Source organism: Urtica dioica, chromosome 4, assembly GCF_054948205.1.
Source record: "Urtica dioica subsp. dioica isolate 48M chromosome 4, U.dioica_male_clone48M_v1_H2, whole genome shotgun sequence".
Classification (NCBI taxonomy): Eukaryota; Viridiplantae; Streptophyta; class Magnoliopsida; order Rosales; family Urticaceae; genus Urtica; species Urtica dioica.
Genome location: NC_142759.1, coordinates 5,177,094 through 5,248,273, shown reverse-complemented (window position 1 = coordinate 5,248,273; position 71,180 = coordinate 5,177,094). Strand labels below are relative to the sequence as shown.

Here is a 71,180-nt window from a genome sequence, read left to right as displayed (position 1 = left end):
TTTCTTTCATGATAAAAACCAATTAATCACGACTCTATTACATCCACATATACATAGTATATGAATCATCAGGATAAAGACTACTAAACCTTTAACTTACAAAAAAAATATCACATGCTACCAAAAAAGGTTAAGGTTGATGCATAAACTTTACAAATAAGTAGTAATTAGTAAATAATAGTAATAATAAAACAGTCTATTACAAATAAAGTAATAGACTGTTTGCTTTCAAGCTCAAATGTCTCCAGGCTGATTGGTTTCATATTGATTAACGACAACACGATCAGTGAATTCATGTATTACTTTAACATCGTCATCGTCGATCTCCAACATTGGTAACAAGGCCTGAAAAGATGAAGACTACACTATGATGATTTCAAACACACTTCTGAAGTCATTTTGCGCATTCGTTGAAATGATTGAATATGGAAGAGAATCATTATCCGTCGAAGAAGTTCATGGCGAGTCTTATATCGTAGGAAAGAGAAAACAAGCCTAAGAGAGAAGTCTTTCCAAAGGCTTCCATATATATCATAAACTTCATGCTATATATCATAAAAAAAATTAGTTTATAATATGTATTATAATGTACGATAATAACGATATCGTACGATAATATACGATATAATACGATGAGATATGATATATTATAATTATAATGTACGATAAAATTCATACAAATGAAATTTGAGTTATCATGTACGATAATGTACGATACCATACGATAATGTACGCAGGGGCGGAGCTGCCCTATGTCGAGAGTGAGCTTCAGCCCACACTGAACTTTTGGATACTAATAGCCCACTACACTAAACCTAATATTTTATCAAAAGAAAAGAAAGCAAAAAAACAAAAGCCCACACTCACGTTGCCCAAGAAATCAAACTGATTAGGAGTTTTATATTTCTCCTAATATTTAATATTGGGAAATATAAACGTTGCCCACACCACATAATTTATCAAAAAAAGAAACGTGGATAGTCAAGTCACTGAGTCAGAGAGCAAAAATGTAATATACAAAAGAAATATATATATATAGAGAGAGAGAGAACAAACAGCAAAAAAAATAATAAAAAAAAACAAAGAAACAAAGAAAGAGAGGAATCGCAATGGAAGAGGGAGGGGATTGAAAAAAAAATTAGTATACGCTCACACTGACTTTGATCTCTGGCTCCGCCACTGAATGTACGATACAAGAAAAAACTAATATTAACAAAAAAAAAAAAGAGTTTGGTGTTTTATACGTGCAACAAGTTTAGTAGTGAACATGCAACTGTAGTGTTTCTAATGCATATAACGTTTCTTTGGAACCAGAAGTTGAATTTAGGCCATAATAAAAGTCCCACGTTGATAGTGAATAGTAGTTTTGAGCAATTGGGAAAGGTAAGAAGGAGTGTAATCGAAGAGCTATTGGGCTAGTTGCTGGGCTTTGATAAAAGGCCTAATGGCGCAATAATACATTAACCCCCAAAATAGTTAATTTTTTAAAACCCCAATTCGGACGTTTGTTGTCGTTTTTTTTTACCGAGTAGTGCTCGATATCGATATATTGACGATATTTTAATCTCATGTTGTGAAATTTGATAATATATCAACTAATACATGAAAATACAGCAAACGTCTTTCATCGAAATTATTATAGAGTATCTCCATACCGCATAATATCACAAATTATAGAAAAACACTAAGACATTCACAAAAAAAAAAAAAAAAACTTTCCACCGTAACCTAGATCCAACAAGCACAGACTATTCTAGCCGTGTAGGTGACGGTGGTAGAGGCGGTGGAGAAGAGACACAGTTTTTGGGTGGAGGCGGCGGCGGTGGTGGCGGTGGAGAAGAGACACAGTTTTTGGGTGGAGGCGGCGGCCGCGGTTTTGGTAGAATCGGAGTGATTCGGACCGAAGGTTTTGGCGGCGGCGGCCGTGGTGGCGTTGGCTTAACAGTTGGTGGCATTGGAGAGACTCGGGGCGAAGGTTGTGGCGGCGGCGGTGGTTTTATACGGTGGCGTCGACCATCTACCTGAAAGTTCAGACAGAGGACAATGATTATAATAATATTTATGCTTTGGCGGATGATGATACTCATTTGAAAATGCTTGAGCGTGAGAGAGCTATAAACTAAAGAGAGAAAAAAAAAATCTTGAATTTATGGCTTGAGTAGTAATCCTATTTATCTTTTTACATTACTTCTCTACTCTCAATTATTTTCATGCGTTGTTGGGTGACTGAAATATGCGACGCACAAAGAATAGAGATAAAATAGTGTTCTTCCTTGAATGTTTAGTATGGATGATAAGTCAACAAGCCAGCTAATGTCTTTTTGTCCTTAACCTCAGTTAATTAGTGGTTGAATCTTAGGCTCATTTTCTCATTATAATAGATACAAAAACTTGATCGTAATATACGCGCGTAGTCCCCATCAAACGGGTTACGGACGTTCTTGTCTGAATTTAGAATAAACGATGATGAGTGAAATAATAGGTAGATGAGATGATAGGAGTGTTCTTGGATGCTTGGTATGCATGACAAGTCAACAAGCCAGCTGTTATCTTTTACTCTGTGGCATCATTTCTATCAGTGTCTTTTTCTTAGTCTCTTATAGGGCGACCGTGGTATGACCTTTCAGTGGTTGAAATCTAGGGCCGAGACATCCTAATCACTTCATATACGGCAGAGCTTTCAGTAGTACAAAGTTTTGATAATGATCTGAAGTATGTAAGCGCGTTGTCCCATATAATGGTTTACGGACGTTCTTCTCAGTTTAAATTAGTAGAAAACAACGAGGGAAAGACTAGTGAAATAGCTAATTCTTGGATTTGGTTGATTAGTCATTTTGGCCAAGCTCTTTGCAAATTAGCTAACATTTAATAATAATAATATTATATAATTAATTTTCACTTTATTTTCAATAAAAAAATTTAAATAAAAATCTGTTAGTCACATATTTTCCAATTTATATGGGGCCGAAGTTAAATAAATTTTAACTTCCGTGTGACAATGCTATTATTTTGTTCAAAATGACAATGAAATCCTTTTGAAGAACTGCAAATTTAACAGTTTCGATATACTGAACACGGTTCTTCGATTTTTTTCTTTGTGAGAAAAAAAAAGCACGTCATAGATCCAAACATTGGTCTTGGATTAACGGTCTGAGACAGTGACGGTCTTCTATATTAAAAGTTTGGATATTATTTCTTGTAACTTCCGCTTAAATTCTCAATTTAATCCGAGGACATATTGTATAATATAAGATTGAAATATTAAAACAATAGCGCTTCATGTTTGAATTCGATTAATTTGAATCTCCCTAAATATCAAATTTAAAAAGAATTATTCGAGCTTAGTTATATTTAGTATCTTTATTTGTTTTTCATTTTTTTTCTGAATTTATAGACGCTGTTTATACATTTACACTCATAGCATATTTTTCATAATTTAGGTGTTATTCCATTATCACGCTGAATCTAGTTGCCGCTACTCAAACATGACATAAGCTATCGTGAGCTAACTTATATATATAAACACAATTTCTGATATTTATATTTTTTTTTCAGTAAACAGTATAACAAAGTTGGAAAAGGCAGCTAATTCTCAGCATTGTATTTTCGATATACAAATCTTTCTTCCAAAAGTATCAGAGTATATCTCCATAAGACATAACATCGCAAATTATAGAACGGAAACAAAAACAAAGAAAAACAACAACAAAAATTCTACTATACTCGTACATAATCTCAACAAGCACACACTATCTACCAATGACGTGGCAGTGGCGGCGGTGGAGGAAAGACATACTTTTTCGGTGGGGGTGGAGATTCAAACTTAATCATTGGTGGCGCCGGATGTATCACCGGGCCTGAATGTTGTGGTGGTGGACCTGGTTGTGGTGGTGGACCTGGTGGTGGTAGTAGGTTTATACGGTGGCGCCGACCATCTACCTGCAAGGTCAGGCAGAGGACAATGATTATAATAAAATTTATGCTTTGGCAACAAATTACTTTTTGGCGGATGATGATACTCATTTGAAAATGCTTGAGCGTGAGAGAGCTATAAACTAAAGAGAAAAAAAAAAATCTTGAATTTATGGTTTGAGTAGTAAACGTATTTATCTTTTTACATTACATCTGTACTCTCAATTATTGTCACGCCTTGTTGGGTGACGCAGAGATAAAATAGTGTTCTTCCTTGAATGTTCAGTATGGATGAAAAGTCAACAAGCCATCAAACGGGTTCTGGACGTTATTGAATGAATTTAGAATAAAAGATAATGAGTGAAATAATAGGTAGATGAGATTGACGGATATATAAAATAGGGAACAAATCGAACTTGATTCTTTTTAGAAGTGAAAATTATATATCTAACGGCCGGTTTCGTGATGTCACTAATAATATTACTGATAGATTTAGTTATGATATGAAATATTATACCGATTAGATGCATAAATATACGAGCATGAAAATAAATAACACAGTAGTTTTTATAACCTTGGTTGGTGCAAACGCAATTTATCGTGGAGGGATTATGATTTCAGTGGAAAAAAAATCACTAGTCAACCGTAGAAGTATAATTCTGTCTTAGTTGAATAATCAATTTTTCAATGATTTTTTCTTAAATCTATCTGTGAATTTCAACTCAGACTCCCTTAATGTTAAATCCCTTAATTTCACTCAGCACACTCGCAAAATGTTTGATACATGCTTTAAAGATATTTGGTCTTTACAATATAACGAGATACGTGATTTAAGGATGTTTGGTCTATATTAGAGTGCCCAAGACAAAGTTTATGCACTAACATAAATAAAATCAGTTTTCGCTCTCACACACACTTCTCGAAAACTCACAATATGGAAAAAAGGCTCGTATGGGTAGAATATCACTTTTAATAGACCTCTCACAAAGGAATTTTAGAGCTAAAAAGAGCTCATTTAGAGATAAAGCTTGAAAAGACACGTTGTTTACTAACATTTTTCAGCAAAATTAAATTAAAATACAAAATTAAATAGATTTAGTATTATATATACTTTACATATGAGATTAAATATAATAATATTTATACTAATTAATTATATATATAGATAGAAATAAACTAATCTATATTAATATACTTTTATACTAGGTTATATATAAAAAAAAAAAAACTAAATCCAATTATTTGTAGTAGTGTAACGACAACACGATCAGTGAATTCATGTACTACTTTAACATCGTCATCGTCGATCTCCAACATTGGTAACAAGGCCTGAAAAGATGAAGACTACACTATGATGATTTCAAACACACTTGTGAAGTCATTTTGCGCATTCGTTGAAATGATTGAATATGGAAGAGAATCATTATCCGTCGAAGAAGTTCATGGCGAGTCTTATATCGTAGGAAAGAGAAAACAAGCCTAAGAGAGAGAAGCCTTTCCAAAGGCTTCCATATATATATCATAAACTTCATGCTATATATCATAAAAAAAATTAGTTTATAATATGTATTATAATGTATGATAATAACGATATCGTACGATAATATACGATATAATACGATGAGATATGATACATTATAATTACAATGTACGATAAAATTCATACAAATGAAATTTGAGTTATCATGTATGATAATATACGATACCATACGATAATGTATGATACAAGAAAAAACTAATATTAACAAAAAAAATAAAAAGAGTTTGGTGTTTTATACGTGCAACAAGTTTAGTAATGAACATGCAACTGTAGTGTTTCTAATGCATATAACGTTTCTTTGGAACCAGAAGTTGAATTTAGGCCATAATAAAAGTCCCACGTTGATAGTGAATAGTAGTTTTGAGCAATTGGGAAAGGTAAGAAGGAGTGTAATCGAAGAGCTATTGGGCTAGTTGCTGGGCTTTGATAAAAGGCCTAATAGCGCAATAATACATTAACCCCCAAAATAGTCAATTTTTTAAAACCCCAATTCGGACGTTTGTTGTCGTTTTTTTACCGAGTAGTGCTCGATATCGATATCTTGACGATATTTTAATCTCAGTGAAATTTGATAATATATCAACTAATACATGAAATACAGCAAACGTCTTTCATCGAAATTATTATAGAGCATCTCCATACCACATAATATCACAAATTATAGAAAAACACTAAGAAATTAAAAAAAAAAAAAAAAAAAAAAAAAACTTTCCACCATAACCTAGATCCAACAAGCACAGACTATTCTAGCCGTGTAGGTGACGGTGGTAGAGGCGGTGGAGAAGAGACACAGTTTTTGGGTGGAGGCGGCGGCGGTGGTGGCGGTGGAGAAGAGACACAGTTTTTGGGTGGAGGCGGCGGCCGTGGTGGCGTTGGCTTAACAGTTGGTGGCCGCTTTGGAGAGACTCGGCCCGAAGGTTGTGGCGGCGGCGGTGGCGGTGGTTTTATACGGTGGCGTCGACCATCTACCTGAAAGTTCAGACAGAGGACAATGATTATAATAATATTTATGCTTTGGCGGATGATGATACTCATTTGAAAATGCTTGAGCGTGAGAGAGCTATAAACTAAAGAGAGAAAAAAAAAATCTTGAATTTATGGCTTGAGCAGTAATCCTATTTATCATTTTACATTACTTCTCTACTCTCAATTATTTTCATGCGTTGTTGGGTGACTCAAATATGCGACGCACAAAGAATAGAGATAAAATAGTGTTCTTCCTTGAATGTTTAGTATGGATGATAAGTCAACAAGCCAGCTAATGTCTTTTTGTCCTTAGGCTCAGTTAACTAGTGGTTAAATCTGAGGCTCATTTTCCCATTAATAGATACAAAAACTTGATAGTAATATAAGCGCGTAGTCCCCATCAAACGGGTTACGGACGTTCTTGTCTGAATTTAGAATAAAAGATGATCGAGTGAAATAATACGTAGATGAGATTGACGGATAAAATATGGAACAAATCGAACTTGATTCTTTTTAGAAGTGAAAATTATATATCTAATGGTTTCGTGATGTCATTAGTAATATTACTGATAAATTTAGTTATGATATGATTTATACCGATTAGATGCATAAATTTAATAAGAGCATGAAGATAAATAACACAGTAGTTTTTATTATAACCTTGGTTGGTGCAAACGCAATCTATCGCGGAGGGATTACGATTTCAGTGGAAAAAAAAAAAAAATCGCTAGTCAACCGTAGAAGTACGCACCGGTCTTATAGTTGAATAATCAACTTTTCAATGGCTTTTTCTTAAATCTATCTGAGAATTTAAATTCAGACTCCCATTAATTTGAAATCCCTCAATTTCACTCAACATACTCACAAAATGTTTGATACATGCTTTAAGGATGTTTGCTCTTTACAATATAACGAGATACATGCTTTAAGGATGTTTAGTCTTTATTAAAGTGCCCAAGACAGAGTTTATGCACTAACATAAATAAAATCAGTTTTCGCTCGCACACACTTCTCGAAAACTCACAATACGTATAAAAGACTCGTATGAGTAGAATATCTCTTTTATGGGAAGTCAAACACACGATGCTTTGGATAAGATCAAAACATATTGATTCAAATAATTGTTATATATCACGCCTAGAAATGTCTAATTGCTGCGACTATTTTACATCCACATATACATAGTACATGAATCATCAGGATAAAGACTAAACCTTTAGCTTACAAAAAAATTATCACATATATGCTACCAAAAAAGGTTAAGGTTGATGCATACACTTTACAAATAAGTAGTACTTAGTAAATAATAGTAATAATAAAACAGTCTATTACAAATAAAGTAATAGACTGTTTGCTTTCAAGCTCAAATGTCTCCAGGCTCATTGGGTTCATATTTATTAACGACAACACGATCAGTGAATTCATGTACTACTAACTATTTAACATCGTCATCGTCGATCTCCAACATTGGTGACAAGGCCTTAAAAGATAAAGACTACACGACGATGATTTCAAACACATTTCTGAAGTCATTTTGCGCATTTGTTGAAATGATCTCGAAGAAGTTCATGGCGAGTCTTATATCATAGGAAAGAGAAAACAAGCCTAAGAGAGAAGTCTTTCCAAAGGCTTGTATATATATCATCAACTTCATGCTATATATCATGAAAATAAAAAATAAAAATAGTTTATAACATATGGACATACATGGCTAAAAAGCTGTATGTGGATTTTGGCATTATGATTTTTTTTTTAAATCTATCTTTTTCTACGCTCTGAAAAGTTACAGCGGCGATATTTTAATCCCACATTATGTGAAATTTGATAATATATTAAGTGATACATGAATAATACAGCAAACGTCTTTCATCGAAATTATTGTAGAGTATCTTCATACCACATAATATCACAAATTATAGAAACACTAAGAAAGTCCAAAAAAAAAAAAAAACTTGCCACCATAACCTAGATCCAACAAGCACAGACTAATCTATCCGTGTAGGTGACGGTGGTAGCGCCGGTGGAGAAGAGACACAGTTTTTGGGTGGAGGCGGCGGCGGTGGCGGTGGCGTAACATTATAATTATAGTGTCGATAAAATTTATACAAATGAAATTTGAGTTATCATGTACGATACCATAACGATAATGTACGATACAAGAAAAAACTAATATTAACAAGAAAAAAGAGTTTGGTGTTTTATACGTGCAACAAGTTTAGTAATGAACATGCAACTGTAGTGTTTCTAATGCATATAACGTTTCTTTGGAACCAGAAGTTGAATTTAGGCCATAATAAAAGTCCCACGTTGATAGTGAATAGTAGTTTTGAGCAATTGGGAAAGGTAAGAAGGAGTGTAATCGAAGAGCTATTGGGCTAGTTGCTGGGCTTTGATAAAAGGCCTAATAGCGCAATAATACATTAATCCCCAATAATTCGGACGTTTGTTGTCGTTTTTTTACCGAGTAGTCCTCGATATCGATATCTTGACGATATTTTAATCTCATGTTGTGAAATTTGATAATATATCAACTAATACATGAAAATACAGCAAACGTCTTTCATCGAAATTATTATAGAGTATCTCCATACCGCATAATATCACAAATTATAAAAAAAACACTAAGAAATTAAAAATAAAAAAACTTTCCACCATAACCTAGATCCAACAAGCAAAGACTATTCTAGCCGTGTAGGTGACGGTGGTAGAGGCGGTGGAGAAGAGACACAGTTTTTGGGTGGAGGCGGCGGCGGCGGTGGTGGCGGTGGCGGTGGCGTAGCAATTGGAGGCTTAATAATTGGTGGCTTTGGTTGAGTGACATGGCCCGAATGATGTGGCGGCGGCGGTGGTTTTACATGGTGGCGTCGACCATCTACCTGAATGTTCAGACAGAGGACAATGATTATAATAATATTTATGCTTTGACGACAAATTACTTTTTGGCGGATGATGATACTCATTTGAAAACGCTCGAGCGTGAGAGAGCTATAACCTAAAGAGAGAAAAAAAAATCTTGAATTTATGGTTTGAGTAGTAATCCTATTTATCTTTTTACATTACTTCTCTACTCAATTATTTTCATGCGTTGTTGGGTGACGCAGATATGCGACGGACAAACAATAGAGATAAAATAGTGTACTTCCTTGAATGTTTAGTATGGATTATAAGTCAACAAGCCAGCTAATGTCTTTTTGTCCTTTAGTGGTTAAATCTTAGGCTCATTTTCTCATTAATAGATACAAAAACTTGATAGTAATATAAGCGCGTAGTCCCCATCAAACGGCTTCCGGACTTTCTTGTCTGAATTTAGAATAAAAGATGATGAGCGGAATAATAGGTAAATAAGATTGACGGATAAAATAAGGAACAAATCGAACTTGATTATTTTTAGAACGGAAAATTATATATCTAATGGTTTCGTGATGTCACTAGTAATATTACTGATAAATTTAGTTATTATGATATGATTTATACCGATTAGATGCATAAATTTAAGAGCATGACAATATGATATTCAGATAAGAAATCAACACGTACTATTACCTACTTATGGATTGTGAATTTATTTTCTACGGTATTACATACCTCTAAGCGTACGTGACAATGTCCCAGATTGAGATAACAATTTCATTGTGATGTTGTTATTTTATGCATTAATTAGATGTTCAACTTTATTTCCAATATGCATCTTGTCACACATATTTGCTATCACATTCCATATTGCATCTGCCAAACAAGTCAACCGACTCAGCATGTTCACAAAGAGCTCCAAAAATAAGGTCGAATCTTGCATTTTCAGTGAAGATAAACATAAAAAAAAAAAAAAAAAAACGGGAATGTGATCATCAAGAACTGAACCGTAGACCTCAAAAGTGGAGCTGTCTTGGGCGGCTTTCATGAAATAATTGATAGGCAACCCTCCCCCCATTTAACTTTTAAAAATTGCAATTTTTACTCTAAATTTTTATAATTTTAGCTTACGTTTATATAATTTTTCTAAATTTTCCTTTTTTAAAATTTTTGTTTCAAATTTGCTCATCATTGAAATTCCTAGCTCCGCACTCGTAGACCTCACATTAATATGAAATTTGATAATATATCAAGTGATACATGACTAATAAAATAAAATTGAATAAAATCAAATCTCGAAGACCATGTGAAATTGAATGACTAATATATCAAGCTCATGGTAGCTAATAATACTCTGATATTGACTTCCTTGCGGATTTAGATCTGAATATTAATAAAATTATATATTTTTCTCAAAATCAACTAAATATATAATAACGAAAAATGTAAATATATATCAACAAATCTAAAGTTTGTTGATATATATGTCACAAATTTTAGATTTAGTGACATATCTACTGTTATATTTATAATAATTATACTTTTAAAAATAAAAAATAAAAATTCAATTTTAGGAACATTTGATCCAATTAATTTACATATCAGTACACTTTACGAAGAATAAAATAGTTTTTCTTTTCTTGCATAACTTAATTGCTCGCGCCTCCTGTGTAAATAATAATCTAAAAACAACCCATTATCACATTGACACCCATTTTTTTCTACTATACATTATACCCATTAGTATGCCGCAAGGGACAACAACTTTATACATTATACTTCGTATCAGGACTCGAATGGCCACGTATACACTCTTACCATCTTTTGCCTAACTTTTCATGAATCACGAGTTGCATATTGAATTCAGATATATATATATATATATATATATATATATATATATATATATATATATATGTGTGTGTGTGTGTGTGTGTGTGTGTGTGTGTGTGTTGTGTGTGTCTGTATATATGTATGATGCAATCATGCAATCAAACTTATATTAGTATAAAGTTAGCCACACGTAACATATTAAATTAGTCCACGGTGTAATAACTCATGGCCGATCATTCAAGCTATGACATAAATTAATCAAAGCCTTTATAACCCTTCATTATATTTCATGGAATAACAAATTGTATACTTTTTTTTTAATATAAGCAAAAGAATTCAACGAGCATATATGGCTTCACTTTCATCAGATTTTCTTATTGTATGATAGTTGCGTTAATTACGTGTAAAACTCCTATTCTTCGGCTTAAATCGAGCGAGTTCTCGAGTGTCTTTGATAGTTTTTAGTATGTTTTTGATGATTTATAGGTACAAAAGAGTAAAAAAGCTTAAGAAGTCATTTTCGCAGCAAACAGGAGACGAAACGGAGCAAAAGTGAGGTTTATGAAGAAAGTCACCGCTGGAAATGGACCCATCACGGCGCTATAATCATCAGGGCTGCGCCATAAGACACTAGCGCGGCGTCATAAAAACCCCTCACAGATGGCGGTCATTCCCATTCAGAAGAGCGGCGCGACGGTTATTTAGCGTGGCGCGATGTACCGCGACACTTGACCATGGCGGCGCGCTGGAGCCGATTTGAGATGCTGATCACGCGTTTTTTTTTATATTAAATCTAAGTCATTGGATCTCTTTAAATGGCCCTGTGACTCCAGAATTAGGCTAGAAACATATAAATCCTACCTATGTAACCTAGAAATACTTCTTTTGCTTTATTAGTAGAATTAATTCCTTTTTTACCCTCTGGACTCGTACCTCGATTACGTTTCACCACCTGGACTCGGAAATGTTGCAAAACTAATCTCAGAACTTAAACACGTGTTACAACTTGCCACTTCCGTCAGTATTTGGACGTTAAATTTAACTTTTTTATGACGTGGCAATATTTTAAAGGGTATAAGAGTATTTTTCAATTATATTAAATACTTTTAATATTTAAATATTGTTATTAGATATATTAATTGTTAAAAAAATAAATATTTCATTTCTTATCTCTCTCCTCTCTCTCTCTCGGCTCTCTCTCTCTCTTTCTTTTCTTCTCTGCATTTTCCAACTCACCAGTCAACCTGAGATAAAAAAAAACAGAGGAAAGTGAAGCTCCTCGATTACTCCTTCGAATATGATCAGAGCTGTGAGAGACGAGATCTCGCCGATCGATTTAGGCAGTGAAACCAGAGACTTATTCAATTCATAGCCAGCCATGACAGAGGTCATTCTTTCGCCGTCCCATTTCTTTGCGTCTTCTTCACCAACAACGAGACCCACGAGACAGAGAAGCTCCAACAACAACTCTTCCTCTTCTTCTCCGTCGCCATCTTTCGAGAGAGGATTCAGAAGAGGAGAAGAAGAAGAAGAAGAAGAAGAAGAAGAAGAAGAAGAAGAAGAAGAAGAAGAAGAAGAGGAAGAAGAGAGTGAGAGGCAGAGAAACAGAGATCTACTTCCTCGAAGGTCTGGCTCGACTCGCTTCGTAGCCCCAAAAACCCCGACCGGAACCCTAGAATCGGCGTCGCCCGAGGTCCAGCTGAAGAGGAGAAGGACGACGCCGGTGGTGTTGTGGTCGAACCTCCGCGGCCGCCGCTGGTGGTAGGGGACGGTGATGAAGACGAGGATGCGATGGTTGGCCCGCCTCCGCCGCCGCCAGGATTGTCGGTCCCGAGAGATGACGAGGGAGATACCAGTGATCATCGAAGCCCAATCGTCTTTGAACTTGAACCCAAAATCCCTAATCGCTCTACATCACGAATCCAAAATCTGACCCCGGACACGCGAATCAACCAGCCGGAGCCCCGCCGTGGCCATCAACCAGACTTTCGTCTCCGCCTAAAGCTCCGTCGGAATCTGTCCCTTCCCAAACTGTAGCAACCCGGCCAGAGAGTCTCCAGAGAGCTGGTCGAAGTTGAGAGCTTACTTGGCGAAGAAGAGGCCGAATCGTGGTCAGAGTCCCCTGGTCGTACCCGACATCTGAACGAACCCTAAAAGCCCTTTTTCTTCTCGCGGGCGAGGATTTGGGGGTCGAAAGCTTCGATATTTCGAGTACTGGGTGAAACCCTTTTGGGAATTTTGGCGATTCCGAAGTGGGTTGTGGAGCAAAGCTCGAAATGCCATTTACCAGCAGAGACGCCATGGAAGCTTGCTCACACGGTGGTGGCTTCAGCGAGATAGTGATAGAGTCAATTACGTAAGAGAAAATGCGATTCTTTATTTTAGTTTAACTGAAAATAATTGAAAGTATTTAAAATAACAATATTTAAATATTAAAAGTATTTAAAATAATTGAAAATACTCTTATACCCTTTAAAATATTGCCACGTCATCAAAAAGTTAAATTTAACGTCCAAATACTGACGGAAGTGGCAAGTTGTAACACGTGTTTAAGTTCTGAGATTAGTTTTGCAACATTTTCCGAGTCCAGGGGGTGAAACGTAATCGAGGTACGAGTCCAGGGGGTAAAAAATGAATTAATTCTTATTAGTATTTTTCTTAGGTTGTTTGGCTACCGGAGAGCTTTTTGGAGAGACAGAGATTGAAGCTCCGTCTTCATCAATTTCGTTCATCATTATTTCACAGTTTCATTCTTCTTCCTTTAATCTCTTGAACTCCAGTTTTTATTAATGAAAATCAAGTCTTTTGTTTATTTGTTTTTGAGTTGTTCATCTTCTTCGTCTATCTCTATTCTTCTTATCACCATGAACTAAACCCCCTAAGGACTATGGTGTAGCGAGATTATGAAACGGTTATGGATTCCATAGTATAATAGTGGAAAATTGTTATCGCTCTTGTCGCTTTGTTTAGTTAAAGTCTATGTTTAATGCCTGTATAAGAGTAGCTATCTTGTGCATGATTCATATTTCAATTTAATACTTGAAAAAGATTAGGTTGTTAGTGTGCTTGATTTGAATTACTATAATACATTCGTATGCTAGATATAGAGATAGGTTGTTATAGAATCGTGTGTATGCTTTTGTGTTCATTGCTTGCCTTGCTTTTTAGGAGTTAATATAGAGAGATAAAACTCTGGCATGAGTTTAGGTTCCTTGATGCTCGAGGGAGATTTAGTGATACGATTAACGTGAGTGTGATTAGCAAAGTGTGAATGATAATAATCGTGCGTAATTTTCATGAATCCAAACCGTAGAATGAGCTCCTGAAGCCATAGTCTTTACTTCTCTCAGTTCGTACAACCCGTTTCTCTTAGTTTATTTATTTATTTACTTTTCTATAAATTTTGTTACAACCATTCAACAACATTTTCCTAAGTTCCCTTCGTGCTCGTGAAATTTGAATCTTTAATTTAGCTTAGTTCTCGTGTGATCGATTCGCTCTTGCGAATTACTACTTTTGCGACTACATGCACTTGCATGTGCGAGAATTACGCAACAATGTATGTTAAACAGTCATGCATAACTTTTTCTAATAAAGCTATAACTCAATTACGCTTTCTTCTTAATTAAGATATGAGGTGATTACGCAGAGCTACTTAATAAGCATAAAGTACACACAAAATTAATTTCAGGCTTGGAACTATTACATAGACTTTTAAACCTACATTTTATTGAAGTAGAAGAAGGTCACCTATTTTTGTAATTGTCGGCCTAAAGTGTGATGATTCTCTGCCTAACCTTTCCTATTGTGATGCACATGAACGTCCATGAATTAATATACCTGATTAATATTAACACTATTGTAAAATCAGACTAGCTTTTCGGTGATGCATTTATAAAGTGCTGATATGTAATGTCAAGCATATATGTGAATTAATTGTGAGCAAAATAAACATATATATGAATGTGAACTTGTTTTATTGTTTAAAAATTACTTTGCCTGGTTAATATATAAAGGATATAAATATCTGATTAATGATCAGTTGGGTAGTTGCGAACTTGCGATACGCCAAAAAAAAAAAAAGAGACAAATTATTAAAAGCATATACAAATAGAATGAAGCCAAAAATGCCTCTCGACTAAACTAGATTCATAATTTATCTAAAAAAAAAAAAAAAAAAAAAAAAAAAAAAAAAAAAAAAACACTAGATTCATAATTTGTTGGCTATGTGCACGCTTTCATCACACGACACGTTCCCATTTCCAAATGGAAGTAACTGTTATAATAATAATAACATCAAAGTACCAAATAATCGACACCGCTAATAATTAATCAAGTAACCTTTTTAAAAAAAAAAAAATAATAATTAATCAAGTAACCATATACGCCAATCTCTGTTTCTTTCATTAAATCGCATTTATTAATCGTTTATCTCAATAGCTATGTACGAAGCGTCTATATAGATAGTAATATTATTACTATGTATTTACATGTGTGACATCAGCTGATTGAACTCTCCAACAGACAATAAGAAAGAGGACAAGAGTATGAGGGCCCAGAACCAAAATAATTGAGCTCGCAATAATTCCAAAGGAAATTGTTTCTGTTTTTGACAGGTTAATTAAAGATAGTATTACTTAATTGTTATACATGTTTTATGCTCTATATTGTAATTTGTATATTATGCTATACTGCTACTCAATCACAGTCTCCATCCAGTCATTTTTTTTTCCATTTCTAATTTTGTTTCTTGTTACTGATATACATATAAATAGTTTAACAAAAGTTTATCATGTTTTGAGCCACTTCATATATTACCTTGTTAACAATGTTGTTTACAATTTACAAAGGAACTCCACCACTTATATATATATATATATATATATATATGTATATATGTATATCTAATCATTATTTGTAATAATTGGAACATAAAATCTCATATAACACGCATGGTTACAAATTTGATTTTCATATCACTAGCTTTTCGGTTTCTTTATTGAAAGAATTAGGTATCTAGTCCATTTAAATTTCATATGTTAAAATTTTAGTCGAAATTTCTATAAATTAAAAGAATAACTCAAGCAGGACACATGTGTTATATTATGACTATATTGTAAAGACGTAGGTACGAATTAAGCTCAAGTTTCCTCCTTTTCATAGTTCATTATCTTGGTAAATTAAGAAAGAAACAGTTATAATAGCAAAAAAGATAGTTATATGTATCCCATTTGGCGGTGTGGTGATACGGGTGGGTCCGAAACTTAGTCCGCCCATACTGTCTTATCAGCCCAACGGTTCAGAAGGGCCGCACACATTTTTACCAAATGAAATAATCCTTTACTTACTTTACTTAATTATCTTTCGATGTGGGACCCACCAATATGGAAAATAATAAAATAAAAGGAAACACTCGCCAATCAATTCTCTGGCTTTGATACACGTCCCAGGCCTAATAATATAATCCCTTAACAATTCAAATACTTTTCATTTATCTATCGCATAATATATATTATGACACTATTCAGAGGTCCACTAGGCTAATAATTATTCTATTTTCAAATTCTCTGTCCACATTCTCTTAGTTTTACGTATTATTCACGAAAATACCTTTCACAATTCTACGTGAATAATTAACACTGCATACATATTACATACGCCCTTTGAATTTATATATATATATATATATATATATATATTTAAATGGTCTAAATTTAGTTATGATAGAATAATCGTTATTATTTTTGTACTAGAGTCCACGAGTTATGAAATTTTGGTACTTCCAATTTTTTCCCACTTTCTTCTGTTGATTCTTAGAATGATTCTCATGCAAATGAATTTATCTTTAGAATAAAAAGGATAAAAAGATTTTCCGTACCGACAACACGAGTTGGTAATAAAGAACACCAAAATCGGTGGAATGCTACCTCCAATTCCCTATTGTTATATATAAGCCGTTCGCTCCTCAGGGATTACCGCATGACATAGAGAGGGAGGTCATAAGCGTTTGTATCATAAAATCGATTTTCGACGGAATTAAAAAAGACATATATGATAAAATCGTAAAAACCTTTTCTATTGACATATAAAATAAGTCACTAAAAATTTAAGATATATGGGCGGTGCATACAAAACTAAGATAGATGCTAAAATGTAATATTCCATGAATTTTGAGTCATATCTTTGAGAATGTTATAAGTTAAAAGAGAAATATTAAATTTAGGAATATATAAGTATGTGTTTATAATATGTATATTTTTATGAATAATACAATAATATATAGTTCATATTTTGAAGTGGTTTCCATTATTCTGCTGTTTTATGAAACTACAAATTGGAACACCGGCCATCAAATAAAATAAGTCATTAAAAATTTAAGATATGTGGGCCGTGCATACAAAACTAAGATAGATGCTAAAATGTAATATACCATTAAATTTGGGTCATATCTCTGAGAATGTTATAAGTTTACGAGGAATATCAAATTCAGGGATATATAAGTATGAGTATATAATATGTATATTTTTATTAATAATACAATAATATATACTTCATATTTTGAAATGATTTCCATTATTCTGTTTTTATGAAACTACAAAATGGAAAACCGGCCATCAAATTTTTAACAAAAACTTATAAATTCATATGGGATGGGAACTAGCGATTGTCTTGTATTGGAGAAAAAACTATAATAATTATATGAATATAATAGAGAGAGAGAGAGAGAGAGAGAGAGAGAGAGAGAGAGAGAGAGAGAGATGTTCAATAATGGAGTAGAGTTATTTTATTCAATGGAGACAAAAACACAATGATATAGTACACCACTTGACACATAATCCAGCTAGCTAGCACATAGAGTTTTTCTGCAAACCACAAATGGTATATCTCTAATCTCTACCCCATAATAACAACTCCTCATGAGATTGCGTAATGTTTTCAACTCTCCATCGCTCAACCAACTTGCTACTCATAATTAATCACAATTTACAAGCTAGCTATGGCAACAAAGATCCAAACTAATTAAAATCACAAACCAATTAATAACACGATCCAAATTTCTTCTTGTCTTATTCTTTTTAGTACATCTGATCCGCGGAGGCCGTGATAGGCTGGTTCATAGGGATAGAATTCCAAGGGTTGTTCATCATCATCATCATCACATTAAAATCTCCATGGTCAAAAAACTGTTCAGGGATTACGGGGTCCTCAAACGACAAGCAGTTATTTATAATAGTGTCATGAATATTGGCTGTCGCCGAAGCGGTATTGCTGATGCAATCCGTTATGTCGTTTAGCGATTGCAGTCTGTGAGTGAGCTCAGCCATTTGGGCTCTGAGGACGGAGTTCTCGGCCTCGACCCGAGCGTAGAGCTGGGCCGTCACGTTCAGGCCCCTCAAGATCTGGGCGTTCTCCTTCTTTAGCTCACCCGCCTGTGACGCTAGCCCGTCGAGGTGCTTCTGTTTCCGCATCCTCGACCTACGTGCCGATTCCCTATTGGACAGCATTCTCTTCCTCTTCCTCTGGTCCACCGCCACGTGGACCGTCTGCTCGATGCCCTCGGACGTACCGGACGACGCCCCACCCGTGGTAGTAGTAGATGAACCCATATATATATATATATTAAGTTTTATAATAATAATAATGAAATACGTAAAATAAAAAAAAAAAATGAAATAAAGGGTTGATGATTAAACGGGTAGTAAATTAAGGGTTTCGGGGTTTGGTGTTCATGAGAAGACGTAGAACCAGTAGAGGAAGACGACGGAGAAGGATTGAACGAGGTGGGTCCTACGGCGGAGGCTAGAATTTATCATATACCCAAAGAGAAGGACTTCACTCAGTATAGGTGACATGGTGGTGATTTATTCCTTTGATTATAATCATCAATAATATTGTGTCTTAAATTAACAAGACTGTATATAAATGGAAGAAGGAAAAGGGAAGAAGATGAGGAGGAATTGACTGAAGGGAATTAGAGGGAGATCTGATGAACTGAATGGGAATGAAATTGAAGAGAGAGAAAATTGGAGAGTAGTTTAGAATTAGAGGAGGAGGGGAAGAGGAAGATCAGGTTTTGAGAAGGCGTTAATGGCTGAATATATATAGGCCAAAAATATGTCCACTTGCTCTTTTAATAATTGTGGAAAAGATGTCACCGAGATTATAATAGTCGGGGAAAAATAAAGTAAATGGCTTTATTTTTTATCAAAAAAAAAAAATGGCTTTATTTTATTTATTTATTTACGTAATCACTTTTATTTATTTAACTACGTATATGCGCTTGACAACCCAACTTAAACAAATGGAATATTGAATTGCCGTTCATCAAAATACCCATATGGCCCTATCTCTTACCAACACTATATTCCAAAGTGAAATTGTGTAACATAAAATTTCCCACATAATATTGAACAAGTAGTGTCACAATATTGAAAATTGTGTAAACTAAATAGCACACAGAATTGTCAATCCACTTTAGTGTAATCACAATTATGTCTAGTGGAAACTTGTCTACTCGAAAGAAAATTTACTAAATAAAGATAGAGAAATAGCACAGAGCAATTAAATTAATAGTCTAATAATCCATCTTCATTTTAAAAAGTAGCTTAAATTTCGTCTTATTAAAAAAAAGTCTATCGGTCCACAATAAATTAAATTAAATTAATTTGCTACAGACCATTGGATAATTTTTTTTAATAAAAATAAAATTTGAGCTAAAATCTTAAAAAGAATTGAAATGAGTAGTTATAACAAATTCATGGAAATAGTACATCGGTCTTATCTGAATGGATTACTCAAAACTCACTCAAGTATTCTTACAAGCTCCTAAATAAGGTCGCAGAACTAACTCAATCTTTGCACAAATCACATATAAATTAAAAGCACAAGACAAAGATTTACTCATAAAAACACACAAAACTAATTTTCATCTCTTCGTGATCACTCAAGCATGGAAATCTCACAACGCAAAAAAGACATCTTAGACGGAACTCTCGGCTTTCTTATAGGTCGATAAACTGGATGACGCCGCTAGGGTTTTTTTAGAATAAACTGGTCGAAGATATTAGTGCAAATCAAATCATAAAAAGAATAATCCTCGATGAAAGCTTATCATCCACAAAATTTGGACTAGATAATATCTCATGGTTTGCACACACGTAAGGGTTTGTTATTGATTTTTCAATAGTTTGCACACTGATTTTAAAATAGACTCATTCGAACCTATGCATAGTTATTTGCACAACAATTTATTAAAACCTTCATCCAAGTAGCATTTAACAATTGTACGGAATCTGCAGTCATAAATTCACAAGTTTGATGCGGTGAATTTATCTTGCACGAGGTTTATTAAAAAAATCGTCGTGCAAAATATTATAAATGTAAAATAAAGAAATTATTAATATGGAGTTCTTCCGTGGTGAAATTCATTTACACAACAATGTCTAAAATAAGAGCATCATGCAAAATGTTTTTCAAAACTATTTTTTTAAAGCCTATCATGCAGAACAATTTATTGTAACAATAATATTATTTGCTTTAATATGTTTTCTTTTTCTTTTTATTGTTATCATCTTTTGTCTTAGCACTTTCTATGTCTTCTACTTATTATTCTTCCTTTTTTTTCTCAATGTCTTCATCTCTTCCTCAGTTTTTATGTTATTATTTCCTAATTTGTGGTTAAATCTCTAACGTAAGATCTACTATGTAACATGAGATTGAAAAACAAAACTTTGTGACGTAGAATTATATTTTATCTTTCTTCCTATTATATTGTCTACTTAGTTGAGATTCGTGAGCCACTTTACTAGTTACTAGTAACTACATACGCAAATATATACTACAAACCGTATTCACGCGCACGCGCATATCATTGCAAAATTTGTTATTATGCCATTCTGCAATCACAATAATAATGGTTTCTCTAAAAAAAAGAAGAAAAAAAATAACAATTTTAATATACTATTTTATAAAACCTCAAAGTTCCACTAGAAACTGTTCGCTTGTGGTGGAAGAGACAGACTGGTTGGAAATTGCCCGCACTACTTCAAACTAATCAAATCAAAATTCAAAGAAAAATAAAGGAATTTTAATTTTTTTTTTGTCTAATGGCTTATAAGCATATCGTGTATAATGATGTAACGGAGTCCTTTAGTAATATGGCAATGAAAGCTAGTGTATATTATGTGAGAGAATTGTGGAGGGACGCAATTATCCTATATGAATTAGATATGTACTTGTTTTCATTTAGAATGAAAATTGATTATTTAAATTCTTTTTATTCTAAAAAGTAATTGAGGATTTGATTGGAATATAGTATCTATAAACGAGTTTCTATTTTTTTTTTTATTCAAAGGCCTTCCTTAGGTTAAAAATGTTTATATTAAAATAATTAAATAAATATTTTTATAGCAATGGAGGCAACTAAAGTAATTTGATCCCGCCATTTTCTCAATTATTTTAGGTTATGCTCAGCAGATTTTGCATTTAACTTAAGGAAATAGTGTATTTTTTCCATGGTCCTTGAGCTTTTAGGTTCATAATATATATGAGAACTCAGCTTTTTAGTACATAAATATATGAGAACTCAGCTTTTTAGGTTCAATTATATGCCAATTGATATGCATGTGAAAAATAAAATTGGGGTGTATATTAGTGGGGTTAGGTTTGCAGTTACAACTTACAAGTAGTACAATTAGATACCGTTATAAAATTGATTAAAAGGAAGTGCATGGCATGATAATTAAACTACGAAGTGTAAAACCACACTGAAAACGAGGTTATGGACGAAATCGAATCCACCTGATCCGGCGACACTGGCTCAAGGGGCAACATATATGTTTGTTATTTTCCCGATAAAATACGCACGAGAGAGAGAGAGAGAGGCTTTTTCACTGTAAAAGTGTCCCACACAACGTTATGGAATGGACGTGACTTTATGCCTAAATCTAATTCTGCAAATCTCGGCCGTACCATTTAGCAGTTAGCACATGCATTTCTGTCGACTTTACTATAAGAGAAATTTATAAAAAAAAAAAAAAAAAAGATGGTGGAATAATTATAAAGATCGTGGTAAAAAAGGGCCCGGATTTCAGGTCCTACCAACCGGCCACGAGTAGTAGAAGCCAACTGGCATTATAATGCAAACAAAAGAACAACAAAAGGGAACATGGAAATCCATATAAGTCCATACCCTGGCCTGCCTAGAACACTGGATCATTGGTTGGTCTTGCTCATTAATGTATTTCTTCCTCTCTAAACAATTTTGAAACTCAATGTGTAAAATACAAATACATATATAGCTTATATAATTAACTTGACCTAAAGGAGACGAATGATTAATGAAATAATATTTCTCCATTATAACTGGTCGTGTATCCATGTGCTGTAATTAAAAAAAATATTACAACAAGGTTTTCGTTTACATATCAAACCTTAAAAACTAAAATAAACTACTAAATAATAACATAAACTAAATATGTTTAAATAATTAAGGAAAACAAGCCACCTCGCTAATGATCTTTTGATGAGCCTCGAATGGTAGTCATGCCTCGATTTCCAAATGGTTCTTTAGTGTGTCACCCAATATTATGAATGTGTTAGAGAAGAAGGGGTAGTACTAACATGAGTACCTCTTACGGATGTGTAAGAAAATAAATTAAATTATATATTTTTTTAGCTAAATATATATATAAAAAAAATTGGGATAAAGTTAAAATTTTAAAATTTGGGATAATATATAAAAATGATAGATATATACCTTTATAAACATTTATAAAATTACTATATACCCAAATTTGTTAATTATAAGTAAATAGTCATGCCTTTTTCGTGGTCAAATTTACTTTAATATCCAAATTTATATAATAAACCGTGTATATATACGATGTTCAAATTGTTCTCATAATAAAATATAATCCGAATAACTATTTATTTATAATTCACGAAAAATTAGCTATTTAGCTGTTCACAAACTTTTAGTGACATAATTACTTGATTTTAAAAAATGATAAAATGCCTCTGATAGATAGCTCCGTCTTTGATTATTGATAATTATACCCCTCGTCTTCTTCTGCTCCTCCGACACATCCTTCTTGTATGTAGAACAACGCTTCCGAGTTTAAGATCTCTACTCAGTTTTGTTATCGTCCAATCCAAGAAACATATGTAAATAATAATCACATCTTATAAAATAAAATGCCAAAATACTTCACGCGAGCCATTTAGTGCAGAAATCAGATATCAATCATTTACAATGTTATGTGTTTTATTTTGAACTCGAGCCAATTTGCTTAAATATTTCACAATCGAAATTGTCTTCTTATTTTATTTTATTTTATTTTATTTTTGTGGCGAATGAAAACGGCACATGGAGATACATGCGATGGAATATTTGGCTGGCGGTGCTGTTGGCTTTTACTTTTTTTTGCAACCTATAATATTTCAGTTTTTTAGTTGACCTGTTGATTAAATCTTGGAAACCTCATGCCTTGATACGGCATAAGCCCTATCTAGAGATTCTATTTGCCAAGTTCATAATTATCTTTGATTAATCGTATTGAGAAAAGAAAAAAAAGAGAGAGAGCAAATAGTGGTATTACAAATCTGTGTACTTGTCACCGTTCCAACTAAATTTAAGCAAGAAACCGACTCATTATAATTTAATATTTTTCTTCACCTAATATCTCTACTTCCATAGGAATCCTCTTGAACTTTCCTCTCCTTTTCTATATATATTGATCCAATTACTCGAAATCGATAGTATATTCCCTTATAGAGATGCGAAATGCCATAAATGGCTTAATCTGCTCTTTATTTACGATGGGTCAGCTTTTTCCAAAAAGGATTATTCCTATTTAAAGTAGTCCAAAAATATGACATTCATATATATGTAACTACAAAAATACCCTTAGTTAAGTATCATTTTATTTTCTTTTGTATTTAATTTTGTTATTTACTTAATAGTCACAAAAACAAAATTATAAATCATTTTTTATTTGGTATGTAAAGTAAAAAAAAATGAAAATTTTGAAAATCTGAAGAAAAAAAAAGGTTTGAAGATTTATTTACATTTTATTTTTTTATTGACATAAATGTCAATAAATCTTCAAACGAATCTGGAAAATTATTTGAAGATTTATTGATATCGTTGTCAATAAAGTTTATGCATGTCAATAAATCTTCAACAGACCAAATTCTTTGAATATTTATTGACATAGAGAAAATATATTGACATCGATGTCAATAAATCTTCAAAGAATTTTCCAGAATCGTTTGAAGATTTATTGATATTGATGTCAATAAAAAGAAAAAAAAATGTCAATAAATCTTCAAACGAATATCCAGATTCTTAAAATCAATTTTTTTTCCCAGATTTTCCAAATTATTAGGTATATACGAGGTTTTGGAGGGAGTAGAATCGTGAAACACGTTGATATGGACATAAATCGCTCTCTCTCTCTCTCTCTCTCTCTCTCTCTCTCTCTCTCTTCGCCTCTACGCCAATTCCTCTTCTTCTCCGTCATGATTTCTTCTTCTTCTGTTCTTCTCCGTCCCAAATGACAAAAAAACACCAAAACCCGATTCAAACCCTAAAGTTAAAGCCATGACAAATAAATTGAAATCTTCACCGGTAAATGGAGAGAGATTCGAACACTACTACAAATTAACATATTGGGTGCGGAAGGGTATTAGGTGTGACATGTCGCACCTAATAGTCGCACCTAAGCCCATATTAGGTGCGACAAGTCGCACCGGATACTCGTCCGGATGACTAAAAATTTCGCTAATGTTTAGTGTTATTCGGTGCGACAATGTCGCACCTAATATGAAATTGTCGCACCTAATACCTTTAGGTGCGACAAATGTCGCACCCAATGAGTTTTAAAATTAAATTTGTCAGTGAATCCCGCCGAATTTTTTTTTGGATCTGGGATTTCATATTGGGCGCGACATTATCGCAACCAATATGATTATTAGGGTTTTAAACCCGAATTTTCTCATTTTTTCACACATTCACTCACTCTCTCTCTCTCACCGTCTCACAAGCTCCCTCTCTCTCAGCCAGCCCCCGCCGCCGTCCTTCCCCGCTCCGCCGCTGTCGGCCCATCCTGGTACGTCTCCATCTCTCTCTCTCTATATCTCACCGCCGCCTGGACCAGCCCCCCACCCCGCCCCACCGCAGCCTGGACCAGCTCCCTGCCCGCCCGCCTCACCGCCGCCTGGACCAGCCCCCCGCCCCGCCGCCTGGATCGATCAGCATCCCCCCCCCCTCTATTTGTGATTTTGTAATTTTTTTTTAATTTAAAAAACATATTAGGTGCGACATTGTCGCACCTGATATGTCGCACCTAGAGGTATGACTATTAGGTGCGACATGTCGCACCTAATGCCTTTTGCTACGGGTTATCCGGTGCGACGCCGTCGCACCTAATAAACTTTTAGGTGCGACATTTGAAGTATTCGGTGCGACATTCGTCGCACCGGATAACGTTTTTTGTCCTAGTGGAAACGAGATTATTGATTTCGAATGTGTAGTTGATTTTCGTTTAGTTCGCTTGAATAATTTTTTTTTGCAGATTTTCCAAGTTTTCAAAAACAAAAACCATAATATCGACAATGTCAATAAATCATGTAGATTACTGACGATAATGTAAATAAAATAGACAGACGAAATATAAAAGAAAAAACATATTTCATTGAGGGTAGTTTTGTACTAACAAATATAAAGAAGTCATATTATTTTTTATATTAATTTTGATATATTGAATTTTGGTCCAAAAGTATCGAGGATGTCATAGTTCAGGAATAATCTCTTTTCCAAAATTGTTATTTTAAATTTTCTCTAAATTAACAAAAGACCAAAGTTCTAGTGGTTGGTGTTCATTCCCCACAGAAGAGCCACAAATTTGAATACCAGTGAACGTGCATATATTTTGCATTCGCCACATCACCAACCCAGCTCTCTTGTACACGATGACACGCACCCACCCACACTGTCATCCGCCCAAGAGATTTTCGCCCTGGAGCACTTCCTGCCACGTCATTCGCCTAAAAAAGAAACCTTCTCGCCATATCATCGCCCATATGACTTTCCTTCCCGCCTGGGAGCACATTTCACTTGCCCACAAGCAAATATGCTCGCCCAAGTACATATATCTCTCTTGGTTCTACATGAACACTTGAGACAAAAAAAACAAAGAGAAAAGAACCCCACAAGAAAAAGACTAACAATTTCTCTCATCTCATCTCATCTCATCTCTCTCACCAAAAAATAAAGAAAAATCATATTTTTCCATTCTCTCTAGAATGTGAGAAGAAATATTTACTCAAAAATACTTTTTCTTGCAAATCAAGGCTAATTACATTTTCCTATCTAAAAGTGTCACAGAGCTTGAGAAATCAATTCTCATGCTCTTCACTTAGTAAGAGGAAACTCTCATCGACCCACTACACGGTTCAAGGATCCTCTGAAGCTCTTAGATGTGTTGACCTTTGTCCTAACCTTTTTAGAGCCCTTTGAAATCTTGAAGAGTGTTTTCTTTTCCCAAAATATGATTCAAAAATTTTTTGAAGCCTTCAGATGATTTGGGCTTTTTGTAAACTTTCTTGAGTCATTTGGAATCTCGAATAGTGATTTTTGGTCCATCCAAGACTAGGCACGTGACTATTTCTAGTATATCACGTGTTTACAAATGTTAAATTTAAAAAACGGCTAACAATTTATTTATCGGAAAAAAAGTTCTCATCAAAAGTACTTTTGATTGCTCAAAATTGTAATTAGTCAATAAGATAATTGACTACAATACACAAACATAATATATCTTTATGTATATATGTATATATATATACATATATATATATATATATATATATATATATATATGGATATGCATTGGACCATTATTCAGAAGACAAAAAAATATTGAGATCGTGTATGCATGTGTAATATCTTCGTGGGTTTGTGCGGTTGACAGTTGAGACTATAGATCATTGGGGCCATAGCAAAAGGTCAAACTCAACAAAAAAAAGTAAAGAAAAAAAATAAAGAGAAAAAGAAAAAGAGAGAGTAAAAAATCCTAGAAATGCAAAGGTTGTTTTTCTACTTTGTTTACGTCTAGTGGATTTGTTTGCCTGGTGGGCGTTTTTCTGCAAAAAGTAAAATTTTATTTGCTCTCTCCTAAAAAAGCCAGAAAAAGATTATCATGTCATGATCTCTTCTTATCGGTTGAATGAATTTGACTACGTACGTGCACTACTGTTGATAATGGCCTCACGAACTCTTCTCCCACACGCTCGCAATAATGTAAAGGATAAATTTCATCATCAATTGTAACACAACTTTTTTATTTTTTACAATTATTCTCTTCGAATTTTTTGTTTGTTTCAAAACAAGTCATCCGTCAATTATTTAATAGAATTTAAAAGTAAAATCGTATTTTCAATTTTTTTTATAATTATTAGTATTAAAAATAAATATTTAACATAATTTACTCTCTCTTTGTTTAAAAAAAAAAAACCGACGAACATTATAATTTTTTAAAGATAACTAAAAAAAGAATAAAATGGACTCATTAATTCGAAGTGTTTGGGCGTCTGCTTTTTTTTTTATATACATTTTTTTTCTTTGTATGTTCAAAAAAGAGAGAAATGATGTTTTAAATTTGTATTAATCAATATATATATACATATGTATATATTAATATTAGTATTTTGATTAAAAAAAGTATTAATAGCATATATTAAGGGTATACTGATAAATTCTATTTTAAACTCATTTATATACTGAAACGTGTATAACTCTGTTACAAAAATAGACGGAATAAATAAAGTTAAAATATTTGTAAGGTTCAAGAGAAACGGTTGTAAAAAACTAAAAGATAGGATATAGATTATTACAGATGTTATAATTCAGGGGGAAAACATGAAATTTATCCTAATATAAATTAGAATGAGACTCCACTCACATTCACTTAACTAGGTATAGGACAAAAGTAACATAATCTCTACCCAATGATCAAGGCTACCATACTAATTTCAACTCACTATAAGGTTGTATATAACTAATTAGCACAACATTGCTCTATAAAGAGAAGTGTGGAAAAACCTAAATTAAGAGTAAAAGTCTAAAGACTAATTGGTGATATTCCTAAAGTCTATTAGCCTAAAAGATATCAAATTTAAATATATTAACAAAAGATATACAGTTGGACATTATTTTAAAATTTGTCATTAAATTGGCTCCTAGAATCTAAATATATGTAATTATAATTATGTTACACTTCTATTTCTAAAATTGGAAAATAGAAAGAAAAATTGGAAAATTAATATGCAGTGGCTAGTTGACTAGTTCTAGAACAAGATATAACCAAGCCTAGCTACATAACGAAAAACAAAACGAATATAGAATTTTGCTGGGTTTTATAAATGAGATAATTGAATAATAGAGAAATTTAATAATATATGCATGACGTGTCTTGGCTCTTGATTAGATAATTTCAAAGTAGCCCAAAATAGAAGAAGGCGATCAATCACTCTTAATAATAATAGAATAAACTTTGTGTGATGACCTAATAACCCGACAACAGTACATGAAATCTGATAAACAAATGCCCATCAATGTGTAATACTATAGGCCAATAGTGACGAAGGAAACAAAACCACCATGCTAAGAAACGAGAAAGAAAGCTTTGTGCTTATATTGACTTCTATTTTTTTTTTTCTTTCCTTGTTCTCTTTTTCTTTTTCTTTTTGCTGGGGAAAGAAAAGTAACACAATAGTGCATGTCGACGTGGGTTGACAATATAAAGTCTGATTAGAGAACAAAGCTATGATAGGCTGGTCTCAGAAATATATGGAATATAATTCCAAATTTTATTTTTGTTTCAAAGTGCATTCCCCATTGCACAAATAGCGTCACAGTCACTCTTTTTCTTAGGGGTCACTCAAATTATATTATGAACCCCCAACTGAAGTAATGAAGAAAGCTTTCAAAATATATATATATATATATATATATATATATATATATATATATATATATATATATATATAAATGGACAACATTGGAATGCTTTTTTTGAAAGCTTTCTTCATTACTTCAGTTGGGTATAATTTGAGTGACCCCTAAGAAAAAGAGTGACTGTGACGCTATTTGTGCAATATATATATATATATATATATATATATGAAATCATTTATCATGTGATGTTTTTGGCCGCCAACAAAATGCCAAGATTTTGACTAGTTTGAATTTGGGCAAATGCATGCATATATGCTGTTCTCAACTTTAATTATATGTACGTAATGAAAATTTAGCTTTGTTTTTTGGTGTCAACAACTACAACTACATGTGTATTAATTAAGAACTTAAAATTACAAAGATGTACATTAAAGTAAAAGCCATCGTAAAGATTAAACAATGTGTTTGAAAGATGTTTGTGTGGAACACAATTCCATATAGCTAGCATATTAAAGATATCTTGTTTTGGCCTCTTTTGTTTTTGTGAGGTGGTTTTTATTCTTAGAACTTCTAATATGTTAGCTCAGAGAATTGCTAAAAAAGCTCTTAAAATTGATGTATGTTGGAATTCTACCTTTCCTCTTGAGTTACAAGATCATGCTTTTGCTGAAATGCCTTATATGACTATAGGCTTGTCATATGTGATTAACATATTTTATGGACCTCAACGAAATTTCTAACACTCGTCAAATAATTTACAGTTAAAGAATATAAATTGAATAAAGCATCACACAAGATAAATATCACTCGACACTTACGCTTAAAAAAACATCAGGTACGACTATTACCAAATTGTTTATAGCTAAGTACCAGTCACTAGTAATATTGTTAACTTGTTCAAATGGATTTTTTTTTCTCACAAAGATTTATATCTTTAATGGATACAAATTTTTGACGTCTCCTCAGTAATTATAAAACTACTTTCATTATCAATAAGGAATTTTGTTTATAAAGCATTTTTTTTTTCTTTTAGCATATGATTCTAGATGGCATTATTTTTCTCTTGAATTTCTAATCATTTTTTATAGACTTTGAATACATGGCATAAAATAAATAGGAGAGAAATATACATTGCTTTCTTTTTCTTTTTATGGAGGAGATGTTAAAGTTATTAAACGTTTGACGTTCTCAAGATCATACCTTTAATAAAAAATAAAAAAAAAAAAAAAAAAAAATAAAAAAAACTGATTTTAACATAACATTCTGAAAGTTACAAAAATAAATATAAAGAAAATAACGAAAAATAACTATTTTAAGGTACAATATTTTTAAATAACGGAAATTTTAAATCCTTTAAAAAATATTTAAATGGAAAAAAATTACGGTGAACAAACATGAAGAATAACCAACAAAACGGACTGTTTACAACTTCAAAAAACGCTATATTCGCAGTAAAAGTTTTACACTCAGTATTCGTGTAATTAAATACAAAAAAAAAAACGGCTAGCAAAAGCAATTAGCACATTAAAATATATTATGTCTGCACAGTCTACAGGTTTGAATCGAAATCGGGCTTCTATATGAAGCTCACTTTGGGCCGGGCTGCGATCCATAAGAATACCAAGTGGTCTTCTTCACTGAGATCTAGTTTCAAAATGGGATTCAAAATCATCAGTCTTCTTTATTATTATTTTTATTTTAAAAAAACTAAGTTGAGTTTAAACTTTAAACCTCTCGATAGTAAAAATCTGTGTGTTTTATTCAAAATTACTGTAAAAACATGTGTGTTCCTTACGTTGGTCATTAACAGTATTGCGGTTGCAGTTGGTTTTGTATAGAATGGTTAACAATGGCTCTGATGGGAGGTTTATGTTGGGTTTTAAATAGAAATATGTTGGGTTTCAAATAAAATGATTTTGAAGTGTACAATTACAATTTACATATAGCTAAGTTAGGTGGTTCTAACTTCTAACTTCTACATAAGGAAAAAAAAATAGAAAATAGAATTATGGTTTGTTTGAAATAACTTCTATAAGCTTAGCACGATGATAAAGAACATCATTTTATTTTTCAATATTGCACGGCACCAATATTTTTCCATGAACATTCATGATAAGATGTTGAACCTTGTAACTACTTATTTATTATTGACGAACATTCAAGAGTTAAAGAGAGAATGACTACAAGAGTTAAATTGTAACTGTCACCTAATTCTAGTTAGTTTAGTTATATTCATCACACTAGGGGATATTAGCTATATATTTTATGTAATGGTTATTTAGTTTTTGGTTCTATTTTTCTCTTGTATTAGTTCATTATTCATTTGCAAAACCTTACCTAACACTTGGTTCTATGCCAAATCCCTTTAATCAAGTCTCACGGAAAGATGGCTTGAATTTTGTATGAATAAACACAGTATTAAAAGTCTCAAACACTAACTAACATGTCACACCCTACATATAATAATATAATCAACCCCATTAAAATCAAATATCATTTTATTTTTTGGTGACACAAATCACAATTAAAAAATTAGCATGATTAAGCACAGCGAAAAACAGAGGACCCATCTTATTCCACTACTCAATTATTCACAGGTAACCAAAACAAGAACGTAAAACAAAATCTTCGGGCCCTATATAAAGAAGAAAGAAGAAGATTTAACAACATCACATCTAAAATAAATCAAGTGATTTACTCTAGGAACACACTACAATTAATATTAACAAGCAATAATAATAAATTAAAAGGTGGGCAAAACCTTCAACCTTTTTAAACGGTTAACCATTAACCATTTAAAACGATTAAAGATTTAATCAGTTAATCGTATTTTTAAAGTGATTAACCAAGTAACCGATAGTTTCAATACTTTATTTATTTGGTGATTGGTTAACTGCGATTAACCATGAAATAATCGATTAAAATTAACCGCTTGATTAATTTTGACAAAAATAACGGTTAAAATGTAAATAAATTGACGCCGTGAAATTTAACTCGTCAAAATGCCCACCTTTAATAATAATAATAATAATAATAATAAGATTGATCATTAACGAGTAGCCTCGGGGTGGTACCGAAGAATCTCCTGCCACATCATATCCCTGATCCCGCGCTCGCCGTAGTTCTCATCGACGTCGACGCCGCCCTGGAGCCATGGCTGAGGCGGGTCCCACCGCGGCTCGTAGAGGTCACTGATGTAAGGGTGCCTCAGAGCCTCGACGACGGTGATCCTCGCGGCCGGGTTGAACGCCAACATCTTTTGGAGCAGGTCGAGCGCCAGCGGGTCCGCGCCAGGGAAGAGCCGCGGCAAGTGGGCCCCGCGGGAGAACGGGAGCGACTCGACGTACTTCCTCATCTTGGGCCTGAAGACGAAGTCGAGCCCGGCCTCGGTGGGGGACCCGAGGACGTCCACGATCGTGCCGATCTGGCCGAGGCTGTTGGCGCCCGCGAGGAAAGGCTTGCGGCCGAGGATCTCGGCGAATATGCATCCGACGGACCAGACGTCGACGGAGGCGCCGTAGTTGTGGCAGCCGAGGAGGAGCTCCGGGGCCCGGTACCACCGCGTCACCACGTACTCTGTCATCAGCCCCGCCTCATCGATTCCGTCCTTATTCTTCCCCGTCCTCGCCAGCCCGAAATCGCATATCTTGAGCGAGCAATCCGCGTTCACCAATAGATTCCCGGGCTTCAAATCGCGGTGGAGAATGTTCGCCGAGTGAAGATAATTCAGGCCGCTGAGTATCTACGACGAAAAAACATGTGTCAAAGTTGTTTAGTAGGTTTTGAATTTCATGTATAAAAACGCTAAAATGTTACAAGATAAATAGTTTTGTGTTATTTGGCTCTAAAATTAATATTGTATAAATTCAAATATCGCTCGCAAAATAGTATGGATTTTTCTAAAATAAAACTTATGTTATAAGTTTAAAAAGAGCTAGTGAAATGACTAATTGTAACAAATTTTTGTTAAGTTATTAGTTGGAAGCTTATTTTGTGTCCTTTAAATAGACTAAAGTTTATAACTTAATTGCTAGACCCGAAAACCATAATACCATAATAGGACCCTAAATTTACTGATTTACTTTAAATTTGGGATAATAAAAGCAAATAATGAAATATATTAATTGCAAGATTTAAAACCCTAATTCATCAACCCATAAATAACTAAGCATGTAACAAAAATTTAAAATTGATTCTACTTATTTTTTTTTTTTTATATTTTTGTATATCATGAACTGGCTTTAGATTTCAGTTTTGATTTTTTGGACCAAAAATTTTATCTTAACATTTTAACTCCCAAAACAAGTTTAATCTCAAACTCAGTCCCTACCTGAAACATAAAGTACTTGCAATGGTGGCTGGAGAGTGGCTGCGGCGACTTAATGATCTGGCCGAGATCAGTGTCCATGAGCTCGTACACGAGATAGACGTCCGTAAAAGTGTAGCGCCACACGGGCAACATTATATCCCTGATGAAACACACACAATACCTTGTTTTACATAAATACCAGTCCAAGGACTAAACAGCAAAAAAAAATAAAAAAAACCTGAGGGCGACAATGTTTTGGTGGCTGACGCGGCTGAGGATCTTGATCTCGCGGAGCGTCCTCCGCGCGTCGGTGACGTTGTCGAAGGCGTTGGCGATTTTCTTGACGGCGAGCTTTTCTCCGGTGAGGCGGTTGAGCGCCGAGCAAACGACGCCGTACGAGCCTCTGCCGATTGGCTGGATCGGAACGTACTTTTCGTCCACTTCGAACACCGATTGCCACACTCTGTAGTACTCTTTCCCTGTTCTCTTCATCTCGCCGTTCGGAGGACCGATCAAACTCGCCGCCTCTGTTCTCATCATCTCTCGGCTGCGGATTCAAATCAACGTCAGAAATGTTTGTCTGTGTGTTTGTGTTTGTTTTAAGATATTTATATCTCTATCTAAGAATTGATTCTAACTTGCACCTTATTCTACCTTTGGGTTTTCATTTTCACTCTTGAGGTTATACTCCTTTATTTGTTTATTTTTAATAGAAAAAGACGTACTAGAGCTTTCAGAGACTCGATCTTTACCGAAATCGAGTTCACACACGCAGAACCTTTTTTTTTCTTCCTATTTTCATTCAACCTCGTGATTTAATTTACTTGATATGGACTTAATGAATCGAGCTTTTTCTCTGATTGAAGTAAAAGATTCCCTGGAATAGAATAACTTTCGAACAAAGAACGTGAATTCCAGAGAGAGATACTAACCTCGACGATTGTGAATGAAGTTGAAGATCCTGAAGTCTTGGGGATATATACTTCAGAGTTGGAGAGACTAATAACGAAGAAATTCGTAAAACGAAAACAAAAGCAGATAGAACTCCAAAGTCGTACAATATTGGTTAAATGAACACTACGAACAAAGAGAACGAGTGAGTAAATGAAGACAGAAGAAATGGAAAGAAATTTGATATTTTTTTTAAATTTGCGGCTTTTGATTAAATAGCTTATGGTCCGCTTTTTAGAAATAAATAACAGACGGTTGAAAATGCATAGTAAAAATAATTATATGATAAAAAGGGACACCGTATTTATCCTTTGCGTTTATTCCTTTTTTTAAAAAAAAAGTTATGTATTCAATGACATTAATATTAACATTAATTTTAGATCTAACTTCTAAGTTTTAACAAGAAGGAAAAAAACTGAAAAATAACAAATGTTTTCAATATTTTTTCAAAATCAAAACCGGGAGAGACCCTCTACTAAAATACTCTTATTTCAATTATGATTAAAATATTTTAAATATGCTAATATCCGACAATAACCTTCAAGCATCTAGTTTGGGTCCCGAGCAGTGACGGAGCCAGGATTTCAATCAAGGGGGGGCAAATTTGAGAAATATTTTTTAGGAGGGGCATTATTGAAAAAAACTTACAAATTTGGGTAAAAAACATAATTATTAGTAAAATTTAGGGGTAAAATTATAAAAAAGTATAAAAATTTGGGGTTAAAAAATAATTTTTAAAAATTGAAGGGGGGCATTGGCCCACCCTGGCCCCCACCTAGATCCGTCACTGGTCCCGAGCGACTAATCTTTTTTTTTTTTTTTTTGCGACTTGTCACTATTATTTAATTTTTACAAGATTTCTTTTTAATTTGAACTTAAATGTTTCACATAATCAAATATATGAATTGTATGAATAAAAAAATTATCAAAAAAATTAAAAATATATCCGACAATAAGGGTTAGATGACTTGTAGGCACCTCCACTTTATATGACGAAGATGAGTTTGAATCACAGCAATAAAAATGAAAAAAAAAAAATGATATTAGCATGTGTGTATATATATAATGAGCCTCATTTGTGACTTTTAGCGCACATAGTCCGTTGAGAAAAAAATATTTGTTATCACAAATTGATGAACAAGTGTTATCGGAGTACGTATGCGTGGAAAACATTCTTAAAATGTTAAATGTCAATTGGATTAGTTAATGCTACATTTGCGCTCATAGTATGATGAACTGAGTATTATTATCATAATTCAGACAAATTTGTCATTGTTTTTATTGATGACATATTAATATACATTACGAGTGATTTTCAAATTTATCGTGGATAATCTTGATTAATAACTAAAAAGTTGTGAAAATTATTATTACACACTCTGTCAGTTTGTAATTTCAAGTTAAAAGAGGGGTCAACTGAGGTTGAATTATTTTTTAATCTGAAATAACTTAACTTGTAGTTTTAAAAGATTTTTTAGGGTATTTTAGATGTATTTTAATTTAAAAAATTAAATAAAAAAGAAGGTCAAGTGTAACCAAAGTCAAAGGCTTATGTAGAGAACCTCAGCTGAACATTCATAGAGGTTAACCAAAATTTCACCTTTAGGCTAATTATCTGACTTGACGACAATTATAATTGATTCGCTACTAACTTGGTAAAATAACTTAATAGATTTTGACTTACGATTCGGGGAAAATAAAACTGGGATCCTAAAATTGAAGTTAAACAAGAAGGTGGTATTACTATTACTATTTACCATTATGCATCAAAGTTTGGGTCTCATTTTTTTAACTGAAAAAAGGTTACGAATCTATCATAGTGTATGCCGATAATTTATTTGCCTTAAATAGATAAGAAGATTTAATTTGGGTTCCTAAAACCAAAGGTATGCAAGAAGGTGGTATTTTACCAACCACGCATCAACTTTGACTCTCTGATTTTGTTTTTATGTATACAAATCTACCATAATATAAATCAAGAAATTATTTGCCTAAAACAGAGAAGAACGTTTTGCATAAAAGTGAGAAGTGGTTAGTTTAATTGTATTTTGGTTCAAGTAAAGTCGGTGGTAACGTCTAAGCTAAGCCACGTCTCAGAAAGTGGTGTGATATCATATATGGCCAAAAGAACAAGTACTCCAAGGAAGGGAAATAGTGGAGTATGGCAAGAAGATATATATTGAAAGTTAAGTGTATATAGAGAGAGAGAAAAAAAAATGGAATTGAGTATTCGAATTTTGGATGATTTTATAAAAAATAAAATAATAATTTTTTACGTACATATTATTTAACTTGTCACAAAGTACTAAATTTTGTAAGAAATATATTATAAAAACAGGCTTTTGTGAAAAATTTATTGACTTTTATGCAATATTTATAATAAATGTGAAAATATTATTTTGATAATTTATATAGATATATCTACATAACAAATTTCATGCTCAATTCTCTACTAAAATCCTCGTTATAAAGAAAAAGACTAAAATCCTCATGAATTGAGACTCTACGCATAAATAATCTCTATTATGTCTTTTTTTTTTCTTCCAACTTAATACCCATCCATTCAATCTCCAAAGAAGACATTCCATCAAAATTCTCTTTTCAATTCTCCGTCCACCACGTGGAAAGTGATATCCAAGGCTGGCTTTTGCTAATTGGTTAACCAACTCAACTCTCTCTCTCTCTCTCTCTCAAACTGTTGTGAGTTGTTCAACTATGAATAACTGGCATGCCGTATAGGCTTCATGTTTTTGGTTCGTGATTATTAAGGAAGGCTTTCTTTAAAGTGGCGTTAAACATAATTGATTTACCGGTCAAATGTGAGAGTCGGTCGTGACTCGTGATTCTTGCTGTCACTCTATGTCTACTTTTCTTTTTTTCTTTGATGCCTAACTTATTTATGGATTGATGAATAGATATGGGATTTCCAAAATTTTAAATTTGACAATTTTATTACATGTGAAACAAAATCTCTATGTTTACAAAATACTTTTCAGCCTGCACGTTCTCCTTTCAGTGTCCACGGTGAATCTACATGAAAACGTTCTCCTTTCAGTGTCCACAGTGAATCTACATGAAAAAAGATGACATCGAGATCAAGAGACGCCACCAAGCTTATTGAGGAGCACGCAGACCAAAGCTCATCTAAAAAATCCGACCGACTAATTGATAAGGTAGGCCTAAGTTCAAGTGGAGAGTTATGGATCATTTTTTTTTTAATAATTCCACACATTAAACAATCATAAATAACTTAAAATCATGAGAAGATAAAAATGACTTTATGTGAATAAGAAGGTTAAAGGTCTCCAAGATAAGTCCTTTAACCATCTTCCACCACCCAAACGCCTTCCACAGTTGCACATTCTCGTAACATTCCCACAACTTAAGAAATGTAGACAATTAGTGCTTCGAAGGCAAACTGGGTCGATATTGATTCCTCTCTTCGCAACATCGAATTTGGGTATTTAATCTTACCCCATTATGCAGAGAAACACTCGGATCTTCAAGGGACACGTAGCTTCCACAAACTTTTCTGTCTAAGCTCCGTAGGCCGAGGAGATGAAGTATCCCTAGTGTTGTTACGTGTGTTGTTCACTTATTTTTTTACTGCAAGTTTATTTGGCAAGATGTCTTGCAACATACTACAGGATATGTTGAGACATCTTGACCGCTGTGTGCAGAACTGTAATTTCGGCAAGTTTTTTGTTTTGCAAAAATTGACAACATAAGACAATCTGCATTTATTTTCTCCGCGTGAATGGGTAAGAAAACCCTATTTTCGACTTCCAGATATGGAGACAACTATAAAAGAACGTATCCGCCTTTAGTGGTGCTTTGACGCATTCATTCACACACTTCGGGTTCTTAAATGTGCAAGACCGGCGGACTGAGAAATTAATTGTGTGGTGGTTATGGAGTAATACTCTGAACGCTATTCATCTTCTTATTAAGCGTTAGAGTTTCTTTTGAGTTTTGTGATTGAAGAGTCACGTGCGTTGACATCGAAGATTACCAAACACTTAGGGAGTGTTTGAGAGTGGAATTGAGGGTAGCTCAGATTCAAGGGAGCTCGATTAGGAATTCATGGGTAGTAATAAAAAAAGGGCCTTGAAGCGGGATCGTTCATATAAGTCTGTTGTTCTACTAGTAACTACTTATTGATTAGTGAATTTCTTTTTTACTGGGCAGATTGCCCTCTAGAGTAGGTGAGGTTGTACCGAACTGAGTTATCAATTTTTTTTTTACGCATTGTTTTTTATTTTTTCATCTATTACATCGAAATAGATTGTCGCAACATTGACTCTACATTATGTGCGACATCTTGTTTCTGACTAAACAGAATTTCACCTAAGTTGTAAGCGAGTATTCTCCATCTTTAAGTCAAATAAGTGTCACACTTTATAGGTGGCCTTTTTTTTTTTTTAATCAAAGAAGAATGAGAAATTATATTATATAATTTAATTTATTATTTAAAAATTATCCATCATATTTTAAAAATGTAAAAAAAACTACTTCTTGTTTTCTAAAATAGTAATATTTACAATTGATGGATAAAATGTTTCAACAAACTGGTATTCTCAACAGTTTAAAATATAATTTTTAAATTTTTATAATTTTTTTTTCTGATTTTGAAAGTTAATGGGAATTTTTAACTCATCGAAATACTTTTAATGAATTTATAAAATTTCCCAAAATAAAAAGGCAGAAATATAATGAGGACATTGGTTGGGTGGCCCACTAAACGTTTCTTGGGCTTAGCTCATTGTTTAAGGAAACATTCCCCAAATATCTTATTTTAGTAGATTTCACAAATATCTTTTTTGTTTTATGAAATTCTCGAATTTTTAAATATTTTATAAATAGTTTATTTCTAAAAATATTCAGATGATTGTTTTCGTTGGTTTAGAACTTTAGATGAATACTATAAACCACTACTAAAAAAAAATGACACTAATGTAGTAAAAAAAAGTCAATTAACATTGTAAGCAATAAAAACAGCATTTTTCTTCTTTAAACTTAGATATTCTTAGGATAAAACTCGATTAATCTTTACAATATTACTATTTCAAACGAAATATATTATATTCTACTGTGTAAAATAAAATAAAATAAAATAAAATATAAACAAATTGGAAAAATGTGGCTGCTGGGATTCGAGCCCAGGTCTCCACGGCCACAACGTGGAATTCTCACCACTAAACTACAGCCACTTTGTTGTTGCTCTGCTGTTTTATATATAAATTATTCAGTCTTTCAGATTGGCCCCGACTCCTGAGAATATTTCTGATTAAAAAAAGCTCCTGATAATATGCAATTTACTTTGAGTATTTAAATTAGTTATTTTGAACCAATGTCCAATATATTGAAACTTTATAAATATTTCACGAAACAGTAAGTTTATGCTCTTGTACTAAGATTTTAATTATATATATATATATATATATATATATATATTTATATATCTTGTTCTAAGATCATACGATATTATATTTGGTCCTGTAAATACCCTATATTAATTTATTCTATACTGTATAAAATTTAGTGTTAATGAGTCTGGTCACTTGGGAAACAATTATATATATATATATATATATATATATGTAAAATACATCATGCATGTTGCATACATAATTTTTTTTAAACTACCTGTACACATAAAAAGAGATCGACGAAATTCTTCCCCTAAATGTATATATAATATATCATGGAGATATGAGTTGGAATTTAAATATATGTTTTTATAATCTCTACTAAAGAATTTAATGTTCATATACATAGGAATGTACGTCCTTCAAACCTTCATCTAAGTTGACTACTGCTACACCTGCAAGGTCATCTTCAGAAAGATTTATCTTTTTAATATATTATATAGCCATTAATTAATCTATCAATGTCTGACGTAAATCAATATTAAAATGAAGTCCAAGCATAATGCATCCAACGTGGATTCCATTCTCCACACATATCCAAGTGGGTTATTAGACAAATAAGGGGATCAACTTTCACTCACAAAAATATATTTTAAAACTCGATATAAACATCACTTCGAACAAATACAAATGGCATCTTGGAATCCCAATGCTAATTTGTGCAATTATTGGATCATAATTATTTCGCCGCGAATTTATATAATCCAATAAATTAAGTTCGATGGAATATACTATATATTTGTTACTACTTGCTAAAATCGAACATAATTGTTTGAGCACAAAATAACTTGGAATTGATCTATATTGATATAGGCATAACTACAAACTAATTTTGTCAAATACGAAATTATTACTCTTATTTTTTCCTTAAAGGAATCAGAAGTCGAAGATGTAGTACAATGGACAAATTAATTAGTACTAAATTATAAGCAACAACAACATATAAATTTAAAAAAGACAAGAAAGAGAGGTTGGAACTTGCAGGCGATTACGACAAACATGCCCCATAATTTACACATATCTCACATTCTCTTCTCACTTATCTTTAGCTCTGACAATTTAGCTTGCTTTTCGTTTTGGGCCAGGGCATATTGTGAGAAAGAATATATAATTAATATTGAATAAGGGGTTCTATCTCTCCATTGAAAGACAGCTTAGTCATCATGTCCATAAATTTTTGTATATTTTTTATGTTATAGATTTATATATCAATTAAACAATTAGTATATAGATACCCTATATGTACCCCCGCTGCTTATAATATATCACTATCATAGTATTGCAATAATTTCAAAATCACTAGCTTCATGATTTATCTATCCTCCTCATCGTAGCCCTAATTCATACTTGCCACCATTTTTTTGGTTGAGACTTGAGATGGAATTTAATGAGACATATTGAATATAATTTATAAGGTTCAAATTTTTTTTTCTCCTTGCTTGACGATGATGTCGTTTTTAGCAAGTGGATGCATGCGTGGTATGAGGTTAAGGGTATATTATGTGCATGCGTGTGTCAGTGCATGTCATGCCAATATATATGTATATATATACATTATTCATATTTGTTTATGGTTTAAAATGTGTATAGCATTTCCTTTCATCCAGGGCAAGGATAGAGTTAGGTGTCACCCGGCTCTAGTTACATATATATATATGACAATTGTTGGTAAACTTGAAAATTTATCACTGAGATTTGATTTTCTTAAAAAAATGAAATAACCATTAGAAATTAACTAGTACGTATATCTCTGTTTTGATATTTATTACATCACAAAAATATAAGGAAAGGATTAATATTACGTAATAATTTTACCATAATTTATTACAATATATATTAATAGGTAATATGTTGACGAAGAGACTAACTTTTACTAAAACAAAGACTCGGACACGCATATTTGTATATTAATACTACATATAGAAAATGGTCAGTCTGATAGGGTGAACAATATAGTTGAGAAAAATATTAGTGGTAATATAAGATAAATGATTATGGAGCTACAAACATGTTGATGAAATGAATTAATTTTAAAAATAAATAAAAAAAGCTAAATGATGATCAGTCTTCTTAATTTATAAACTAAGAAATAATTATGATGATGATGCTATGCTGTGAAAGAAGTACAAAACATATATATGTTTCATTGATTTTAGGGCTAAAAAACAGTACATTTAATGTATAAATAATTACAGTAAAGTTAACCCCTATAAATCGACTTATAATATGTTGATACCAAGGAGAAAAAGAGAGAATATCATCTTCATCCCTTTAATAAAGGTTACAACTTTTAGTTTGGACTTTGGAAAGAGCTAAGAGAAGGGAAACAAATTAGTACACAGTACAGAGAGAGAGAGAGAGAGAGAGAGAGAGAGAGAGAGAGAGAGAGAGAGAACCTTCCTATAGTTTCTCAGTTTTGAAGTAGTTTAAAGCTTATCGTGATAATATACATACACGAATAACTTCTCTCTCTGGTTTTTCCGTCACTTGGTTACTAGCAATATATTTCTCTTCCTCGAAATACATCTCTAGCTATATTATATATTGAAAGTTTGATAGAGAGAGTTTATTAGCTTTTATGTGTTGAGATCTATGTATGGTGTTGTGGTGAGTTATATATGGAGGCTTGTGATACATAACTAGGGTTATTATCAATCAATACATTCAACAAATTTAGCCTGGTGAAAGTAGATTATTACTCAGCAATTCAGGCTTCATCATATATAAGAAAGGGAAAGACAAAAAAAAAAAAAAAAAAAAAATTATGGACTATGCAAATCTCCAAAGCCAACAGCACCAGCTTCAAGAGCAGGCAAATATGACTGGACAGTCTATCTCTTCTTTGCAAACAGTACTACCTTCGAGCTCTGGTACTTATCCATGGAATCCTAGCATCCGTATTTTGTAAGTATTTATACCCTTACCTATATCTTACTTTCATGCGTATGTATGGGTAATATTTATATCTCACCAATTATATGCTTATTAGAAAAAAAAACAAAATATTTATTTGCAATAATTTCAAGACTTAGCATCACTATGATACATACTGAACATTTTTTTTTATAACTTTGAAAAAAATTGTTTCATTTGAATATTTTTGCTTAATTAGGAACGAGGGCACAGGTTTGTATTCAAGTGAAACCATCCCGAATTCGAGGCTATTATTCCCTTGTCAAGCCACAAATAACTTCATGTTATCTCAAGGTTATTTAAGCAACCATGGTTTTGATAATAATCAAGGAAGAAGCCTCATTAATAGCTGCGAATCGCCGACAAAGGAAGAGACATCTGATTCATTCTCTAAATTGCGGATAAACCTTCCCTTCCAAGGAAACAAATCTTATAACCTAGAGCCTTTGCATCTAAATAATAACATTGCTCATCAAGACTATAATGCAAATTTCGGAGCCTGTTTTGCAAGTTCTGGCCATGTATTTCCCAACATCGGTTTTAGTAATTTGGCTAGGGCGGGCTCGGGTTCGTTGTCGTCGTTTTTCCCGGCTTCTCATCAGGAATTAGGGCTCAACAAGTCACAAGCCTTGGATCTATTGTCCTCACCAAGGACTAGCTATGGGAATAGTAGTAGCAATAATAGTCCCACAACACAAAATTCTAGTAACGCTAGTCTCTATAGAGAATGCGATATGTCGTTGGGACATGAAATGCAAGATTCAATATCATCAAGCCCGTCAAGCATCTCCAACAGCAACATGGTACGTCATTAACTAATAAAAATTTATTTGCAAAGCGTGTTCTTTACTCGGTATAATCATTTTGAAACGAATAAGGTTTTTAATTTGTGTGACCATGTCAAGATTTAAAAAAAAAAAAAAAAAAAAACCCCAATTATCTTAGTTTGTTTCGACTAATTGCGCTTGATATCACAGAAAATTTTAGCTACTCTCCTTTTGAAGTCATTTGAATACAAAAGGTATACTTAGTTATAGCATGTTCATATCTTAATTATGCCGGGGTAAAAGAAAATGAAATGTGCATTCATGGCTTGTTCATAATGATTGGCAAAAAAATTTCTAACTTATACTCTGATAATCATAAATTTTAATCTAATCCAAGCTAATACTAATAATTGATTCCTTTCATGTATTTAAAAGAAGGCAGGTTTCTTTAACGAAGTCACGGCTACAAGAACGAAGAGACGATCACCAAGTAATCTCTCTGACTCGAAGGATCAATCTCATAGTAATGTAGAAGCTAAGAAGTCCAAATCCACGTCTAGATCCTCAAACCCACCACTGAAGGTGATACATATATGAGCTTTCTTCTCTGATATATTTAGTTAAATTTAATTACGTACATAATAATATCATGAACCCTAATTTTTATTATTAGTTAATGTAATAGAGAGGTTATGGGTTTATTAGTTATTTATTTATTTGAAAACTTGTTAATAATTAGCAGGTGAGGAAAGAGAAATTAGGAGACAGGATTTCAGCTCTTCACAGATTGGTGGCACCTTTTGGCAAGGTAACAATTTATCTCTAATTCAGAGCCCACTACAACTTAGTTGTCTGCTTTGAAAGAAGTGTGTTCTAACTTCTAAACTCTGATATATATATGTGTTTTGCCATGCTTTTTATTTTATGTATCTGAATATGATTCTTTCAACGTTCAGACTGATACAGCTTCTGTACTCACTGAAGCTATTGGGTACATCCAGTTCCTTCATGACCAAGTTCAGGTGAACACATATATTTAATTGTATAGTAATCTGTACTATATATAATTTGATCGTCGATCTTGTTGTTACAATGACCTATATAGCATTGGGAACAGGTATATATATACAATGACCTGTGATTATAGTTTGATAATCTTTGTGCTAGCTGTGCTAAAATGCTCACTGATACTATAAATGTGACTAGCATTAGGAACAGGTATATATATATATATATATATATATATATATATATATATATATATATATATATATATATATATATATACTATGACCTGTAATTATGATGTGCTAAAATGCTCACTGATACTATAAATGTGCTAATATAAATTCCAACATAAAGAGAACCAGTTTTTTTTAGCTAAACGAACCAGTTTTGTGAAAATATTCTAAATAATAATATAAAACCAATTATCCTCATACATTCTCCTCAGTTGACACTTTCCTCAGTTTTACTATAATATTATTGTAACTTTTTTTTCTTCAGATGATCTCGGTGAACAATGTGTATTAAGTACTAAATTTTTGTTTAAATAGTTAATTAATAGCAAACGTACCTTCTAGTTTCAATTTTTTCTCGGATTTATTTCTCAAGGACAGTTTTTTTTTTCCTTACATATATTTGTGTGTTTCAGTATTAGCTTTATATAAATATATTTAATTTTAAATGATAACATTTTACGTAGAGAAAGTAAATATTGTTGTAGTCTTTTTCAAATTGTTGACCGGTGTATTATTTTAGTGAAGTGAGAAAAGTTTGTGGTACGTTTTTACAATGAGATGGTGGTCATGTCATTACGGGTATATATATATATATATAAATATATATATATATATTTAATATTTCTCCTTTGTGTGACTGTGAATGTGAAGTAGCAAAAGTGTTGTGATATTCTTATACTTTTTTGTTACTCATTTAAATAACCAAAATTATAGAAAAAATAACTCGTGACATAATATATCAATTATATCATACAGACTTTGAGCACGCCTTATATGAAGTCATTACAAAGCAAGCCCTCAAGAAGAACACATCAGGTATGATTTACCTATGCATGTATCTGTCAATTTTAATATACTTTTGCTTAAACTCAATCTTCTCAACGATAAAATAGAAGATAATGAAATGGAGAAATTGTTGAAGAGCTTGTTTTAAGTATGCGACAGTAATTCAATATATATTTTGCAAGTAACGCAAATATATTTAATAATTTTTTTTTTTTTTTTTGGGTTAAAAGGTACATGGTTTTGGCAAGGACGTAGAGACAGAGCTGAAGGTAATATTGGATCTCAGGAGTAGAGGACTGTGCCTTGTACCAGTTTCTTGTGCTTCCTATTTAAATGGCTTTGATTGATGAGTGATAATGATATTTTATTTGGTTTAAATTTAGAGATGATCAAGTCAAGGTTTGCTTACAATTTACAACAGCATTATGATAATTTGTTATTTCTTTGGGATTCAAAAATAAAATAATAGTGTGCTTTTTCAGGTTAATAATAATGTCTTTAACTTCACTTTCTTTAGTCCACTCAGTTCTGTACTTTATCAAATGGAAGAATCAAAATATATACTATATAAGAAAATAGTAAAATACATAACCAGTATTATTCCATATTCATAAGGACGCCACTTTTTATTTATAATACATAATATGTATGGGAAAGACTGAAACTTTATTTATATACTTGACTAGAACTCTTTGATTCATAGCAGTCTTGGGGAAAATAAAGAGAATAGTCAGAACATTTAGAATAAGGTTTGAAATTATATATATATATATATATATATATATATACACACACACATCACGTCCACTCTTAAAGGTCCTCAGCATTTCCCGGGCGTCTAAATTTGTATATCAATTATTACCAGCCGAATAGGGTCTACATAAACAAACAAAATGTGAAGGCCTTTTTATAAACGAAATGAGAATATGTTAAGTAAATATTATAATGAAAAAAAGCTGATAAAGTGAGAAACATTGATGGTTTGAGTGACATACCGACTTCTTCTTCTTCTTTTTGTCAAGATAAGCTACTAGCTCCTCCTGTCTAGCAAGTGAATCCTCTAGAGCCTGTTTTATGAACAAGACAAATAAATTGGGATTTATTATTGATTTTACAATGTTTCTATTTCTTATTATTGTTCTCAGATCCCTAAAAGCTTTAATAAAGAAGAAGCTTGAAACAAATAAATGAGATTTTGATTAGGGAACACCTAAAGAACTAATTGAAAAATTTCAGCGTTTTGGTTGTCGTAAACAATGTTTTTTTTTTAGTTATGATACCAAGCATAGTCTAAAAGGCTCAAATAAATAATCACCTTCTTGGTGGCCATGAGCTCTTGTTCCAAGGCCTCGACCCGAGTCAGCGCAGAGTTGAGCAAAGCCTCCTTCTCCGGCGGCATGAAAGCTGGCTTCACGCTCAGCAACGCCACTCTCTCTTCCAACTCAGCCATGCGCTTCACCACCGACATGTCGATTTCTTGCGCCTTAAGCTTCGCAGCACCGGAGACACTGTCGTCCTCGCTGTCGCAGTAGATGGGGCTCGAGTAGAACGTCGAGGCAGCGAGCTTCTTGGGTATGCTCTTCGTCAGCCTCGCCATCGTAACTAGGCCTACGATCACCGTCATTATGGCTGCGAAGATTTGGGAGCTGAACCCGGCTGGGATTTCGCAATTAGCTGCTCATAAAAACAAGATCTGTGATGCTTTCATTCTATGCTGTATGAAAACACTGTGTTCAAAAGATTTATCTTTATTTTTGTTACCTTGAGAAGCAATGAACATTTTCGATTCGGCTGGGATTTTCCAGGCCAAATCCACAGATTTATCAACCATCGGAATATAGTCGTCGCAGTCGTGGAATCTCTTCGACATCGGTATCTCGGGAATCTGCGAGGTGTGACTTGTGAACGATTTGAAAAGTGACAGACATCAGATTACTTGAGAAACAAGTAATTGAACTTACTTCGCAAATCGGAGCGAGGGGTTTAGCGTCCACGTGGCGAGAGTCACATTGCTGCGGAGGAACGAATCTAGCTGGCATTCAGAAGAAACTATAACGGGTTATAATAAAGCCCTTTTCAGACATACCTTCAACTGCGGTTTTTCGTCCTCTGATTTTTTAGCCTTCAGGTCTTCGGGGCGGCTCTCGGGTTTCTTTTTACATTTGTGATGACCCTCTTGAACCATCTGAGGAAAAGAGAGAGAAAGTTGTGAAACACTAGATGGTTTTCGAGGCTATTTGGAACGTAATAACTTAAAACATCATTGATTTCTCTTGTGTTTAGTAAAATGCTACAATCATCCCTTTCGTTTTAAAGTCGATCACATATATTTCATGAGTTTTCATAAAAGTCACAATCATCCATTGTATTCATATTTTTTTATAACTCAATCGTTTCGTTTCAAACTGTATAGAAATGCGAGATTTATCCTCTCTATTTCTAAAAATATAAGACATATCCCTTCAGTTTAATATAAATGACATATACATCCCCTAAAAAAATGTTATATTATAAATATCACCATTTTCATTTATTTTTTACAGAAAAATAATTTGAACTCCTCAAAATACCCTTAATAGAATAAATATTTATTTACTATTTTATTAAAAAAAATCAAAATCTCTCTTTATAAAAAAAAAACCTTAACTTTTTATAAAGAAATTTTTTTAATTTAATTTTTTTGTATATAGAATAGAAGATAAAAATTATTTCATTAAGGGTATTTAGGGGATTTCAAATTATTTTTTTGTAAAAAATAAACGAAAAAGGGTGATATTTGTAATATAACATTTTTTTAGGGGAACTATTTGTCATTTATATTAAACTGGAGGGATATGTCTGATATTTCTAAAAATAGAGGGGATAAATCTCGCATTTCGATTAAACACAAGGGATACTCTTGATATTTTCCCAAGATTTACTTACCCTTAAATTTGAAAATTCAAATAAATTTCCAAAAAGTCGTCTTGTAGGTCACCGATATTTTATATGAAAAACAGAGTAAAATATGGTTTTTTTACATAATGATAATTTAGTCTTATAATAACTTATTATGGGGAAAAGCCATAAAGATTTGAGAAGAGATATCACTGTTATATTGTGAAGAAACAGAGATATTTCAGATCTACTTAAAAATGGATGGTGTAACTATAACATTTTGAAAAAAAACACAATGAATGAATGTATGATATTTAGCCTATAAATTATCATTAAACACCACCTCCTGTGTGGAGTTCGTGGGTTCAATCTCCACTGCCGCAAAGCTGCCTTAAAAAAAAATTATCATTAAACAAACCTTCAGGATTTCCGGATCTTTCCACGGACCCTTGTCAGCACGCATACAGCCTCCGTGCTCAGCGCAAGTGCAATTGCCTCCCAGAAAGTCGGGCAATTCGCTAGCACGATTAAAATAATAAAATAAAAATGAGAAACTAAGCAAAAGAAAGAACATATTTGCTATAATATATGAAAATGGAGTGCAATACAGTCTTGGTAACTAACAAAACTTACTTGGCATCAATGATCTCAAGCAATTTACTCTCATACTTGTTTCCAAGCACCTGGTAGACAATAGCTTCCACGGATCAAATTAACGGTTTATATTAATAATAAGAAAAATATAAAAATAAATCCAGATGGTCACATTGATCTTTGAAGCAGTCTTGGGATCAAGGAAGGACTTGATGGTGTTCCAGAGCATCCTGAATCCAGAGCCAGCATTGATGATGAACATTCGGTTCAAGGTCTGAACACGCAAAAGACAGATTTTATTTCAAGGCATGCAATGTTAAACCTTCTAAGACTATTTCTGATTTGGATGTCTAGTTCGATATTGATACCTCGGGATAATTGTCGCCATCGATCTTTTGAAGGTGAGAGATCAGTTCCCGGGCCGACTTGGTAAAGTTCTTAAGCCCCTGCATCAAGGTCAACATAATTTGAATATTGTGTTCAAATGGTATGTTGGAATATTTATGAGTGATTTAACGAGTATTTGACCTATTTTGTTGCTTTGAAAAATTCGGTAAAACACACATACCACTCCTTGAACATCCAAGATGGTGGTGCTCTGATCGATGTGCTTCTTCGCAGCGATGGAACAAGCCGGGAATTTGATGGCAAAAGTCTTCTCGAACTCTCTCACGTGATATTTCAGGTAGCGATCCATCGTTGTCACTTGCATAAGCTTGTTGGGGTCCACTTTGCCGAGCCTCTCGATGTACACAGGTCGTCCGTCCTTGTCGACCCCGTGGTACCCTTGCGGATAGTACTCCAACACTTCATCAAGCTCCTTGAACTCGAAATCCTTTTAACACGGTAAAGCACGAACGAAACTTTTAACACCATAGTACTCCAAAGTCTTTTCACTACAAAAATATATGTCGCGCCGCAAAAAATACAATGTCGAAACATCATATGGCGCGAAACTTTGCGATTAAGCCCCACAAACCGAAGCTCCATTTTCTTATTCTTTTTTTAAGGGGTTTAATTATTATTATTATTAATATAATAGGGTTTCAAATTTTAAGTTCTAGACTCGGGGGCATTGTTTACCTCCATGATTGCATCGGCACCGAATTCCTTCCTCCATTGGAGCATGTCACTCCACATCAACTTCGCCTTCTCGATGTCGAGCTTCCTCGCTTTCAAGAACCTACAAAGCAGGGCGTCTCAAAGTCAAACGATTACTTGCGAATCAAGAAAAAGAAAAGAAAGGGAAAGAAATCATAGGGGTGAGAGAGAGAGAGAGAGAGACCGGAGCATGAGGTGATAATCATCGTGCTTAGCGGGCAAGAGCTCGTCCAAGATGAGGGATTGACGGAAGGCATCGACGGCCTTGATCTCATCGGCGTCGTGCTCGTCCTCGATCTCCACCGGCGTCACTTTGCTGCTTCTCCTTCCCTTCCTCGTCAGAGAGTTCCGGAACTTGTTTGACGCGCTGATCGCCTTCTTCTTCAGCGCCCCAATCCTTGTCCTCCTCTCGTCTTCCGAGATCTCGACATCCGATTTTTCAACAACTGCATTCATTACCAAAAAACAAAATTTTAAAAAAAATCATCACTATGGTAATAAAAGAAATACAATAGAAGAGATATTTTTATTGAAATTCTTATATCCATTACGGTTCATTTAGCGCACTTATTTCTCGGGTTACATGCAAATAATTACAAGGAAATTCCTCCTTAAAAGCAACAACTTGATTTATCTTAAGCGGGAGACTTGTAACGCAAGAAAGATAATAAAGGAAATAATGATTCATAAATCACCCAACATGCATTTTCTCTGAAAAACGGCACAAGATACCATATTTTCTCAATCCTAAACATAGTTTCTAGTCAATGAACAGCGATCGTTTTTAACAAAACTTGTGTGTCGGGGTATTGAGTAGATATGAATAGATAATTTACCTGGCTTGGGAGATAAATGTCCTGACATGGTATCAATTTCTTAGAATTTTTCAATATTTTCCTGTCAAGAAACGGGCAGAGATAAATCAAGCACTCATATCACCTAGCGCCAGAAACCAACGCCCTCTTAAATGTATCCCTGCATTTTTTGTTTAAAAATATTGGTAAATATAATGAAAAAATGACAAAGATTATGACACAAAACACAAATAATCAAAATAAATTGCTTTTGAGTTACCTAATGAGAATAGAATGATGGGTTTAAGGGGATGAAGATGGAATAGAGAGAAAAAGAAGAATAAGAGATTTGTGTGAAAAGATATGGGGAGGTTTTTCACATTGATGGACAACAGCAAAAAACGGAGAGACAAGAGTGGTAAAAAGAGATTTTGGGTGTCCATTTGTGTGGTTGTTTGTTTGCTTACTTAACGGGGTCTTGGATTTGTTTCAAGATTGTTTTACCACTTTTAGCTTTCTTTCAGCTTCTAAATCTCGCCCAGAGAGAGAGAGAGAGAGAGAGAGATCTTGACCTGATTTTAAATCCCTCTTTACCTACCAATCATCCCATTTTAGCTATAAAAAAAATTAGTACAAATTTACTTTTTAAAGATTTTGTATCCAAATTGTTGCAAAATATGAATCCCGTCATTTTAGCTACATAAATAAATATATCAAAACGTTTATAAAAGTCTTAATAAAAAAAAAACGTTTTTAAAAGTCAGCATTTTTTTTTCTTCCACACCGCAACTTTATTAAAAAAAAAACTAATTTTATTGAATAATATATTCTAAACATAGCATCTTACACTTCTCGCCGCTTAAAATCAACAAAATAATGAAAATTGCATGGCTCAGTATAAAAATTGTATTTAACTTATCTATCCATTTGTTGATAAATTGATTTATAAAACTACCAAATGCGAAAACAACCACTTTTAAGTTTTAATTAAGGTTACAAACCTTACATCTTTATCAAACATATATTTGCTGAAGCACATACCCTTTTCTTTTCATTTCAGTTCTAGTCTAGCTCACAATATTCCAGTTCCCAGAACTGAATCACACGCTTTCTGGTAGATTTTCCCATATTAATAACTACATAAATCACGCGGTACTCAACTTATCTAACAAAAATGAACTTGAAACAGATAAAATAGATATAACACTGTAACTCCGCTGTCATTCAGAATCTGAATCATCGTTCATCGAAGATCTCACTGTCCTGCGCCTACTTTCGTCGTAGTGGTCTTCATCTTTTTCGTTACTTTTCTTCTCACTAATAATGCCTACAAAACCATTGGTTCATTAATAAATCGCAGTGAAAACCATGTAAGCACCGCAAACAAATCGGAGAAACAAATTATCATTACCCTTCTTTATGAGCAAATTCTCGAGCCCCTTTGAGGAGAAATCGTCTTTTCCTCCTAGATCCTGAAACCCCACCAATCTGTCCACCGCAATCCCTTTTCTGAAAAGAAAAATGTAACACAACTTGAGACAGTATGTTTGCTTGATTACTGAGAACACCTTATTCAAGCAATACAATATACCCTAACCTGAAAAGTACAACACAAGGCAATGTTTTGATTCCAAGCTTGGTGACAAAGAACGGTGCATTCTGCAACACCCATCAAGTCAAACAAAGTTGTTTATTTTGCAATCGAGCCAAACAGAAATAATCCAAATATATACGAAAGCTGAAAACCCTCTCTCTCTCTCTCTCTCTCTCTCTCTCTCACACACACACAAACACACGAAGACACACCTCAGCATCCAACTTGATGAACTTTGTATCAAGATGCTTAGTGGCAAGGGCTTTCAAGTGCTTGTCCATTATCCTGCAAAGAATTGTGGGCAAAATTATTAAATTTTTACATTTCAGTTTCAACCGTACACACATTTTGGAAGAATAGATTATTTACTTGCAGCGATAAAATTCCCGGTGGTAGAAGTGGCAGATCACTTTCTCGCTCCCGGTGACTTCACCCAAGAAATCCCCTTCAGTAACCTCTCTATACTCTCCGTGCCCTTGTCTTTTCATTGCTTCTCTCTTCTCAACCTCTTTCTATATCATATAAAGAAACACTCCTATGAATGAAGATGACCATAACAGTCACCAGAAACTACACATCAGCGATTGTGGATTGAAATCAAACCTTCAGAGCGTTAATTCGATCAGCGTGCAATTTTTCCAGCTCTGGGTCCTAAAATTACAACAAAGTTGATATCTAATTATCTTTGCTGCAATTATAACCCAAAAAGAGGCTAGCGTTTATATGTACTTACGTCCATTAGATCGTCAAGGTCAACCTCATGGTTGACAGAACTCGATGCTTGTGATTTTTGTTGAGAAACCATTTCCTATAAACAGACAACCACAATGAGCAAACGAAAATTCTGACATCTGTTTTTATCTAAAAGACATACTACTACTGAATGTAATACAGATCCAACAATTTTAAAAATGATTCTTTTATTATTAGTAAAGCAAGTTTTCAAAAAAAAAAAAAAAAAAAAAATCAAACCTTTTGATAATTCCGAGCAGCGGCGGCCATGACATTACCGAAAGCTAAATTCGTGAGAGTCGATTTCACAGAATCCGGATCCATGATTTTTGTGTTTCAAAAAATGACTTTTCGAATTCGCAAAAAAACCTGAAACACGTTGAAGATACAAGAACTTTCGGGATTGGAAACTAGGGTAAATGTAAGAAAATGAAGAGAGAGATTTATAAGCGAAACATTCCTCTGGACGAAATTGAATGAGCAGTGATTCAAATCGCTAGTGGTGTTTTCAAAGGAATAAGAGGATTCACTTCGAATCGATCGATATCGCGAATAGTTTGCCTTAGGTCACAGATAAATATTAAAAGTCCGAGAGAGAGAGAGAGAGAGGAGAACCTGTACGAAGACAATCGGAGTCGTGAATCTGAGGCTGAGAGTGAAACAGTGAGAATTCGAGAAAACGGAGAAGAGAAAATTAGAGGGAGAAATTTGATATTATATATGGGGTGAAATACTACCTCCAAGCTCCAACTTCATATTTTACCCACTCATTGTTATTGTTATCATTTGATTTTTCTACCATAGCCAAAGATCAATGAAATTCTATATGAAATTGTACATTATAATTGTGTATGTGAGAGTGTAAACATTCCATTTTTTTTAATTGTTAATCTTTAACAAAAAAAGTTATTTATTGTTATGGATTTTATTTAATTTTGATTATTGTTCATAGTTTCATTTATAAGAAAAATAATAAGGTTAAAACTTGTTCACCATTTGAAAAAAAAAAACTTTATTTTTTACAGGATTTAAAATAGCCACTATTTTAATAACAAAATATTATTGGTCATTTAATTTATATTCATATATAGCATATTGCTCAGGTGATTAATTGAGGAACCTAAGCAATATGCTATATATAAATTTAACATAAATAAACGAGTATCTTTTTTAGACCAAAAAAAAATTAGCGAAAAATTCTTCTATTAGAATTTGTAAAGCTCCTAAAAATTCAGTGTACCGTCGTACTCCGATCTAATATGTTATTGCAGTCCTACGGATAATCATAAATTTCTAGCAGACACGAGCTTTATTTTTACTCCGATCTAATTTTATAGTTCCAATGTTCTGACAACATGAACTTAATTTCCTTTATGAGATTTGTTTATATATAAAAAAAAAAAAAAAAAACCCCACAAATATTGAAAAAAAAACTACAAGTGTCGTTAACCTAGTCCTAGAATTGTAATGGAAAAAGTACTGAATCTAAATTCGCATAATATCTAGCTCTCCCACTCACTCCCAAATATGAATCTATTCCTTAAAAAAAAAAAAAAAAAAAAAAAAAAAAAAGGGATTCCACGAAACAGTAAATGGATGAAATTTCCGTTCAATTTTAAATCTGGGTTCTAAAAGTGTACGGAGATACGTTTCGTACATCAAGAACGTTTTGTTTCCGTTTCTGTTAAACAGTTTTTATTAATAGTTTCTTAAAATAAACAAAGAAAGAACGAGAGAGAGAGAGAGAGTATGGCGAAGAAACAATCTCTGTAAAAAAAAAAAAAAAAATCGAATCAGGCAAACAACAGGAACAAACACGTCGTGCTTTCAGTTTCAGTAGCTACGGAATCGCAATGTTAGTTTCAACTTTCACATATCGCACAGGTTCATTCTTTATCTTGTCTGAGCTTTCTATACTGTCTCTTTTCCCCTAATTTCCCTTTCTTTCCTAGCGCGCCATTAAAATTACCTTCCAAATATTTGATGAAATGTCACACAAAATTATTCTCTCAGGATGTTCACCAAACGTTTTATTGAATCATTTTTATCATCAATTGCATCTTGCAAAGTTTATCATGAATAGATTACGATTTCCCTAAACTTCATCAAGAAGTTACTATAATGATCTCAATGTATAATTTTGAGTAGTAATTATTACACGAACAATGTGCTTCTCGAGTGGCTTGTAATATGTTGATAATCTTTCAGCTTCCATTGATATCCTTTCATCAATTTTGCACAACCATTGATAATATATTTTTTATTTGTTCAATGTCTGTACACCAGTATATGTGACATTGTTTTGCAATTCAAGTTTCAGTCCGTCACCATCGGATCTTTTCTATTTCAGGCTTTTATTACTTTCCTTTAGGCCACAACAAGTGAATTTCACATCTTTTCTATTTTTCTTTCCTGTAAAAAGTCTCAAGAAAAAGCCTTTGGAATTACACCCAAGGTTTGAAATATTGATTTGTTGGTTTGAACAGGTTGCGGCGGCGACTAAAAAAGATCGGTAATGCAGCAGATTTGAAGCTGCCTTCTCAGTTGTTATGTATCTTCTTCCTTTCACTTTTACTCATTTGATTTGTAAAGAAGAAGAAAAAAAAACCCTTCAAAAGATCCATGCTTACTCTTTTACGAAACCAAGCTATAAATGTTTTACAAGCTTTGGTATTAAATATGACAAACATACAAGATTAACTGATGTTTATATACATTCTCATCACCTAAAAGCTGGCTTAAAACATCTTCACATAATTAATTCGGGGTCGTGAATTTTATCCCAGCTCGGCTGTGTGTTGGCGATCACACCCCTCGAGTTCAACAACATGACCTACTTACAAGACTTACTTACAAGATCAAAAATAAACTATCGAATCGCGATTATTCCAATCCTAAAACCCTCTTCTCAATCTCCCTCTAACGACCCTTCTCCTCCCGATGTTCCTACAGCCATTCACACCTGCCTTGGCCTTCTTCGATTTCGGACTCTCGTCCGCTTCCTCTTCATCCTCTTTCTCTGTCGCTGGATCCGTCTTTTCTTCCTTCTTCGCGGCCGCCTCGACCCTCTTACGCTTGAGAAAATCGGAGAGCGAAGTGAGCGCCACATCAGCGTCGTCGCTCTTCATGAGCTCCTCGGCCACTTCGGCGGGGGTGACCTCGGTTTCACCAATGAGGCCTTGGACCTCGCTGTACAGCCGGTGCTCGTGGCCTTCGAGGCCGAGGTAGTTTGAGGCCAAGGTTTCGAAGGCCTCTTTGGTGCAGTAAGACATGTTGATGTGCATGTCCATGCGGCCCGGCCTCAGAAGAGCAGGGTCGAGCCGCTCCTTGTGGTTCGTTGTGAGCACGATGATCCGCTCGTCCCCGCAGCTCGACCACAGCCCGTCGATGAAGTTCAATAGACCCGACAAGGTCAACTGCAAAAAACCATTACAATTAAATAGTAATGGTGTTTGCCCTTTCCGTAGTTTCCAAAGGACATTTTTCATTTTTTTTGGCCAAGTTCCAAAGGACATTTAAGGTTTAGTTTATTCTTTTTTTTTTTATAAAACGTTTAGTTTATTCCTGTTTTGAGTCTTGACCCATGGGGTTGTAATGTCGTGTAGTTTCTATTTGGAGGCTGTCTTAAAAAAAAAAAAAAAGAAGTTAAAAATATCCCACTTTCCTTCCCCTTTGTCTTGTTCCTCTTTCCCATTTTTATTTCTATTTTTATTTTTTAAAATGCTTTCCCCCCCTCGAATGGATATTTAAGGGGTAAAAAAAAAAAAAAAATTGCTTGCTTTTGCCTTTTAGTAATGGTGAAGAGAAAAGCAGAACTTCAAAAAACGGACGGAAATGCTCTATGACACGGGTCACGACCACGAACGAATCCACTCACGTTTTGACACTCTAAAAAAAAAGGTACTCATTCAACTTTTCTTCTCTATTGGGAAAAAAAAGGTTATTTTATTTTGTTTATACATAGTTGTCCAGAAGAAAAAGAAAATATATATTAAAATAAAAAATAATTTACTGTTTTTTTACTAACCTTGGTGTTTGGACCTTCACATTCCCCTCCATTACCATCATCTTTTCTGTTTTTCAACTCAACGCTGCAATCAATGTCTTCAATGACCAGGATCGACCGGTTCGAAGTGGCGAGAAGCGTCCTCCTGAGATCTGAGTTGGAGAAGATGCTCGTAAGCTCCAAGTCATAGACGTCAAACTTGAGGTAGTTGGCAATGGCCGCGATTAGGCTCGACTTCCCGGTCCCCGGCGGTCCATACAAAAGGTAACCCCTCTTCCACGCCCTCCCAACCCTCTTGTAAAAATCCCTCCGCCGCAGAAACCTGTCCAGGTCATCCTTCACCGCCCTCTTCGCCGCCGGATCCATCGCCAGCGTGTCGAAAGTCGCCGGGTGCTCGAGGTTTATCGACCCCCACATCCCTCCGCCGCCCTCGTCGGTGTCGTCGTAAGGGCAGTCCCGGCTGTAGAGCTTGATCGCCCGGTTCTCCAGCTTCATCGCGCTCGCCTTCGTCAGAACGTACGGGAGGTACGACTCGACGATCTTGGCCTTGAACCTCTTGTCCGCCGTGATCTCGAAGTGCCTCTTGTCGCCGGAGTGGCCGGAGTTTTTCTTGGGCTCGGTGCAGACGAGCTGCCACGTGACCCTGACGCCGTCGTGCTCGTCGGCGATGGTCTCGCCCTTCTCCGCGGCCACGGCGACGCACTTCTGGCGCGGGAGCTTGGCCACGCGGAGCCGCGAGACTCCGGCGGGGATTTTGGTGCGCAGATAGAGCTCGGCGGCGTCGAAGACCTCGTTGCGGGACATGCCGGAGTACTCGTCCACCGTGAGTGTGAGGTCGGAGGAGAGAGGGGTGAAGAGGCGGCGCACCGCCGTGGAGACGTAGTCACGGACCTCCGCCGGGATTATTTCGTTGGCCATGGACCGGACCAGCATCGCCGACGCCGCCACCGACGCATACGCTGAGAATAGCGACGATGCGGTCGACGGGATCCCGATAGACGAAAACATTTCTCGACCGTTTCGGGGTTTGTTTTGAATTTTGATTGATGAGTATGTGAGTGTGTGTGTGTGTGTGTGTGTGTGTGTGTGTGTTGCTCTATGACCTGTATATATATAGACTTGTTTGTGTGCTTAGGAAGGAAGAAAGGAGAATATAAATTAATAAAAAATAAAAAGTTGTAAATGTTTTGGTTTATTTCTTGTTGGGCAAGGAAGATAATTGAACGTACTCCCTTTGTGTGGAAAGCGCGTTATTCCATTGACTCGTGTCGTCTTACTGAGTTATTTCCTATTGAGTTTTTTGTTCTTTCCTTTTTAAGGGAATAACATGAAGATGGGTTCTGGGCTTAACATCAGCCCTTTTAGCCTCTGTTAGAAAGCTATATAAAACAGAGAAATATATTCTTAGGGTGCCTCAAACAGCTAAGCATGGACCCCGAAGAGATTTTGGTGTCTCTCGCTTATCGTGTGAAATCAAAATCATATATCATAAAACCCCACAATATCTGACTGGGTACACCGCACTCGCACCAATTTCAAGGATATCTCGTTCCGTGGCGAGTGTTCTACGGTATTTGATTAACATCAGAGCATTTCGTACCGTTTAGTGTACTATATAAAAAAAAAAGTATCCCCGAGATATATGAAACAAGGTTTTAAATTCCGCGGATTCCGGTCGGAAACCGGACCGGAAACTGTTTTTTGAGAGTCCCGGTATTGGTATGTACAAAACCGAAATTTTTCTTGGATTCCGAGGAAATCGTTCCGATTTCCGGTGTTTTCCGGGGAATCTTTCTACTTTCCGGTTGTCTTTAGGTAAATACTCACGTATTCCGACGAAAAACTTTCCGGTAAGTGGTCAAATACAGACAACTTAAAATCTGATGATATTTAGTGTTTTTCACGAAATTTGTCGTTAGTTTTTTATGATTTAGTTCAAATTCTTAGTTTCTAACTTCATTGTTGTGTTTAATTGGAGTTTGCATCCAATTTTTTTCAATTTTTTTGTTACATCAGAAAATAGGGTTTAGAATTGAATGTGTTTTTGTTTTCTATTTTTTGTTAAATTAGTTGTAGAATATGAAATTTTATGTATAATTAGTTGATTTTTAACATGAATATTGTCATTATTTTGATTTTATACTTTGTATTGAACTATATCATTAAGTTTGTGTTTGATTTTTGTTGAACTATTATTGTAGACTTTTTTCCATTTTTATCTTATGTTATGTATGAATTTAAAAAAAAAAATATTTATTCACTACATTCCTCTCAGTAAGTATGATATTTGATGGTATTCTCAACGGTATAGATGTCTTTTTCCTTTTTTGAATTTCATGGTATTCATCTGGCTTACATCCGGGTATCAGTAAGATCGGAGTACCGGAACAATAACAGTAACGGTATTTCGATCATTGATATGAACAACGAGTAAATAAATATGAAGATAGATTATGGGCTTAAGAATTATAGATACATTATACTTTTTTAAAAAGATAAATTATACATTATTCGCACAAAACATTTACTCACAAAACATTTTTTCAATGAATAGTGTTATTTTAAAAGAAAAAAAATAAAAGATTGGACCCCTAAACATAAATTGTGTTCATTCGTATCGATTTTTTTTTTTAATCAGAAATTTGATTAGAATCTAGCCTCTATTAAAATGGGAGATTAAAATGGTAGCCAAACTATCAATTTATTTTAAAAGATAGTCAACATTGATTGAAGTCCCAAAAATACTATTCTCCCCCACACCCAAAAACCACATCCAAACACTCAAACACCACACCCAAACACCTAAACACCACACCCACACCCAAACATCACACCACAATCTTCCTTTGCGATTCACCGGATCTTTGTTGGAGACTCACTGTAGTCGGCGATGGCGTTGAAGAAGGAGCTTCGGACTCGATCGCCACCGCCTCGTGTCCCTTCCGGATAAGCTCGCACCGGTTCTCCTCACCAATGGTTCCGAGGTTGATTCCGACGTGGTTTTCGCTCAGGTCGTCGAATTCTGGGTTAAATCGCGTGTCGAACTCGAAGGCACCGGAGGCAGAGCTGGCGCATGCGACGGTGGAGGTACGATTTCTGATTTTAGGGTTTTTCATTCGACAGTTAATCCCGATTAATTGTCACGGTTAATCTGATTAACTGTGACGGACCTCTTTCGAAAATGATTTCGAACATCGGCGAGTCTTGCTGTTGCGTCGATCCGACCGTTCGAAAGTCGCAAGTCCAGTTCTAAAACGATCATCCTCCGGAAACGATCTTAAACATCAGCGAGTCTCGCGGCTGCACCGATCCGATCGTTTGATGGTCGCAAGTCCAGTCTTGAAATCGCTGGAAGAAGCTAAGATTTGAGAGTTTCGTCGCTAAATGTCAAGACCTCGTTTTCAACGTAGACTAATGAGACTTCGTCGGAGAATGGAGCAACATTAGAGGCGATCCAATTAACGGGGGTGTTCGGATCCGAAGCTAGGGTTGAGATTTCGCTGTTTGAAACTTTGATGAAAACTCTGATTCCGACGTCGGAGACGGCGAAGATGGCAGTTAATATTATTTACTCTGACAGTTAATAATAACAACCCTTAAGGGTATTATTGGAATATTGGAATGTTATTATAAAAAATTGACTATTTTCCTAAATATGTTAATAGTTAAGCTATAATTTAAAAATAAGGGGGCTGTTTGGGCTAGATATTTAGCCCGCCCTTAAAATATCTCCAAAAAAATTTAAATACATTTTTTTCAAACTTAAATATTTCTGAACATGTCTCTATATTTATTCCTCCAGACTAAAATATATTAATTATTCCGCAACAACATGCAGAACGTACTGCTAATATCAATACATATTAAGTATTTAATCAAGGGTGAATCATGTGCCTCTTATTTATTTTTATTATTTTTTTAAAATCTCCCTTTTCCCTTAATTGATTCACCTTCCTTCGAACTTATCCATATTTTTATTATCTAATATTTCTACCCCTTTTTTCCCTTATGACATGGTCATATAGTTATCTGTAGCGTGATGCAAATACATCATACGGTAATAATAAAAATATAATTCTTCTGAGTTAAAAAAAATACACATTCTTCTTAATAAATGGAAAGAATAATCTCTCTATTTAAAATTTGAATATACCATATAAAAGAGAAAGCACATGTCCGTATATATATATATATTAAAATATGAATATATACTAATACTTATATTTTATACATATTTATTAATTGAAATATAATAATTTATTAGCTTTACATTACATATATTTATTAATTATCATATAACCTTCATTATTATAAGCTTTCAATTTTTTTTTGTCTGTTAATATTGTTACACATTCTTTGATTAAGCTGCAGCATTAGGAAAGTTTAAATGTGTAAAATGTAAACTAATAACTATGAAAGTGAAAAGTCACCAAAAACCAAAAAATAGTAAAGTTTAGTTACTACATTTTTTTTTCTTCATATCGTTTGTTCATGTATAAGAGCACCTTGTTGAACTTAGATCAATATCGATGTCTCACTATATATTTCGTCATCATCAGTCTCTCCTAATTAGCCTCAACATCCTTTGACACAGTCTGGTCAACCTGTTGATCAACAACAAGAGTAGTATCTTGGCCTTTCTCTTCTTGACCAACTTTTTCCTTCTCAGCTTCCTCGTCATCTTTCTCCTTCTTCTTCTTCTTGGCATCGAGAAACTCGATCAGGCCTTGGAGCGCCAAGTCGGGGTCGTTGCTCTTGATGAGTTCTTCGGCAACCTCAGCGGGCGTGGCTTCAGAGGATCGGAGTCCACGGTCGACCTCGGGGAACAGAGGGTGGTCTTTGAGGTCGAGGTAATTGGAGGCCAAGGTTCTGAAGCCGCAAGGAGTGCAATAGGACATGTGAACGTGGACGTCCATTCGGCCGGGCCTGAGCAGTGCCGGGTCGAGCTTCTCTCTGTGGTTCGTTGTGAAGATTATGATCCGCTCATCACCGCAGCTCGACCATAGTCCGTCGATGAAGTTCAAAAGCCCCGAGAGTGTCAGCTGTGGCTGTGGAGTCGCATGTACAAAAAAAGATCAATAGTGTCAGGACCAATTCAATAGTTATAAACTTGGACGCATAAATGTAATTGTCATATAAATAGTTGTGCTTTAAATCTTCAATTTTTTTTTTTTTTTTTGACATTCACCTTTCTGAATTTCGATCTTATGCATTCAATTTCTTCACATTCTCATCCAAAAATTGCACATTTTAAAATTTAAATATGTAACTGATTTAAATGCGTAAAAATACAGGCAGAGTTCTGCTAGAAATATAATGGTATTTTATTTATTTGTATTCGTATAATTTATTAAACAATTAAATATATTTCGAAGATAGGGTTATGTCGTTTCTTTCTTAAAAATATCAACTTAAATTTGTTATTTAGAAGGGCTGAAAATTTTCCTTAAATTGAAATTTATGGCAGTATTTTGTGGGCCATTCGATCTATGTGGATTTATATGCACAGTGTCATGGTCAATGTTTATGAATCTAATAGATTTAATAGGTTTAAATCTATAACAATACAACCAATCGCAAATATCATCGGAGTTAAAAAAAAGAAAAAGAAAAAGAAAAAAAAGAAGCAAAACAATAATATTATTACCTGCTTATCTCTAGGATTATCCGGATCGGGAGCTTTGTTCCGGTCATCGAAATTGACAGAGCAATCGATATCCTCGATGACGAGAATCGACCTATTGGACATGGCGATCAGAAGGTTCTTCAGGTCCGAATTTGCCCGGACCGCTGTGAGCTCCAAGTCGTAGATATCGAACCTGAGATGGTTGGCCATGGCGGCGATGAGGCTGGACTTCCCCGTCCCCGGCGGACCGTACAGAAGATACCCCCTCTTCCAAGCTTTTCCGACCTTCCTGTAGTAATCTCTCCTTTTCACGAACCGGTCCAGATCCTCAAGCACGAACGCCTTGATCTCCGCGTCCATGGCCAGAGTCTCGAACGTCGCAGGGTGATTTAGGTTCGTCGAAATCCACGCCTCGGAGACGTTGTACGACATCTGCTCCGGATCGCAGGTGAAGATCTTCAGAGTCTTCTTCTCCTGCTTCAGGATCTTCGATTGAGCAATTACAAAAGGAAGGTAAGAACCGAGGACCGATTTGAGGTGTTTCTTGTTAAATGTGAGCTCCAGCGATCGGACTTCAGATCGGAGGGTCGCGTTCATGTCGCGAGGGTTGTAGAAGTTTCCTCTCCGAGACTCGATCTGTCTGCAAACCAGAGTCCATTTCAGATTGACGCCGGAGAAGACATCGGCGACGCTCTCGTCGCGCTCGACGGCGACGGAGATTGATTCCTCTGTCTCCGGCTTGCTCACTTTCAACCGCCGCGTCGCCGGCGAGACTTTCTGACCAAGGTAAATCTCCGCCGCCTCGTAGATCTGGTTCGCGTCCAAGCCGTTGAACTCCTCGATCACTATAGTCGTCTGATTGGAGAATCGAGAGAGGAGGTTACCGAAGCAGAGCTGTTCCTGAAGCTCGTTAGGAAGAAGATCGTTGATGACTGATCGACAGAGCACCGCCGTGGCTGCGATCGACGCCGCCGTGGTGAGGACCGTCTTCGCCGTTGCGAGTTTGCTGGTTTCCGACGAGGACGATGCCATTGGAGCTAGTCCTCAGTGAGTTGAGAGTAACAGAACGATAGTTTATGGTCAAGCCAACTCAATGAGTTCTCAAATTGAGAAATCGTTCAGTTTAGTTGTTGATTGAACATTGGAGACGGAATGTTAAGCTTTTAAAGGCGACGAATCGAATTGAGCTTACTTGGTTGACGCGGTGGGTTTCTGCGAAAATCCAAACGAAGACTAGAGCCAATTATAATAAGAATTGAAAAGTCCGAAAAGCTTCCAATACGTCGTAGAAATACAAATACTTTATTCGTATTCATGTTACTTTTTTTTGTTACTTTCGGTACTTGGACATGAAATGTGAAATGGTTCAAAACACGCTTAAAATTTTGAAGCACAAGAACTGAGATATATGAGAAATAGGTTGAGGAAAACTCGTGGACGTTTCTGTGGGGTCCATTGCTTTCAGTGACGGATCCAGAAACCTGATTTAGTGGGGGCACAAATAAAATCAATGTATAATAAATTTTTAATTTTTTAAATATTAAAAATTATTTTAAAAAAATTATGTACACAATATCAACAAAAATCATTTTTTGAAACTAACAAAGTAATATAACAACTTATGTTAATATGAACAAATAGTATTTTGATATCCAGTGTGAAGAATAAATGAAAATTTATCATATTAAATTTTAATTATTTTGAATATGTCATAGAATTCATTCAAGACATGAGTAAAACCCAGATTGTGGAAGAATATGGGTCAATGTATGTAAGATATACAAGTGGATTGTGTATAAAAATAAATTCCTAAATTTGATTAAAATTCAAACTAATAATTTTTATTAAATTTATATTTTAAAAAAGGCATAGTTTAAAAATATAAACTTCAAAATAATTCATATAATTATAAAATATACTAAAATAGTTAATCATAGTTAATTATATTTTATATATGCATAATCAAAGAACCAATGAACTATTTCTTTTCTCAATAAAGTATATACGTGATCCATAAAATGAAGGGAAAAAAATAGAGTTAATTATATTTAAAAAAAAATTGTATTCCAGTTAAGAATGTTAAGAAAACTATAAAAAGTTATGAGTCCTAAGATTCAAATCATTCTTGAATTCACAACATAAATTACATAGAATAGTCTAGTTGTTGTTTTTTTTTTAATTAAAATATAGAATTAATAATAAAGTATTTGAGTTTGGAATTTACAGAAAAATATGAGTGTACATTGTTCTTTATCATTGAAAATTAAAGAGAACTGATTAAAAAAAAGCCTATAAAGAAAAAGAATTAAAACAATAAATACATAGAATAGTATAATTTTTTTTAATTAAAACAATAATACTAATAAGAGAATTGATTAAAAAAATTATCAAAGGAAAAACTGAGGTTCGATCCCTTGACGCGAGGAAGATATCACAAAGCGCTACCATCACACCAACGCTGCTCTTTGTAAGATATGGAGAAACGTAAATATATATTTGAAAAACACATTTAAATATATATTAACTATTTTACTAATTCTAAATTAAATTTTTTTTCCGATTTTTTGAGTGGGGGCACGTGCCCCCACTGGCCCCTACCTAGATCCGTGCCTGATTGCTTTCATTACGAAATTTTGATTATCTATGCACTATAGTATTTTATAAATATAATTTATACATCGCTTATTTTTATTTGACTAATTATATGTACTATTTCTAACTTGAGAAACTAGTGATTTTATTTAATAAAATAGTGCCATGACATCACTTTGTTCTGTTTGTTGTCAAGGGAAAATGCATAATCGTCTATACCTAATCTATTCAGATTTACGTGGCCTTATCATCCCCGTTGGTTAACGTTAACTGTTATTTCTATTATTTGCATTGGTGCTTTTATTCTCGTTACACTTGATTACTTGAATATAGCTCTGAAGTCTTTGTCATTTTTGAATTTAAGGCTCAAGATAACTATAGCTTTTCGGTTTGAATAGGGAGGCGAGTACTGTCTTTTCCGAGACTATCTTGCCGAGAATGGCATTACTCATCGGTTGTTGCGCCCTCACGCAAGTAAGAAACGGTGTGGTTGAGCGTGGTTGTCGACATTATGTAGAGAATGGTCTTACTCTTCTCGCTCATGTTTTCTACTCTTGCTTGGGATGAAGCCTTTCCCTCATCTATGTATCTTCTCAATCAGTTCCCAACTACACTTTTCATCGACACAACAAAGCTAATCTCACTCCACACTATATTAGTTGATTCATTAATTATTAGCTAATTCATGTATACTTTGCTCAAAAAAATTTCAATGTGATGGTTTTTACACCATCATTTTCTCGAGGTCAGAACAACATCTCAAGAGCGAAAACAACAATAAGAGACCAAGTCCGAGGTCCAAACCCTCGCCCAATTGAAGACCGAGCCCAAAATCCAAACTTTAGACAAAAGGAAACTTTAGGCAAAAATAGAACCTTTGGCAAAAGAAAATGTATCTAAGGCAATTTTAGGCACGAAAGAGCCTTATGTAAAAGAAATGTGCCCAAAGTAACCTTAGGAACAAATGGAACCTTAGGCAAAAGGAAACAAAGGATATCCTAGGTAAATTAAGCCCCTCAACTTCATTGGATCATATAAATACCCCTCATTCCACAAAAGAGAGGCAAATTTCTTACTTCAGGAAACTCTACTTCATTCACACCTCAACTCTCTCGTTCTCTCTAAAATTCTTAGAGGTGATCTATATCACCCAAATCAACACGATACTCGGACTAATGATGATCGTTGGAGCGTGCACCAAGGGAAAACCCTCCGCGCCCCTCAAAGTTCATGTTTCTAATTTTCTAGGTGAATACTAGACCACTCAAAGATCTAAAGATCTGAATACTCGAAGACATGAAGAACTCAAAAAATCAGAAGAACACAAAGAATGCAAAGATGAACTCTCGATGAGGTGACAAGGAACCGGAACCTTCTTTCTGACAAGTCAAAGAAGACGAGATTAGAAGATTTCACCCCGTTTAGCCATCGTGCGATCATAGAGTTTGACTCTAGATAAAACCGCAGTCGTCTCTAACTGGTTATCCATTATTCGGCATTGACAATGATAAATGTGGAATACATTTTAAGATTCATGCTGCCTTTTTATCGGACCATATAGAATATTTAAATGAGAAATATGGTTATATCAATTAAAAAAAATTAAAACTTTAAAATTAAAAAACAATCTACTTTACCTCAAGATATAGTACAACGTGTTGATGAGGAAATGAAAAAGAAAAGTGTATGCTTAATTTGGAGTTACATTTAAGACTTAAATGACATGATTCGGTGCTAATTCTAATGTCTATGAATTATTTTAATTAAGGGTAAATGAGTAAATCATGTGCCCTTTATTATTATTATTTTTTTGTTTAGAAAATCTAACTTTTCCCTTAATTGATTCACCTTTCTTCGAACTTATATTTTATTTCCTAATCTTTATGCCACTTTTTCCCCTATGACATGGTCATATAATTATTTGTAGCAGGCTGCAAATATATCATACACTAATTATAAAAATACAAATTCTTCATAATCAGTGCGAAGAATCTATCTATTTTATATTTGAATATACTGTATGAAAAAGAAAGAACATGTCCATATACATACATTAAAATATGAATATTTCCTCATACTTATATATTTCTATACATATTTATTAACTGAAATAGAATAATTATTAACTTTACATTACATAAATTAATTAATTAATTATCATATAACTTATTATTATTATAAGCTTTCAAACTGTTTTTTTGTTTATATTGTTACACATTCTTTGATTAAGCTGAAGCATTAGGAAAGTTTAAATGTGTAAATTAATCTAAATTAAAAGTGTAAAAGTGAAGTAGGAAAGTCACAAAAAAAAAAAAATAGTTAGCTTTGTTACATTTTTTTTCATGTCGTTTGTTCATGTATAAGAGCACCTTGTTGTTAGATCAAATATCGATGCCTCACTATATATTTCGTCATCGTCAGTCTCTCCTAATTAACCCATACATCCTTTGACACAGTCTGGTCAACCTGTTGATCAACCACAAGAGTAGTATCTTGGCCTTTCTCTTCTTGACCAACTTTTTCCTTCTCAGCTTCCTCGTCATCTTTCTCCTTCTTCTTCTTCTTGGCATTGAGAAACTCGATCAGGCCTTGGAGCGCCAAGTCGGGGTCGTTGCTCTTGATGAGCTCTTCGGCAACCTCAGCGGGCGTGGCTTCAGAGGATCGGAGCCCGCGGTCGACCTCAGGGAAGAGAGGGTGGTCTTTGAGGTCGAGATAATTGGAGGCCAAGGTCCTGAAACCGCAAGGAGTGCAATAGGACATGTGAACGTGGACGTCCATTCGGCCTGGCCTGAGCAGAGCCGGATCGAGCTTCTCTCTGTGGTTCGTTGTGAAGATTATGATCCGCTCGTCGCCACAGCTCGACCATAATCCGTCGATGAAGTTCAGAAGCCCCGAGAGTGTCAGCTGTGGCTGTGGAATTAAAAAAAAAGGGGGTCAGTATTAAATTATATAATTTTTGAACTTGAAAGCATATATTTAATGCTTGTGATCTTTATATTTGTCATACAATTAGCTCTACTTTGAGGCTTAAATTTTTGTTTTTGACATTCATCTCTCTAACACTTTATATTTTATGCCTTTTTCGCCCAATTTATTTACATTTTTATCGAAAAATGGACGTATTTTTGTAATATCACTAACTATTTGAAAATACAGGCAGGATTCTGTTAGAAATATAATTTTGTCTTATTAGTATTCTTCATGAAAACAATTAAAGACATTTCTAAAAAAGGTTTGTGTCGATATCAACTTAGAAGGGCTAAAAATTCTCCTGAAATTGCAAAAGTAGCGACAGACAAAATATGTTATTTGTTTTTAACTGAGATTTATGGCAGAGTCATTTGTCAGTTATGATGGCGTGATTGAGTAAAATACTTTGTGGGCCATTCGATCTATGTAATGTGGATATATATGCACAGTTTCATTGTCAATATTATGAATTAAAAAAAAGAAGCAAAACAATAATATTATTACCTGATTATCTCTAGGATTATCCGGATCGGGAGCTTTGTTCCGGTCATCGAAATTGACAGAGCAATCGATATCCTCGATGACGAGAATCGACCTATTGGACATGGCGATCAGAAGCTTCTTCAGGTCCGAATTTGCCCGGACCGCTGTTAGCTCCAAGTCGTAGATATCGAACCTGAGATGGTTGGCCATGGCGGCGATGAGGCTGGACTTCCCCGTCCCCGGCGGACCGTACAGAAGATATCCCCTCTTCCACGCTTTTCCGACCTTCCTGTAGTAATCTCTCCTTCTCACGAACCGGTCCAGATCTTCAAGCACGAAAGCCCTGATCTCCGCGTCCATGGCCAGAGTCTCGAACGTCGCAGGGTGATCTAGGTTCGTCGAAAGCCACGCCTCGGAGACGTTGTACATTATCTTCTCGGCGTCGCAGGTGAAGATCTTCAGAGTCTTTTTCTCTTGCTTTAGGATCTTCGATTGTGCGATTATGTGTGGAAGGTAAGAGGAGAGGACTAATTTGAGGTGTTTTTTGTGGAATACGAGCTCGAACGATCGGACTTCAGATGTTGAGTCCTCTCTTCTTCCAGACTCGACCTGTCTGCAAACCAGAGTCCATTTCAGATCGACGCCGGAGAAGACATCGGCGACGGTCTCGTCGCGCTCGACGGCGACGGAGATGCTTTCCTCTGTCTCCAGCTTGCTCACTCTCATCCGCCGCGTCTCCGGCGAGACTTTCTGGCCGACATAAACCTCCACCGCTTCGTAGACCTGGTTCGCTTCCAAGCCGTTGAACGGTTCGATTACGATCGTCCTCTGCGATGAGTATCGAGAGAACAGGTTTCCGATTCCGAAGCTGAGCATGTTCTGGAGCTCGTATGGGAGGAGATCGTTGATGACCGATCGAGCGAGCACTGCCGTGGCAGCGATCGACGCCGCCGTGGTGAGGACCGACTTCGCCGTCTCGAGCCTGCTGGTTTCCGGCGAGGACGACGCCATCGGAGCTGGTTAGGGTTTCGAGAGCCAAGAGATTCGACGGTGGTGTTTTCCGAAGAAGAAGAGAACGAGTTAATATTAAGCCGACTCAGTGAGTTTTGATTTTGAGAATCGTTCAGTTTTTGTTTTCTCAGTATAGAGAGAATCGTTCAGTTTAGTGTAATGGAATGCAAAGCTTTTAAAGGCGACGAATAGAGTTTACTTGGTTGACGCGTTGCGTTGCTGAGAAAATTCAAAGGAAGACTAGAGCCCATTATTAAAATTCAAAGTTCCCAAGAGCTTCGAATACGTCGTCGAAATGCTAATAAGTTCTATTATTATATATTATTCTCTTGTGATTTTTTTTTTTTTTTTTTTAAATGTTGATGATGACGCATCAAGCTAGTCGAAAGAAAACAGCAAAACAAAAAAGAAAAGGAGTTATACTTATAATTCTGTTTTAAACACCAACGTGTATGAACTTTTCTGTACCCGAAATGGAATTGTTCAACTAACGCAGAAAATAACAGCAACTGAGAAGTCTGATGAAGATGTTGACGAAGACTCGTGCATGTTTCTGTGGGGTCCACTGGTTTCAATACGAAATTTTGATTATTTATGGACTATAATATATATGCGAAGCATGACTATAATAATTTTAAATTGTATTTTGTACATTATATTTCTATTTTCGCTTTACTAATTATGTCTAGTTCCTACTATTATTTATCTTTTAAATTGTTATAATCTATCTTATCTTATGTATCTGGTTTTTTTTTTTTTTTTTTTTGTATCTTTGTATTTTTGAAAGGTTTCATGCTTATATAATCGTGCTCTTAGTTTTCGATTTAATTGCTAAAGCAATTTTTTTTTTTTTTTCGCGGTTAGATAAGAATCTTAAGATATTGCACAAATGCGAATAAGCCCTCTCACTAGATCTAGATCTAAGAAGACAACCCTAGACCTTCTCACCCCTTTAGCTCACATGAACACTTTTCACGCTTCCAAAAATTTCTTTAGAAAACTTTCTTCAAAATATAATGCTCATAGAATCACTTCTTAAGAGGAACCTAAACAAAATTCTTGTAGATATTTAACGGAAAAATTACAAGAATAATTTTTAAAGTGCAACATCATTTTTAAAATCATTTCAAAGATAGTGATTTTGTAGTTTGTAAACAGTTATTTGAGATAGTAAATAGTAAATAAAGTTAAATAGAGCCTAAAATTGTAAACAAGAAAATGATAAACATAAAAAAAAAAAATTATTGAAAAAAATTATTTGTGATAAAAAAAATAGACACTATTCTTGCCGTTAGTTAAAATAATATGTTATCAACGCAATTTCCACATGTTTAATAATGAGTA

At 34.3% G+C, this 71,180-nt stretch overlaps 7 protein-coding genes, 1 non-coding gene and 1 pseudogene across 11 annotated transcripts; 1 reads left to right on the top strand and 8 right to left on the bottom strand.

Annotated features, from left to right (window-relative positions):
• Window positions 1-17,860: 17,860 nt before the first annotated feature.
• Window positions 17,861-19,183, bottom strand: LOC149399610 (bZIP transcription factor 44 pseudogene; annotated as a pseudogene).
• Window positions 19,184-31,619: 12,436 nt separating this feature from the next.
• On the bottom strand, window positions 31,620-34,495 carry LOC149399609 (mitogen-activated protein kinase homolog NTF3-like). The gene is made up of 4 exons (XM_089612704.1): window positions 34,302-34,495; window positions 33,608-33,916; window positions 33,391-33,529; window positions 31,620-32,802 (listed from the first exon to the last, which is right to left on the bottom strand). Exons 2-4 carry the CDS (start codon window positions 33,907-33,909, stop codon window positions 32,110-32,112), a joined length of 1,134 nt encoding a protein of 377 aa, XP_089468830.1. The 5' UTR covers window positions 33,910-33,916; window positions 34,302-34,495; the 3' UTR covers window positions 31,620-32,109.
• A 4,963-nt stretch (window positions 34,496-39,458) lies between these two features.
• On the bottom strand, window positions 39,459-39,530 carry TRNAH-GUG (transfer RNA histidin (anticodon GUG)). The gene has a single exon. It is a non-coding gene; the product is annotated as a tRNA-His (tRNA).
• Window positions 39,531-42,100: 2,570 nt separating this feature from the next.
• On the top strand, window positions 42,101-45,933 carry LOC149399607 (uncharacterized). 4 transcript variants are annotated; one of them, XM_089611403.1, is made up of 7 exons: window positions 42,101-42,653; window positions 43,219-43,465; window positions 43,865-44,011; window positions 44,169-44,237; window positions 44,386-44,451; window positions 45,427-45,486; window positions 45,687-45,933. In XM_089611403.1, exons 1-7 carry the CDS (start codon window positions 42,514-42,516, stop codon window positions 45,801-45,803), a joined length of 846 nt encoding a protein of 281 aa, XP_089467529.1. In that variant the 5' UTR covers window positions 42,101-42,513; the 3' UTR covers window positions 45,804-45,933. The 4 variants fall into 4 exon arrangements, with proteins under 4 accessions (XP_089467529.1, XP_089467528.1, XP_089467527.1 ...); XM_089611402.1 differs by having other exon boundaries at window positions 42,862-43,465; window positions 43,868-44,011; XM_089611401.1 differs by having other exon boundaries at window positions 42,862-43,465; window positions 44,172-44,237.
• Window positions 45,934-46,171: 238 nt separating this feature from the next.
• LOC149399606 (phosphatidylinositol/phosphatidylcholine transfer protein SFH12-like) lies at window positions 46,172-51,016 on the bottom strand. The gene is made up of 13 exons (XM_089611399.1): window positions 50,865-51,016; window positions 50,213-50,474; window positions 50,011-50,110; window positions 49,496-49,762; window positions 49,296-49,373; window positions 49,100-49,201; window positions 48,967-49,016; window positions 48,752-48,851; window positions 47,543-47,641; window positions 47,418-47,468; window positions 47,218-47,341; window positions 46,772-47,130; window positions 46,172-46,523 (listed from the first exon to the last, which is right to left on the bottom strand). The coding sequence occupies exons 1-13, from the start codon at window positions 50,890-50,892 to the stop codon at window positions 46,386-46,388; spliced, it is 1,758 nt and encodes a 585-aa protein (XP_089467525.1). The 5' UTR covers window positions 50,893-51,016; the 3' UTR covers window positions 46,172-46,385.
• Window positions 51,017-51,781: 765 nt separating this feature from the next.
• LOC149399605 (thioredoxin domain-containing protein PLP3B-like) lies at window positions 51,782-53,879 on the bottom strand. Its single transcript, XM_089611404.1, has 9 exons — window positions 53,762-53,879; window positions 53,389-53,516; window positions 53,150-53,224; window positions 53,020-53,067; window positions 52,786-52,928; window positions 52,629-52,701; window positions 52,420-52,481; window positions 52,234-52,331; window positions 51,782-52,149 (listed from the first exon to the last, which is right to left on the bottom strand). Exons 2-9 carry the CDS (start codon window positions 53,470-53,472, stop codon window positions 52,043-52,045), a joined length of 690 nt encoding a protein of 229 aa, XP_089467530.1. The 5' UTR covers window positions 53,473-53,516; window positions 53,762-53,879; the 3' UTR covers window positions 51,782-52,042.
• Window positions 53,880-55,752: 1,873 nt separating this feature from the next.
• Window positions 55,753-58,392, bottom strand: LOC149399604 (AAA-ATPase At2g18193-like). Its single transcript, XM_089611867.1, has 2 exons — window positions 57,176-58,392; window positions 55,753-56,564 (listed from the first exon to the last, which is right to left on the bottom strand). The coding sequence occupies exons 1-2, from the start codon at window positions 58,160-58,162 to the stop codon at window positions 56,043-56,045; spliced, it is 1,509 nt and encodes a 502-aa protein (XP_089467993.1). The 5' UTR covers window positions 58,163-58,392; the 3' UTR covers window positions 55,753-56,042.
• Window positions 58,393-61,558: 3,166 nt separating this feature from the next.
• Window positions 61,559-64,057, bottom strand: LOC149399603 (AAA-ATPase At3g50940-like). The gene is made up of 2 exons (XM_089612045.1): window positions 62,802-64,057; window positions 61,559-62,202 (listed from the first exon to the last, which is right to left on the bottom strand). Exons 1-2 carry the CDS (start codon window positions 63,810-63,812, stop codon window positions 61,720-61,722), a joined length of 1,494 nt encoding a protein of 497 aa, XP_089468171.1. The 5' UTR covers window positions 63,813-64,057; the 3' UTR covers window positions 61,559-61,719.
• A 3,481-nt stretch (window positions 64,058-67,538) lies between these two features.
• On the bottom strand, window positions 67,539-70,114 carry LOC149399602 (AAA-ATPase At3g50940-like). The gene is made up of 2 exons (XM_089613883.1): window positions 68,847-70,114; window positions 67,539-68,282 (listed from the first exon to the last, which is right to left on the bottom strand). Exons 1-2 carry the CDS (start codon window positions 69,834-69,836, stop codon window positions 67,800-67,802), a joined length of 1,473 nt encoding a protein of 490 aa, XP_089470009.1. The 5' UTR covers window positions 69,837-70,114; the 3' UTR covers window positions 67,539-67,799.
• Between the last annotated feature and the right edge of the window lie 1,066 nt (window positions 70,115-71,180).

Coding starts and splice junctions, on each gene's coding strand:
- LOC149399609 (XM_089612704.1), bottom strand. CDS start 33,909: ATGATGAGAACAGAGGCGGCGAGTTTGATCGGTCCTCCGAACGGCGAG. Junction 33,530..33,607: donor CAAAACATTGTCGCCCTCAG/GTTTTTTTTATT, acceptor GTGTTTCATCAG/GGATATAATGTTGCCCGTGT. Junction 32,803..33,390: donor GCAAGTACTTTATGTTTCAG/GTAGGGACTGAG, acceptor TTTTCGTCGTAG/ATACTCAGCGGCCTGAATTA.
- LOC149399607 (XM_089611400.1), top strand. CDS start 42,514: ATGGACTATGCAAATCTCCAAAGCCAACAGCACCAGCTTCAAGAGCAG. Junction 42,654..42,861: donor AATCCTAGCATCCGTATTTT/GTAAGTATTTAT, acceptor TTGCTTAATTAG/GAACGAGGGCACAGGTTTGT. Junction 44,012..44,168: donor CCTCAAACCCACCACTGAAG/GTGATACATATA, acceptor GTTAATAATTAG/CAGGTGAGGAAAGAGAAATT.
- LOC149399606 (XM_089611399.1), bottom strand. CDS start 50,892: ATGTCAGGACATTTATCTCCCAAGCCAG. Junction 50,111..50,212: donor GATTATCACCTCATGCTCCG/GTCTCTCTCTCT, acceptor CCTGCTTTGTAG/GTTCTTGAAAGCGAGGAAGC. Junction 48,852..48,966: donor CTTGAGATCATTGATGCCAA/GTAAGTTTTGTT, acceptor TAATCGTGCTAG/CGAATTGCCCGACTTTCTGG.
- LOC149399605 (XM_089611404.1), bottom strand. CDS start 53,472: ATGGATCCGGATTCTGTGAAATCGACTCTCACGAATTTAGCTTTCGGT. Junction 52,929..53,019: donor ATCGAATTAACGCTCTGAAG/GTTTGATTTCAA, acceptor TATATGATATAG/AAAGAGGTTGAGAAGAGAGA. Junction 52,482..52,628: donor TCATCAAGTTGGATGCTGAG/GTGTGTCTTCGT, acceptor TGGGTGTTGCAG/AATGCACCGTTCTTTGTCAC.
- LOC149399604 (XM_089611867.1), bottom strand. CDS start 58,162: ATGTTTTCGTCTATCGGGATCCCGTCGACCGCATCGTCGCTATTCTCA. Junction 56,565..57,175: donor GTGAAGGTCCAAACACCAAG/GTTAGTAAAAAA, acceptor GGTTTTTTGCAG/TTGACCTTGTCGGGTCTATT.
- LOC149399603 (XM_089612045.1), bottom strand. CDS start 63,812: ATGGCATCGTCCTCGTCGGAAACCAGCAAACTCGCAACGGCGAAGACG. Junction 62,203..62,801: donor ATAATCCTAGAGATAAGCAG/GTAATAATATTA, acceptor GCGACTCCACAG/CCACAGCTGACACTCTCGGG.
- LOC149399602 (XM_089613883.1), bottom strand. CDS start 69,836: ATGGCGTCGTCCTCGCCGGAAACCAGCAGGCTCGAGACGGCGAAGTCG. Junction 68,283..68,846: donor ATAATCCTAGAGATAATCAG/GTAATAATATTA, acceptor TTAATTCCACAG/CCACAGCTGACACTCTCGGG.